Source organism: Petaurus breviceps, unplaced genomic scaffold, assembly GCF_028583685.1.
Source record: "Petaurus breviceps papuanus isolate PSGF00001 unplaced genomic scaffold, PetGlider_PUasm1.0 224, whole genome shotgun sequence".
In the NCBI taxonomy this organism is placed as follows: domain Eukaryota; kingdom Metazoa; phylum Chordata; class Mammalia; order Diprotodontia; family Petauridae; genus Petaurus; species Petaurus breviceps.
This window is the reverse complement of record NW_027185887.1, coordinates 11,222,147-11,294,235: the sequence shown is the minus strand read 5'-3', so window position 1 is coordinate 11,294,235 and position 72,089 is coordinate 11,222,147. Positions and strand designations below refer to the sequence as shown.

The 72,089-nt window shown below is 38.3% G+C and overlaps 3 protein-coding genes and 2 pseudogenes across 5 annotated transcripts in view; 1 reads left to right on the top strand and 4 right to left on the bottom strand.

Annotated features, from left to right (window-relative positions):
- GMNN (geminin DNA replication inhibitor) overlaps nt 1-4,509 on the top strand; it is a 16,245-nt gene extending 11,736 nt beyond the window's left edge. For both annotated transcript variants that reach the window (XM_069095044.1, XM_069095043.1), the window contains 3 exons: nt 1,334-1,416; nt 2,985-3,095; nt 3,814-4,509. In XM_069095044.1, coding sequence (XP_068951145.1) covers nt 1,334-1,416; nt 2,985-3,095; nt 3,814-3,972 — 353 coding nt within the window. In that variant the 3' untranslated portion in view covers nt 3,973-4,509. The remainder of the gene's footprint in view (nt 1-1,333; nt 1,417-2,984; nt 3,096-3,813) is intronic.
- Nucleotides 4,510-14,013: 9,504 nt separating this feature from the next.
- Nucleotides 14,014-15,247, bottom strand: LOC138166475 (keratin, type I cytoskeletal 18 pseudogene; annotated as a pseudogene).
- Nucleotides 15,248-27,109: 11,862 nt separating this feature from the next.
- On the bottom strand, nt 27,110-53,912 carry ARMH2 (armadillo like helical domain containing 2). Its single transcript, XM_069094941.1, has 2 exons — nt 53,669-53,912; nt 27,110-27,657 (listed from the first exon to the last, which is right to left on the bottom strand). Exons 1-2 carry the CDS (start codon nt 53,910-53,912, stop codon nt 27,236-27,238), a joined length of 666 nt encoding a protein of 221 aa, XP_068951042.1. The 3' UTR covers nt 27,110-27,235.
- On the bottom strand, nt 37,741-38,558 carry LOC138166474 (large ribosomal subunit protein eL29-like; annotated as a pseudogene).
- A 14,686-nt stretch (nt 53,913-68,598) lies between the features above and the next one.
- The window catches only part of RIPOR2 (RHO family interacting cell polarization regulator 2), a 129,919-nt gene continuing 126,428 nt past the window's right edge, over nt 68,599-72,089 (bottom strand). For both annotated transcript variants that reach the window (XM_069095040.1, XM_069095041.1), the window contains exons 22-23: nt 71,829-71,919; nt 68,599-70,480 (exon numbers count right to left, since the gene is read on the bottom strand). In XM_069095040.1, coding sequence (XP_068951141.1) covers nt 70,380-70,480; nt 71,829-71,919 — 192 coding nt within the window. In that variant the 3' untranslated portion in view covers nt 68,599-70,379. The remainder of the gene's footprint in view (nt 70,481-71,828; nt 71,920-72,089) is intronic.

Here is a 72,089-nt window from a genome sequence, read left to right as displayed (position 1 = left end):
TCACCCCATCAAAGTTTTTCCCAGATACCTATCACAAAGTCCTGTCATGGCTTCCAGTTTAGGTAAAAAGGATCATTCTTCTTGAATTCCTTTGTTGCTGTTAAAATGTTTGTTAAACTAAACTTCTCCCTACTTTTCAGCGAGTTACCAATGTGCCTCTTGCTTATTCTTTGATTATGAAGCCTGTAGTGTGAATTGAGTGTTTATTTTTAGGTATTTTGCTTTTATATTTAAGCTGATAACATTTCTCATTTGTATGTTAATGCCAACCATATGTACTTTACTGTATACTTACTGTATGCTGTATATACATATATGTGTATCTATAGACACACATATAGCACCAAATTATACTGATAGTCTGTAGTTCAATATTTTTTTCTCAAAAATTTATTTGGAGGTTGACACCCAGTAGTAATGAATTAAGAATAAAAAGGTAAATTTGACTGAAATGTAGGAGTAGTGTGAATGAACAACAGAATGAGAAGTGTTTACTGAATCGGAGTAATAATCCCGCAGTGCTGAATTTTACCTGAGTGACAAGGGAGAGTTGATGAATTACAAAACAGATGTTTTAATTGTAGAAGTATGGATGAAATAAAGTAAGGGAGTTTCAGTTTTTTGGTTAATTAGTTTTTTTGTTTTTCTTTTTTTAATAGATTTGTGATTTCTTTCATATGGGGAGCTCCTGCCTATCATGATTGCCACATACTCTGGAATTTATAGTCTTAAAGAGTTGGATGTGACACTTGAAAGGTTAAATGCCTTGCCCAGGGGTCACATAGCCTAATGTGTTTGAGATAGGGCAGCTGGTGGATAGAGTGCTTGCTGAATCTGGAATCAAAAAGGCCTGAGTTCAAATCTTACCACCAATACCTACTGGCTGTGTGACCTTGGACAAATCACTTAACTTTTGTCTGCCTCAGTTTCTTCACCTGTAAAATATAATGAGATATGAGATATTTGTAAAGTGCTTAGCACAATGCCTAGCACATAGTAGGTGCTAGCTTACAGCAAGGATTGAACCCATTTTTCCTGACCCTTAGGCTAGCCCTCTATATACTATATATACTATGCTACTCTTTCTCCCTGGAACTTATTAATAGGAATAAAATTGGCAGACTAATTAGATTCTAATAGAAAAAGTTTTAAAAAAGATTAAATGATCAGAAATATACTTTTTCCTTGTGTGAGATAGAGATTGACAGCCATTTCATATAGAGAAACTCCTAGACCTAGTTTGTCTAGGTTTACTTGGTGTGCTTCAAGAATTGAAATAACGTATATTAATTTCCATAGTAATAAGATTAAAATTTATTTTTAATCACTGTAGAAAACCCTTCTTCTCAGTACTGGAAAGAAGTGGCAGAAAAACGGAGGAAGGCTCTTTATGAAGTACTGCAAGAGAATGAGAAAGTAAGTATTCAATTCTAGTCAGCTTAGTGTTACTCAGTACCACCCTCCCCTTCCCCCAGCTCTTCTCCCTCTAAGCCCCCAGAATGTTTCTCAGTTGCCTAGGTAACCTATGTGCTTAGAGAATAAAACACATTGATTAGGTTCAGCAAAGCATAATGAAGAAAGTAAATGTTAAAAAGAATTATTACATACCGTATAGCTGCTACAGTGAGGGATACATGAAATTATGTAGAATGGGGAAGAAGTGACAATTTTTTTATTTGATCCACACTGAATTTTCTGTATGAGGATAATTGTGATATAAAACAGTTCTTAGGGGTGGCTAGGTGGTGCAGTGAATAGAACACTAGCCCTGGAGTCAGGAGGACCTGAGTTCAAATGTGGACTCAGACACTTAAAACTTACTAGCTGTGTTTCCTTGGGCAAGTCACTTGACCCTAATTACCCTGCCTTCCCCCTCCAAAAAGAAAAAAAAAGAGTTCTTCGATAATATTTAATATTTAACCTACCTGGATGTTAAACTGGTATCTTAAATTTACCATGTCCCAAACTGGACTTAGCATCTTTTACCTTCTCTGACTTTTCTATTTGTTCTAACAGTACCACCATCCTTCCAGTTACACAGACTTTAAGGTTATCGTTGACTTCCAGCCTTGACCCTTCCCCCTCCCATCCAATTAGTTATGTTCTGTTCATTCTGCCTTTTTAATATCTTTTGTATTTCTTCCTTTCATCCCCGCTGTAACTATCTGGTTTGGACCCTCATTTCTTCTCACCTAAAATATTGCAATATTCTTTTGAATTCTTCTCTGTTGTATCTGTCTCTGATCCATGCTGTGTACCATTATCCACATAATCCTTTTTGTTGTTGTTTGGTTCTTTTTGCCTTTCACCACAACCTCAATAAAGTCATCTTTTCTACTACCATTGAACTGTCCTTTCTAACAAAGAAAAGCAACACAGACTGCTTCTGTTAGCATTGCAGTGTCTTGTTATCAACAGTTCTCCACCCTCTGACAAGAGAAATGTATTTCATGTTTTCTGAGTCCAAGATTGTTCATTGAATTTAATCTGAGTTTTTTCTGCCTTTCAGTGTTGTTTTCATTTGCAGCTTTATAGTTGTTGTGTATATTATCTTCTTGATTATGCTTCATATAACCTCTGTTTCAGCCATGTTCTATAATTCTTCATCCTCATGATTATTCTTCCCTCTTTGATCTCCATACCTTTACTGACATCACCCACTATTCTATATTGGACTACCACCAGTCTTTCTCTGTGAGTCAAAGCTTCTCCTTTCAAGGCTCAACTCAAGTACTTTCTCTGAAGTTTCCTGGAATCCCCTTCCCTCCACCTTCCTTCAAGATTACAGTATTCAAATTTCTTAGAATTTTTTCCAAGCCTTAAAGTTATTTGTGTACACGTGTAGGCTGCCTCCTTTTACCCCGTTAGATTTCAAGTTCCTTGGGAATGGATACTTAGTCACATAATAGATGTTAATACATATTGTTGTCTTGAATTAAATTCCTTATATGAAATAGCTTATAAAATTGTATTTGTATTTTTAGCTACATAAAGAAATTGAACAGAAGGACAATGAAATTGCCCACCTAAAAGAAGAAAATAAAGAACTGGCAGAACTTGCAGGACATGTGCAATATATGGCAGATATGATAGAAGTAAGCATTTTTAGTATTCATAAGACTCTCAAAGAATTGCTTTCAGAAATTTGATAGTGATTTTTATTGTATTAGAGGCTTAATTTTCCCATACCTAGTTTTAGTCACATTCTTTAAACAGCAAACCATCTCTTCTTGAGTTCTAAAAATAGATTTAACCTCTAAACTTGGGCATACTTTTTTTGTTGCAGGAATTTTTATTTATTAATTGAAATAAAAACCAAAATGGAGTGGTTTTTTTTTTTTTACTATTATAAAATTACCCGGTGGTTTTTTGACCCCCTCCCAAAAATGTTGATGGTTTTGGGCCTATTCTTTGAGGCTGCTACTATTACACCTGTTTTACTGGCACTTTAAAAACAACTGCTCTAGTAAAAATCCTGTAGAATTAATTTCAAATCCAAGATTCATACAAACTCGTAAAAAAAAAAAACACTTTGCCATCACTTTTTCATATCCAAACTGAAATTACTGCTTTAAATTTAAGAGTTTACAGTACACTCTATTTTCTGTTTTGGTAGGACATGAATATTGAGCTGTTTCCAAGTGTTCTTTACTTAATTTGTCCAAAGGGCTTTTTTATACTAGTTTCTTTTTTTTTTTTTTAAACATTCATCCTGAGTATGTGATTATATAGAGGACCCAATATATCAATATACTGATAATATCCAAAAACCTTTTAAAGTTTTTGTGCTGAAATAATTTTCGTTCTTTTTAGAGGTTAACTGGCCAGTCTCTAGAAAACTTTGAACCACTAAACAATCCAGCATTTGAGGAATCTGATTCTGGAGGTGAAGAAGTAGGCAGAGATTTTGAAGAAAATTCCCAGATTGACACATGTGATGAAAGAAATGCTTCTTTACCTACAAATGGATGACCACACACACACACATTATGTTGACTGTTGGGAAATAACACTGCCAAAGTTTACGTCCACTTTAGTTACATCTTTGGGTTACTTTTCTAAATTAGTGAAAACCTTAAACATTTGCTCTTTTTTTTTAACTTAATGCTTAGTGGCAGAGAATTAATTGTATTCTGCAAACTATTATAGTTTGTTTTTGGACACTTGTATTAAAATACAAATACTGTGTATTTTTAATCTTGTGATACTTTATGTAAATAGCATCTTTTCAGTTGAGTCTGGCATGACTTACATATACTTGGTAAATAAACTTCAATTTCCCATCAACAAAAGAATTACTTATATAATATTTGTAACTGCGGAACATGAATGTTTGGGAAGGGTGAATATTGTTACCTCATTTTCTATTTATGTTGTATATTTGTCGGTCAATATTCAGTACTGTATTATGATTCTTTGGGAAAATATAAAACATAAGAAGCTTTTGTCTTTTAAGGAAATTATAATCTGGTTTGAGATGTAGAAAATAAACACATGGAAAGACTTTAATATAGTATCTGAGTAACATATCAAGCTTTTTTTTTTTTTTGCTTTTTGGAGGGGGGAGGTAGAACAATTGCCCAAGGTCACATGGCTAATAAGTGTTAAGTGCCTGAGGCTGGATTTGAACTAGGGTCCTCCAGACTCCACGGTTGGTGCTCTATTCACTGCTCCACCTAGCCGCCCCTCAATTGTTTTTCTTTATAAGAATTTTTATAGTTGTCCTCTAAGTAACTAGCTCCTCTAGTATACTGTTAAATTTGATGTAAGCCAGATCACTTCAGGAACATCCATTGTATAAAGCTAGATATAGGAATAGTACAAATCATTAACACTGAAGGGCTAAGATTTCTAAGGTGCTTTTTAAAATTTCTTGCTAAGCTTCTTTTTCTTTTTCTTTTTTTTACAAAAAAATTTATTTTTGGTTTTTAGCATTCACTTCCATAAGTTTTAAATTTTATTCCCCCGTCCCTCCCCAAGATGGCATGCAATATGATATGGCTCTACACATACATTCCTATTAAATACATTCTCTTTTTTTTGGAGGGCAATTGGGGTTAAGTGACTCGCCCAAGGTCACACGGCTAGTTTTTGTGTTAAGTGTCTGAGGCCAGACTTGGGTCCTTCTGACTCCAGGGCCGGTACTCTATTCACTGTGCCACCTAGCCGCCCCATATTAAATACATTTTCACATTAGTCACGTTGCATGGAAGAATTATAAAGAATGGGAGAGAGCATGAGAAAAAAAAAAAGAAAATAGTCTGCTTTACTCTTCATTCTTTCTCTGAATGTGGATGGCATTTACCATCATGAGTCCTTTGGAATTGTTTAAGGTCCTTGCACTGCTGAGAAGAGCTAAGTCTCTCAAAATGAATCATCGTGCCCTGTGGCTGTTGCTATGAACAATATTCTACTGGTTCTGCTCCCCTCAGCATCAGTTCAAGTCTTTTCAGGTTTTTCTGAAGTCCACTTGTTGATCATTTCTTATAGCACGATAGTATCCTATTACATTCATATACCACAACTTGTTCAACCATTTCTCAACTGATGGGCATCCCCGTGATTTCCAGTTCTTGGCCACCACAAAAAGAACGACTACAAATATTTTTGTGTGCATGGATCCTTTGCCCATTTTTATAATTTCTTTGGGATACAGCCCTTAGAAGTGGTATTGCTGGGTCAAAAGGGTATGCACACTTTTTTTCCTCTCTTTTTAATTTTTTGTTGACATCATTCATTTCCACAAGATTTTGAGTTATGAATTTTCTCCCCATTTTTCCCCTTCCCACCACCCCTAAACAGTGATCCCACTGAATATCCCCTCCCCCAAACTGCTCTCCCATATCTTCCCCCATACCCCATCTGACTTTCCAGTAGGGCACAGTGGATCTCTATGCCCCATTGTCTGTATATCTTATTTCCCACTTACATGTAAAATACTACTACTACTAAATGTAAAATATATATAATGTATATATATATTTTAAACATTTGATTTTAAAACTTTGAATTCCAGATTCTTTCCCCTCGTCCCTTGTCACCTACCCCTACTGGAAATATAAGCAATTCAATATAGGTTGTACATGTGTAGCTATGCAAAACATTTCCATAGTGACTATATTTGACTATCCAATTTGACAATCTTTGACTATCACTATCAGTTGCCCTAGATGACCTTCGAAGTCCCTCCAAATCCTTAGATTCTGTGATTTCTGTAATGAGTGACTTCAGAAAGGAAGGACAAGGATAAAAGAAATGTTTAAAGATAGATGTTTTTGTTTTTTAGTTGTGTCTGACCTCATTTGGGGTTTTCTTTTGCAAAGAAAACTAGAGTGGTTTGCCATTTCTTTCTCCAGCTCATTTTACAGATGAGAAGACTGAGGCAAACAGAGTTAAGTGACTTGCCTGGGGTCATACAGCTAGCAGGTTGTTTGAATTTGAACTCAGGTCTTCCTGACTCCAGGGATGGCACTATAGCCACTGTGCTGTATGTATAGCTGCCTCAGCATATGAAAGACAGGGAAGTTTACAACATTGGAGAACCCTATAGCTCAATAATATAGTGAGTTAGATAGAGCGTAGGGAAATAGGTTTGAAAGGGCTTGAATATGGGGTGGAGTGAATTGTTTAACAATCTCAAAAGAGCTGCTATAAGTTCTTGTATAAATCTGAAGTGAAAAAAGTGTTTGAAAAGTCAGTTTTCTAACGGTTTTTTTGTTTAGTCAGAGTCAATAAACATTTATTGAGCAACTATCAGTGCTTAGGCACTATGCTAAGAACTGGGATACAAAGAAAGGCCTAAGACATTCCCTACCCTCAAGAAACTCACAATCTAAGTTACTAGTGTGTTAAAGTACTACATGCTGGGGAGAGAAATGATCTAAGGAGGTGAGAATTTCAGAATTGATGTCATCTTTCAAAATGATGAGTTTCTAGAGTTCATAAAGTTTGGAAAGCAGGCAGGTGGGAAGTGATGAGACAGATTCCCCAAGATCCTTCCAAAAATGGTGGAGATAAAGGAGGAGGTCCTCAATTAGTTCACCCTCCACCCACTAATTTTAAGGAGAGGGCCTGGGGGACAAGGGGTGCTGAGGAGACAGGAATTTCAGATTATATTTTGTCTTGTAGAATGATCACTTTCTGGAGATCATGAAGTCCAGGAAAGTAGCAAGGTGGGAAAGGATAATTTAGGTAATGTTAAATGTTAAAGTCTTGTCAGATCCTCAGGTCAGTGCTGGGGATCAAATGAAAAGGAATAGGAAGTTACTGTATGAGAGAGTTGCAATTGCACAATGAAATATGGATTTTTTAGGTATATACAGGAATAAGTCACCTTGCAACCCCTTATTGCACACAGTCACAGCAGGCCCAAACCTTTGGTAACTGAGAGCACATCTGGCCCACTGATAACCTGATAAATACAACAGGGGTGAAAACCAAATGCACATAATAAATGACTCAAGCTCACCCCTTCTAACCTAGATGGAGAAGTGCACAGCTGAAGTGACAGCTTTAACTTTCATTCAGGCCAGTTTCCATAGGGTAGAGGAGTGACCCTGGTTCATGGCTTTATCACTGCTTCAAGAAGAAATCCTCCCTCCTATCTCAGTTTGCATGTGAAATCTCCAAAAAGGGAGAAGGGTAGGAGCTAGGAGAGCTGATTTCTGGGAAATAAAGTTAGAAAAAAAGCAAAACTTGACATGGATATTGGGACCTTCTACAAATCACAAAGCCAGAAGAGGATCTGAGCTGTTCCACCTGATTCACAGGCCAGTAATTTAATTACTGTTTTCTACAAGTAGGTTGGATGGAAATGGGGAGAATTAGAAGGAGTCAAATCAGCTGAAAGGTTATAGTGATTATAGTACTGTAATGAAGCTGCTCTGGGGAGGTACCATGTTTCCCCGATAATAAGACACTGTCTTATTAAATTTTTTGGACAGAAAAACACCAGAGGGCTTATTTTCAGGGGAGGGCTTATTTTAATGAACATTGACAGCAATTTTAATAAACAGGTAAATGTGAACAAAAAAATGTACCTTTATTCAATAAGCAAATCACTGGGGAAGAACAGGATGACGCGCTCACTGCTGCAGCTCTGATTGGATGCAGCTCGGAGTGCAGCGTGCGTTTCAGGGTGGGGGGACGGTGCATACAGAGGGTACCGTAATGTAGCGTGTAGCGCAGGGGATCACCTTCACTACAGTAGCAATCTCAATAGGGCTTATTTTAGAGGAATCTTACACAGTAAGGGGAGGGCTTATTTTCGGGATAGGTCTTATTATCGGGGAAACACAGTAGCTTTGTATAAACAAAGCTCAAGCAATACAAAAGATGTAGCAAGAGTTGATCATGCACAATGGATGTGGGGAGCTAGTGGAAAAGTAATGAAGTTTTGGTCTTGGAATGAAAACAATAGAGAATTGGGAAGTGGTGACAGGATTCTGAACTTAATTTTTTTTTCTTTAGCTAAGTTTCAGAAGTCAGAACATTTATGTACATCAAATTTATATAACTCTGTAACAAATAATTTTTACATCAGGCATAATAATGTAAACATCCCCATTTTCCAGATGAGGTAAGATCACATTGCTAGTGTTAATGAGTGAGCCAGAAAAACATTGTTTCCTAATTCCTAGTCTAGTGTATCCTGGAAACCAGATGAAGAAACTATCTGAATAAACATAATAGTTGAAATGAGATGAATAAATGACTTCACTAGGGAAAAGAGCCAAGGACTGAGTCTTAGGGGAAACTGATACATGAAGTGACCATGGCTTAATATAGTATTTAAGTAAATTGAGGAAAAATAGAACTTTGGAAGTAATTTACAGCACTTTAGCCAATGAATGGACCTTAGAGATCACCTAATTCAACTTCTAATGCTACAGATTAGGAAATGAAGGTCCAGAGATGTCAAGGGATACAGAAGACAGGAGGAAGGGGAAGCCAAGGTAACTGTGATTTTGATCCTGGGTTACTGGTAAAACAAGTATCAGGAACTTGGGAGGGGTTAAGTAGGGCAGGTATGGAGAAGTGGATCAGTTTGATTTGGGACATAATGTCCTGGATGTAGTTGGAGAGAGAAAGCTAGAGGTAATTTTTAAGAGTTGAAAAGAAAATTATGAGAGTTATCAACATGGAAACATTTGGAAGATGAGAAAAAGGTTTACTTCACCAAAGACTCAGTTCTCTTCCCTCTGTATATCTGAGTACTTAATGAATGACATGGAGAAGAAAAGGAGTCTATAAAAGGAATGACATATAACAGGATTTCATGTAGTACTTTTTCCCCCTTCCCTACTTTCCCCTCCCAACAGTATACAGATATTATAGGAAAAGAGCCATGAAATTCCCATGCTTCAAAATGTCATATTCACTATTTAAATTGTTCTTGGTGTGATCTGTGTTTTAATAAATCAGTCCACAACTTCTGAATGGGTTGTCCAGAATTGTACTTGAAACACAGTTATTTGGAACTAGAATTAATGTTATAAATGAAGTTAGGTTCCCAGGCCAGCTCACAAAAGTCATGATGGCATAATAGAGTTGAATTATGGTATTGGTCTAGAACATTAAGAGCAGCAATGGAGAGCAGGGGGTAGAGCTTCCTCTTCTTCTGGAGTCAAGTATTTGTGTGTGTGTGTGTGTGTGTGTGTGTGTGTGTGTGTGTGTGTGTGTTAGGTAGAGCAGAGAAGAAAGGGACAAATACACTGCCTGATAGTTGTTAGGGTTCTAGAAAAAAGGATGAAATAGCTGGAATCTATAGCCTGGTGAAGTGGAAAGACCATTAGAGTAGAGTCAAAGAACTTGTGTTTGAAGTACAGCACTGCTGCTAAGTCACTTAACTTTTTTGGAGGCGCCCTTTTCACTTTTTTCATTAGTAAAATGAGAGGATTGGACTAGATAATGCATTAAGTCAATGATAATTATGAGCTTGCTATATTGCAAATCAGGGATTGCCTGTAACATTCTTCCTTCCCACCTCCTCAAGGATCCTCAGCATCTAATCATTTATGATTCTGAAGTAAAGATAATTCTTTATTCAGTAATTCTTGATTCTGAATGATCTTTTCCATGTAAGATTATAAAATAGGCCATTCTAGAGAGTAATTTGGAGCTATGCCCAAAGAGCTATAAAAATGTGCATACCTTTTGACCCAGCAATACCACTTCTAGGACTGTATCCCAAAGAGATCAGAAAAAATGGAGAAAGGACATATATGTACAAAAATATTTATAGCAGCTCTTTCTGTGGTGGCCAAGGACTGGAAATTGAGGGGATGCCCATCAATTGGGGAATGGCTGAACAAGTTGTGGTATGTGAATGTAATGAAATACTATTGTGGTATAAGAAATGATGAACAGGGGGACTTCAGAAAAACCTGAAAAGATTTACATGAACTGATGCAGAGTGAGGGGAGCAGAACCAGGAGAACATTGTACACAGTTACAGTCACATCGTAGGATGACTAACTTTGATAGACTTGACTCTTCTCAGCAATGCCAGGTTCTAAGACAACAAAAGGCTCATGATGGAAAAAGCTATCCACATCCAGAGAGAGAAATATGGAGTCTGAATACAGATCGAAGCATACTATTTGCTTTCTCTTTGTTGTTTTGTTTTGTATCTTCTTTCTTATGGTTCATTCCATTGATTATAATTCTTCTTTACACCATGACTAATGTGAAAATGTTTAAAATGAATGTATATGTAGAACCTATATCAGATTTCTCTCCATCTTGGGGAGGAGGGAGGAGAGAGGGGGAGAAAATTTAAAACTCAAAAGCTTGTGGAACTGAATGTTGTAAACTAAAATTAAATACATATAAGAGAAAAAAAGAAGAAAGATTATAAAATAGGGGTTCTTATGAATTGAATCAGGCAGACAGATAAATAGATAAGATATCTATTAGATGCTTACTATGGGTTAGGCATTGTGCTGAATATCATATATGGTAGCAAATTCAATCTCACAAACAGGTATTAAGCACCTATATAGTATATTAAGCACTGTGCTAAGTGGTTGAAATTACAAACTTTAGATAAAACACCCTCATAGGGAAGGATATTAAGAACAAATTTGGAATCCCACCCCCTTCTATACCTTTTTAAGGAAACCAATTAACCAGAGTCATTGTGTGTTTCAGGAGGTTGGTCATCTCCCTCAGAAAGACTAAATGCAAGCCTTGCAACATTGCAAAGTGCATTGAATGTCAAAACTAAAAAGAATCTTAGAGTAGGTAGCTCAGCTACCTCTGATTTGAACTCAGGATGTCCCTCTGTTGAGGCAATAAGGTGGCACAGTGGCTCAGAGGTAGGAAGACCTGAGTTCAAAGCCAGCCTCAGATATCACTAGTTGTGTGACCCTGTATAAAGTCATACATAAACAGCTTTCCAGAGGACTGCTGCTATGAACAGCTTTCAAGGATATGATTACATAGTATAGTGAACACTCTATTCAAGAACAAATCAGAACAAAACATTCACAGAGATTGAATCAAGGTACAGCATTCACAATGTTACAACTTATCTCAGAAAATCAAAATACAGCATTCACAATGATTTATCACTAAAATGGCCACATAGTTTTCACCAAAGTGGTCACAATAGTTTTCAACAAAGTACAATCATTTAGTAACTCAATCATTCAATCATCTCTAAGGAGGCTTGCCTCTCTAAATTTCACAAAATACAATAGTCAAAGTTCTCCACTCATGGGGCACACTAAGTTACAAATCAGTCACTATTCAGTCATCAGTCACTATTTAATCATCAGTCACTACTCAGTCATTAGTCACTACTCAATACCCTCTTAAAAAGTAGTGGAAAACACACAGGCCATCCACCCCTTCATCACAAGTAAATCACAATCTTCTCAATCAGTACACAGTATCCAAGTAAAGTCTTCTGGCTCTCAGTTTCCATGGTTCCTTTTCCATGGTCCCAGCTCCAACTGTCACCTGAATTCAAAGGCAGGCAGCTCCCGGTTCCTTGTCCAGTTCTTCATCCAGTTCCTGTTCCATATTGAAGCTCACAGTGTCCAGTCCACCTCAAGTCCTTCACAGTTCCTGTTTCTGGGAAGGCGAAGCTTAACAGAGCCACAGTAATATGCATACACATTGCCGGCACCATCATCAATTCACTATCTGCCTGTGAAATCAACTCAGAGCCACCAATAAGGTCTGAGAACTCAACACAAATCATCAACATAGAAATCAACACAGACCCACAAACAAGGTCCATGAGGTCTGCACAAACCATCAGTAAAGTCCCAGGACCTCCAAAATCCTCCACCAGGACTTCTGTACACATAAAACCGGAAAATCCTCTTTCAGGGCTTCCCGTAGTCCCAGGGCTTCTGTACAAAGTATCATAAACAAACATCAACACAGACAGAGCAGACCAACAGAGTGCCAGGATACCACAAGTTTTCTCCTTCTCAACTCTTCCATCACAAGAGTCTTCTTCTCAGTTCCTGCTGTCTCTAACCCTGAGGCTTTCCTTATATAGTCATTAGCTCCTCCCCAGGAGTTCACAAGTTGTGGAGTTCACACATCTGTTTCTTAACAGACTGAAATAAGGCATTAATTCAATAGCTGAAACAAGATGTGAACTACTTCTGTGCTTGCCATTACACCCTGGGCAAGTCACTTAACCTTTGTTTGCCTCAGTTTCCTAGTCTGCAAAATGGAGATAATACCATTGACATCAGAGGGTTGTTATGAAGACCAAAGGAGAGAATATTTGTAAAAAGCATTTAACCCAGTGTCTGACACATAGTAGATACAATAGAAATGCTTAGAGATTAGCAGCCTGAAACCCAGAGAGGTCCAGTGATTTGCCCAAGGTCACACAGACCTTTCCTTTGATAACATATTCACTTTGTGTTTTACTTGAATTTTTCATTTCGATATTGTTTACTGTCCTGTTGAAACTCAAGAGAAGCAGGGTGAAGGAAGTACTGGAAAACAGAGTGTGGAGAACTTGTTTTGTATCTCTCCCTGGTGCCAATGGGGTTCTAGACTTACCATCTGTGTTACCAAGGAGAAGACTATGACGCTCAATTTCCTCATTTACAAAATGGGAATAATATTTGTTGTACCTTACTCACAGACTTTTATGGAATGTATAGCATAAGCTTTAAAATGTTGCATAAATGTAAATTATAACTTGGTCAAATCTTGACCCCAAAGAAGAAATATGAAAAAGGACTTTTCCTCCTTTTTTTGCATAAGCAGGGGCTATAGGTATGGAATGCTACATAAAATGTCATATTTTTTCTGATGTGCTGGTTTTGATGGACTATGTTTTGTTGTTATAAAGATGACTTTCTAGAAAAGGGTGGGAGAGAGCTGCATTTGGGTATTGGTTGATTTAAAACAACATAGAAATAAAAATTTAAATATTTACATGATCAGTTTTATTTATGTTTGTAATGTTATAAAAAATAACTTCTTTCTCATGTGAAGCAGCTAAATGAGTACCTAAACTGGTGATTGCATTTTAAATTTGGACAAATGACATTTTTAAAAAATTAAATTAAATTTTTGTTGATGTTCTTTGTTTTAACATCATATTAATTTCCAAATATATGTTCCCTACCTGCACACCTATTGGACTATCCCTTGTCCAAAAAAAATTTAAAGAAAGAGCAACAAAGAAGTTCAGCAAAATTGACCAACACATTAATCATACCTGAGAGCATATGGAATAGTCTGTGCCAATAGTTTCCCACATTTGCAATGATGGGAAAGAAATACATTTACTTTCCTTTTCTCAGGGGCCAAACTTAGTCATTATATTGAATACATTATTCGATTTCTTTTTACTGTTTCATTAATTTACAATGTTAATACTGTATATTCTTTTCCTAGTTTTGCTTGCTTGTTCTTTCTTTGTTCTCCACAGAGGTTCATTTGAATCTTCTGATGCTTCTCTAAATTTTTTTTTAGGTGACCAAAGAGCCTTTATTAACTTCCTGACTCAGCCCAGGTCTTCAGTTTATGGCCCTAATGCTGTAGGACTTTGATGTCACTGGGCTCTGCCACCACTTTGCCATTTACAGTCTTCTGAGTGCTGGTTTTATGTAAGGAACTGCTGCTGTCCAAGGTATTCACAAGATTGAAGTCCTTCCCATTCTCTAGCAGGTTTCAATAAGTGTTGATTTCTGCTTCTAGTTTGACCTTCATGTTGAGCAGGGCCTGGCGCTCGCTGCCCCTCTGTTGGGTCTGCCCCAGCTCGGCCTCCAGGGGCAGCAGGGCTGTGTTGATCTGCTCCATCTCCCTTCCCTCAGGCTGTCCTCCAAGCTGGTTTTCAGGCTTCGAGGGAATCCAGGTCAATCTCTAGGGACTGGACCCCACATTTCAGCTCAGTGACAGTGTTTTTGGCTGCTTCTACCTCCTCAGATCTTGTGCAGGTCACCACAGTGCTCTCCTCAATCTGCTGGGACCAATATTTATCAAGCTCCTCTCTGTTCTTCTGAGCCAGAGCATCATACTGGGTTCCCATATCAGCCATGACCTTGCTCAGGTTCTGAGATTTGGGAGAGTCCACCTCCACTGTCAGCCCAGAGACTGCGATTTGGGCTTGTAGAGAATTCACCTTCTCCTCGTGGTTCTTCTTCATGAAGAGCAGTTCTTCCTTTAGGGTTTCAATCTCTGTCTCCCATTGCAGCCTGGTCACATTGGTGTCATCAATGACCTTCTGGAGGCCGTGAATGTCACTCTCTACAGACTGTCTCATGGACAGCTCTGCTTCATACTTGACTGAAGTCATCAGCCGCCAGACGGGCATTATTAATCTGTAGGACGATTCTGGCTTTATCCACTGAGCTTGTATAGATCTGCGCCGGCAGATCCTCAACCGTCTTGAAATAGTGTCATCACTCTTTGGTCTGAGGTCCCTTCTTGTCCATATGCTCCCTGATGTTCCCTTCCAGTTTCCGATTCTCAGTCTCCAGGCTCCTCAGGTGCTCCAGATAGGAGGTGAGGTGGTTGTTGAGGTCCTGCATGGTCTCCTTCTCCCCCTGGATTGCCCCCTTCCCTACAAGCACTCCCATTAGGCTCCCAGCCCCCCAGCCCCGGTGGAAACTGTTGGTGCAGGCCACGGAGATTCGGGAGCCGGAGCAGCCAGCACCTGCATAGACGCTCACAGTGCCAGCCCGACCTGGTGGCTGGGTGCCTGGACTGAACCCAGGGAGCGGTAGTTGGTGGAGAATGTGGTCAAGCCGGTAGTGAAACTCATGATGTTGGTGGAGGACAGCTGGGCACAATTGGAATAGTCAGCCTCTAAATTTTTAGTATTCAGTATTTCTTTTCTTTTTTTTGCTTTTTGGAGGGCAATTGGGGTTAGGTGACTTGCCCAAGGTCACACGGCTAGTTGTTTCTCTGTGTGTGTGTGTGTGTGTGTGTGTGTGTGTGTGTGTTAAGTGTCTGAGGCCAGATCCAAACTCAGTCCTCCTGACTCCAGGGCCAGCACTCTACTCACTGCACCACCTAGCCACCCCTGTATTCAGTATTTCTTATGGTGCAATAATATCCTATCACATTTATGTACTACAATTTGTTTAGCCATCTACTTTGTTTCTAACTTTGCTACCACAAAAAAGTGCTATTTGGGGCATATGGGACCTTTCATTCTGATGACTATAAATTAGTCTCCTGGTAGGGTAAAATTGTGGGGAAGAATGCAAAAATACTTTCTCTTAATTTTGGCACAACTTCATAAATCATATGTATGGGTTGCTGACATCAAAAGCATCATGTTTCTTCCTTAAAAGTCAGTAGTGAATGGGGAGCTTTGGAATTTTTGAAGTTTTTCTTTTTAAGGCAATCATTATTTATATTATGCTATAACTTGATTTTAAGCTGGTAGTATGGGAACTGCAGAATTGCATCTGACTCTGAGCAGATTTTCTTCCTTCTCAGTCATTCTTGCTTTTCTCTTAGTGTGTCTCCATTAAAATATGTGAATTAGAAAGAGTGGCACCCAACCTTCTACTCTGAATACCAAGTGCTCCAGTGAATTTATTTCTCTGACTCCAATTCTCATGATTTGTCCCAGGACTCTGAAGACAAAACTAAAACTTGTTTTTTTGTCACAGATTCTTAGTGAGGGCTCTGCATTGAAGTACTGCATGGTTATGAGGATCAAGAGAAATAATACATGTAAAATGTTATGCAAACCTGAAGGCACCATAGAAATATGAGCTGTTTTTATGATAAATAAAAGTTTCTTTGATAATTCCATACTAAATTCCATTCTAAAAGAAGTAGAAAGAGACCTCTTAAATATTGGAGGATTGTAGCAGCAAGCACCCCAAGCGTCCTCAGGGTTTGCAGCTACCACAGGTTCTTGGACCTGCTTTGTTAAAGGAAAGCAACTCAAAATGGGTTAACAAGCTTACTTTAATCAGTCAGACATATATCGTTTACCTTGTTCAGGAGAAAAGGTCAGCACCCTGAACCTCAAAGTATACAGGCATAATTATCAAGACAGAAACATCAAGTAGACAGATTTCCAAACTGTCCAACCATTACATCCATACCCAGTCAACATCTGGGTTTCCACATTCTGGGTTTTTCAAAGCCGGGGGACTCTCAACAACGGCTTCCCAGAATTCAGATCAAATCACAGAACACTTCACAAAGTGAGTCCCAAAACAAAGTTACACATCAGGGCTTATATAGCCTTCTCCTGGCTCAGAGAATGTAACAACCTTATTGACTCACTGGCCAATCAAGAAGTATCTACTGAAAAACAAGCCTCCCACCCCAGGCTTCAGGTGCACATTAGCCTAGGGGCAGGGAAGATCTTTAAAATTTACATTTCCATTACAAGGATCCCTCTATGGAACACTTGAGAAGAGACAAGGACAAAGGAATTGCACAGGATGAGGGGGAAGAGCTGGGGTATGATCTGTAACAGTGGGCAGAAAACAGCCACCTTGATGAGATCGTGGGTCAAGTATTGAAGAAGTTCTACTCCTTTTTTTTTTTTTAAAGCAATCGGGGTTAAGTAACTTGCTCAAGATTACACAGCCAGTTATTTCTGGGTGTGGTGCTGAGTATCTGAGCCTGGATTTGATCCAGGTCATCCCGACACTGGAGCTGGTGCTCTTACTCGCTGAGCCACTTGGCCACCCCTAGAAGTTCTACTCCTAATTCCCACTCTGGTTCAGACCCACCATCATGACCTAGCCAACAACACTCAGCAACAAATCTGCATGGAAACAAACACAAGGAATACTCCAACAACAGCAAAGGAAGAAAGACACTGACCTTTTAAAATAACTTATGTCATTACCCAAGTTAGCTTAGTGGTAGTCTTAAAAGTTCTATATCAGTCAATAAATATTTATTAAATGTCTATTATGTGTGGTGCTTAATTCTGAGGACACAGAGGAAGAGAATATTTTTATAGCACCTACTATGTGCCAATTACTATGTTAAACACTTTTATAAATATTATCTCATTTGATCCTTAGAACAACTCTGTGAGGTATAGTTATTACTATAATAATATTGTATAAACTAAAATAATATCATGTATATATAAATATAATAAAAATATTATTATATTTTACAGTGGAGGAAACAGTTAAACAGGGTTAAATGACTTGCCCAGGGTCACATAGTTAGTAAGTGTCTAAGGTTAAATTTGAATTTGGTCTTCCCAATCCAGGCAAAGGACTCCATCCGTTGCCCTCAAGTAGTTTAATAGGGGAGACAATAGGCAAACTATTTGTAAATGAGATTTATGCAAGATGAATTGGAGATAACCAATGGAAGGAAGGCTCATTAAGGGGGACTGTTCTCATTATGCTGGACTTGGTTTTATCAAATTACTTGCTAATAGATTTATTTGGATTAATATAGAATCAAATTGCTTTTGAAGTATTATATGTAAAACTTCATTCAGGTGGTAATCTGAGGATTTGTTGTCAGAAGCACCCCACTTAGAGGCTGGCATTAAGCATTGATTTTTTAAATGAAATTTTTATTGCTATCTTTTTAAAAAATATATCATTTACATTTCCCAATATATTCCTTTCTCTCTCTGTGTGTCTGCCTTTTTCTCTCTATTTCACTTCTCTGTCTCTCCATCTCTGTCTCTGTTTTTCTCTCCCACAATGCCATCTCTTATTTAAAAAAATGGGGGTTCAAAGGATGTAGTTAAAGCAGCCAACCTATAGAGCAAGTCTGACTTTCTAGGCAGTGTCTCATACCCAGAATCCATCACCTATGAAAAGGAGGGAAGTGTAATGGCAAGCAAAGAAGTACTTAGTGCCTTGTTTCAGCTATTTAATTATTTAGCATCTTGTTTCAGTTCAAGTTTCTTTTGAGCCTTGCCCATGATTATATCAAGTCTTTGTTAAGAAATATAAGTGGTGAAACCCATAGTGGGAGGAACTTGCTGATGCAGCAAGAAGGGGTGGAACAGGGAGGAGCAAATGACCATATATAAGGAGAAGCCCAAGCTGGGAAAGGGAAGAACTGAGGAGAGAACACTTGTGGTGGCAAAGTTGAGAAGGAGAAAACTTATGCTTTCTGTTTGTCTGTTCTGTCTATGTTGATCTGTGTTTGTGATACTTTGTACAGAAGCCCTGGGACCTTACTGGAAGCCCTGAAAGAGGATTTTCTGGTTGTATGTGTACAGAAGTCCTGGAGAAGGGTTTTGGAGGCCCTGGGACTATGCTGGCAATTTGTGTTGAGTTCTCAGACTTTGTGGGTCTGTGTTGATTTCACAGGCAGAAAGTAAACTGATGATGGTGACAGCAATGTGCATGAATGTTGTTTTGGCTCTGTTAAACTTTTTCTTCCCAGAAACAGAAACTGTTGAACGAGGAGTTGAGAGCTGCCTACCTTTGAATCCGGGTGACAGTCAGTTAAGTTCAGGCAAAAGCTGGGACTATGGAAGGGGAACCATGGAATCTGAGAGCCAGCCTTGAGTCAAGATGAAAAGACCTCTCCTTGGGTACTTAGTGCTGACTGAGAAGATCAAGATTAACTATGGCCTAGGGGTGGGAGAACTTTGTACTCTGTACCTTTTACCTCTTAAGGATGATTGAGTTAAGGATTATTGGAAATTAATCTCCAATTAAGAAGAAAGACTTTTTGACTGATAGATTAAGACAATGTGACCTAGGGGTGGAGAACTTTGACCCTTTTACTTTGTGTCCCTTAAAGAGGCTTGCTCCTTAAGGATGACTGAGTTAAGGACTCACTGAATATCTTTTTCTTAAAGCTATGTGGGCACTTTGGTGAAAACTGTGGCCACTTTAGTGATAAGTTGTTATATCATAATGTTGTGAATACTGTACTTTGGTTTCTGTGAATGTTTTGCTTTAATTTACTACTGAATAAATAGTTCACTATATTATGTGATCAGAACCTTAAAGCTGTTCAAAGCAGCAGTCTTCTGGAAAGTTGCTCATACTTGGCTTTACAGGAAGCTGCTTTCTAATCTCTCTGGGGATAAATTTGGTCATCACAATTTCACAGAATTCAATTTATATTGTTTTGTTGTTTTTTCCATTTACATTGTTGTAGTCATATATATTGTTTTCCTGGTCCAGCTTCTCTTTATTCATCATGAACACCAATTCTTTAACACTCTCTCAGATTGCAAATGAGCCCCTTGCAGCCCTTTGCAGGGGAGCAGCTATGGCAATGTTTTTGGGGCTCAGGTGGTCTCTAGTAATTGTGTGGTTCTAAGAGAACTGGAAGGGCTCTTTTTTGATGGTTACTCTTGTTACTTTAGGGTCCTCCCAGTCACTAAGCTTACAGAATTTTTCTTGGTACTTCTTGATCTAGGTGGTACAGTGGATAGAGTGCTGTACCTGGAGTCAGTAAGACTGGAATTCAAATCCAGTCTCAGACACTAACTTTGTGATCCTGGGCAAGTCACTTAATAGCTGTCTACCTAAGTTTCCTGTAAAATGAGGATAATAAGAGCACCTATCTTCCAGGGTTGCTATGGACATAAAATGAAATAATCTTTTAAAGCACTTTGCAAACCTTAAAGCACTATATAAATGCTAGTTATTATTATTTATCTTGGGGAGAAAGATTGTTGGGAGCTCCTCTGTTTTAGACTCTTGGAACTTTTAGAAAGTCACCTGAAGTATTTGAAATCATTCTATTTCTATTGATTCCATTATACACTTGCAGGACTTTACAACTCAGGTATTCATTAAATAAATATTCAACTGAATTAAAGTCTGGAATCCTGATGACTACAACCAGAAACTTAAAAGATAAAGACTTTGGTTCTATTTTTTTTTTTTAAAGCAATCAAGGTTAAGTAACTTGCTCAAGGTTACATGGCCACTTATTTCTGGGTGTGGTGCTGAGTATCTGAGCCAGGATTTGATCCAGGTCATCCCGACACTGGAGCTGGTGCTCTTACTCACTGAGCCACCTGGCCTCCCTGAGACTTTGGTTCTATTGATTCAACAAAAGATTAAAAAATAATTACCGGTGACTGTTTAAATATTCAGCAGCAGTTTCTGCAAGAATTATGACATGAAGCTTTTTTACATTTTTATTTTTATTTTATTTTTTTGCTTTTTTGGGGAGGGCAATTGGGGTTAAGTGACTTGCCCAAGGTCACATGGCTAGTTTTTGTGTTAAGTGGCTGAGGCTGGATTTGAACTCAGGTGCTCCTGACTCCAGGGCCAGTGCTCTATTCACTGTGCCATCTAACCCCCCCCCCCGCCCCCAACCCATGAAGCTTTTTTAAATATAGTTTCCAAAGAACTCCTTGTATCAGCAACATATAAAAGCATACTTTTTCCTAAATATAGAGAAGCTGGAAGTAAATATAATTGTATTTTCATTGATAAGATTAGGATTAAAGATTAGATAAGATTAGGACTGTTGTTTGATTATAACAACTGAGAAGTTTGATTCTAGAGAAGAGGTGAGAAAATGCATTATTTCCTTCTTTGCAGAAGTGGGGGACTATCAGTATTGAATACTGCATATACTGTCAGACTCAGTTGATGTTATGCTAACCCACTTTTTCTTTTAAAAATGTTTTGTATTATAGATGGCTTACTAGGTAAGAATGAAGGAGATATTTTAAAAAATTAAATGATAGGGATGGCTAGGTGGCACAGTAAATAGAGCACTGGCCCTGGAGTCAGGAGAACCTGAGTTCAAATCTGGTCTCAGACACTTAATACTTACTAGCTGTGTGACCTTAGGCAAGTCACTTAACCCCAACTGCCCTGCTTTCCCCCCTCCAAAAAAAATTAAATGGTATAAAAATAAGATATCAAAACTTATCTTCCTCCCTAAGAATGGTTGAAAGGCAGCCTTAAAATGAAATCTCTCTCTCTCTCACTCACTCACACACACACACACACACACACACACACACATCCCATGTTCATCCAAATCGATTCAATTCAATACACATTGTTTGAATGCCCAGTATATCCCAGGGATCAGATTGCCTACTACCATATAAGACAATGATTTACATTGTCAAGAAGATATTTTATTATCCTCTTAAATTCTGAGTAGTTGCAATCCCCCTTGTTTTCTACACATATCTTTCCTCCTTTCCAATCCAGTGTCCTTTTCAAATCCTAACATTTTAGTGGATGTCTAGAATGCTAGGTTTTAAAAGTTTAATATTGGAATTTTATGTACACATATATGTGCATATACATATCCAAAAAAGTTGTTATTCCTCCTCATGTGCAACGATCCCATCCATAAGATCCCTAGTGCTATGCACAGTACACTTGGCTATTATAGGTACGAATAAATGCTCCCCCCACACTCATTTATTTGTTGTGACACAACTAGGTGGTACACAGGTAGAGTCAGGAAGCTCTGAGTTCAAATATCGCTTTCTAACACTAGCTGTGACCCTGGGAAAAGTCCTTTAACCTCTGTCTATCTTGGTCTTTACATATATAAAATTGTAATGTCACCTACCTCTCAGGATTTCAGTGAGGATAAAATGACACAGTAGAATGACAGAAATGTGGGGAGGATTCAAGGATCAAAAAATAGATGAGTGAGCAGAATGGTAGTAGACTTTTGTAATGGGAATGCAAATTTGGAAGATCTTCCCTGCCCCTAGGCTAAAGTGCACCTGAAGCCTGGGGTGGGAGGCTTGTTTTTCAGTAGATACTTTTTGATTGGCCAGTGAGTCAATAAGGTTGTTACATTCTCTGAGCCAGGAGAAGGCTATATAAGCCCTGATGTGTAGCTTTGTTTTGGGGGCTCACTTTGAGAAGTGTTCTGTGATTTGATCTACCGTGTTTCCCTGATAATAAGACCTATCCCGAAAATAAGCCCTCCCCTTACTGTGTAAGATTCCTCTAAAATAAGCCCTCTCCCGAAAATAAGCCCTATTGAGATTGCTACTGTAGTGAAGGTGATCCCCTGTGCTACACGCTACATTACGGTACCCTCTGTATGCACCGTCCCCCCACCCTGAAACGCACGCTGCACTCCGAGCTGCATCCAATCAGAGCTGCAGCAGTGAGCGCGTCATCCTGTTCTTCCCCAGTGATTTGCTTATTGAATAAAGGTACATTTTTTTGTTCACATTTACCTGTTTATTAAAATTGCTGTCAATGTTCATTAAAATAAGCCCTCCCCTGAAAATAAGCCCTCTGGTGTTTTTCTGTCCAAAAAAATTAATAAGACAGTGTCTTATTATCAGGGAAACACGGTATATTCTGGGAAGCCGTTGTCCAGGGCCCCCCCGGCTTTGAAAAACCCAGATGTGGGAACCCAGATGTTGACTGGGTATGGATGTAATAGTTGGACAGTTTGGAAATCTGTCTACTTGATCTGTTTCTGTCTTGATAATTCTGCCTGTATGCTTTGAAGTTCGGGGTGCTGACCTTTTCCCCTGAACAAGGTAAATGATATATGTCTGACTGATTAAAGTAAGCTTGTTAACCCATTTTGAGTTGCTTTCCTTTATCAAAGCAGATCCGAGAACCTGTATGGGCAGCAAACCCTGAGGACGTGCTTGGGGTGCTTGCTGCTACAAAATGGCGTCATGAACAGGATCTGCAGAGTAAAAGGAAAGTATGGGGACTGGGATAATCATTTGTTTCCCAGTTGTGGTAGCTGTGACTCTGTGGAGCCATGGACCAGGAGAGAAGAATGGCCTGCATGCAGACTTCGCTGAGCTGAGAGCGGGAGTGGTGAGCTGCCTGTATCGGGACCTGGGCAGAAGCCAGGAGCGGCTGCTGCCTTCGGGAGGAGAAGGAGCCCAGGAGTTCGGAATTCAGCCACAGGAAAAGATAAGAACTGAGCAGCAAAGCAGGGGCACTGAGTGTGTTTCTTGGCTGCATCCCACAGTTTGGGACCCAGGGGGAGGATGGACTTGTGACTATGGTGGGTGGGATAAAGTGCCTTGGATCCCCAGGGACCCCACCTTGTTGGTTTTGTTGCCCAGCCCCCTGTCTGTGCTTGGAGGCAGGGGCTGGAGCTGTGTGTGGGGAAGGATACCCCTCCCCCCTCCCCCAGAACTTTATTTGAACTCTTGTTTTGAACTGAAGTGATAATGCTATGTACTTTGTGTTTGTTTAAGGCCCAGTGGCCACTTTGATAACTTTAGTTCTGTACCTTGAAAATGTGACCTAAGAGATGTTTAGTGCTAATTCAAAAGTAAATTGTCTATGCTATGGGCATGAAAGATCTTAGGGCCGAATGTAATGGGAATGCAAATTTGGAAGATCTTCCCTGCCCCTAGGCTAAAGTGCACCTGAAGCCTGGGGTGGGAGGCTTGTTTTTCAGGAGATACTTCTTGATTGGCCAGTGAGTCAATAAGATTGTTACATTCTCTGAGCCAGGAGAAGGCTATATAAGCCCTGATTGTAGCTTTGTTTTGGGGGCTCAATTTCAGAAGTGTTCTGTGATTTGATCTATATTCTGGGAAGCCGTTGTCCAGGGCCCCCCCGGCTTTGAAAAACCCAGATGTGGGAACCCAGATGTTGACTGGGTATGGATGTAATAGTTGGACAGTTTGGAAATCTGTCTACTTGATCTGTTTCTGTCTTGATAATTCTGCCTGTATGCTTTGAAGTTCAGGGTGCTGACCTTTTCCCCTGAACAAGGTAAATGATATATGTCTGACTGATTAAAGTAAGCTTGTTAACCCATTTTGAGTTGCTTTCCTTTATCAAAGCAGATCCGAGAACCTGTATGGGCAGCAAACCCTGAGGACGTGCTTGGGGTGCTTGCTGCTACAACTTTCCTTGCCCAAGGTCTGCCTTTGAGTCCAATTCCTTATTCCATGAACTAAGAGTCAACCATAGTAAGCTGCTGCTAGTGGTCCCTGTTCCTGCCAATGACTGGACACTAAATAGAAGCACATCAGCCTCAGGTGCTAACAAGACCCAGTTAGTACCCAGATAGCCCAGATTGGAGCTGTTGAGCTTAGAGTACTGGTGCCAGCATTAGGAAAGTTTGTTAACTCCAGCACTGGGAAGGTTTTCCAGCTCCAGCATTGGGAAGATTTTGTTGATTTTCACATCAAATACACACCTGCTATTGTGTGTAATGGCAAGGGAATTTGAAGATCTTCCCTGCCCCTTAATGGGTCTCACTTGGAGCCCAACAAGAGAAGCTTGCTTAGGGGAGGCTTGTTACTTTGTAATTAGGCAGTGGGTCACGAAGATTGTGATGTTTTCTGACCCTGGAGAAGGATATATATGTGTGTGTGTGTATTCCCTAAGGTGATATTTTGTTTTGGGGCTCACTTATGGGAAGAGTTGTGTGATTTGGCCAGATGAGACTCTGGGCAGCCTTTGAGCCCCTTGGCTTTGAAAACCCAGATGTTGATGCTTCTCTTTCTCTGGTAACTAACACTGCATGTAGGTAATAGCCAGACAGCTAGAAGCCCTGTCTGTTAGTCTGTTGAATTGTGTAATTTCCTCTGTCTGTATTTTTTGTCTGCTTGTAATTTCTGTTTGTATTTTCTGAAGTTCAGAGTGCTAACTTTTTCCCCTGAACTAATGTTTGTGTGTTTGATTAAAGTAAGTTTGTTAACCCCTAGTGAGTTGCTTTCCTTTAGAAAAGCAGATCAAAGAACCTGTACTAGCAGCCATCCTGGGTATGCTAAGATACTTGCTGTTACATGTGATATCAACTGAGATTGAGTCCAGACACCAGGACCCATGGTCTAAAACTCTTGAGTTCAGAGAATACCAACAAATTTTCCATCTACTCTGTGTATATTTTGCACCTCCTGACTTTTGTTAAGTACATGTTATCTCTCCCTGTAAAATATAAGTTCTTTCAAAGAAGGAACCATTCTTATTTTTTCTTTATCTTTTGCATTTACCAGAGTGACTGGCATAGAGTAAGCACCTGATAAATGCTCGCTTATCAATTTAGGTTGCCTAAGCCTGAGAGAAGATTGAGTTGTATGGTCATATGGCAGATCTATTTTATTCCATTTTTTGTTGTCGTTGTTGTAGTAATAACCATGTATATGGTTAAGGATGCCTATTTGTACTTGTACAAATTTAAGAAAGTCACATGCCTTGGCTCAGAGATAGAAGATTCAGGGAGAAGACACAGTTTTCCAGTAGGGTGGGGCTTTTAGATATTTCATTATGTAAATACAAAACACAATCAGTAGACAAATATAGCTCTCTGTGAGAGAAAATGTTGCCCGCTGAGATGGTTGGTGATGCCATGGATAGAGTACTGGGCCTGGAGTTAGGAAGACCTGAGTTTAAATTCAGCCTTAGACACTTATTAGCTATGTGAGGCTAAGCAAATCACTTACTCTCTGTCTGCCTTGTTTTTCCCATCTGTAAAATGGTGATAATAATAAGGTTGTTGTGGGGATCAAATGAGAAAATACAGTAGAACCTCGGTTAATGAGTAACCTGGTTTATGTATGCTTTGCTGGACGAAGAAAAATTTTTCACAAAATTTGTCTTGCAGGACAAGCAAAAAATCGCAGGATGAACATTTTACATGATAATTCAATGTCACATTTCCATGACATTCTGAAAAAATGACAAAAACACGTGTCATTATTAGATTCCTAGTCAGAAGTGAATGTAAAGAAAAAAAAATCAGTGAGTCAAAACACGAAAGTGATTCTAAAAAAAACAAAAAATAAGTGAAGGTTATTAGTGTCAGTCTTACTTTCAGTGAAAGTAGATTGAGAACACTCTCAACATTGAAATCCCTGATGTTTTCATGGAAGGAGATTCTCCTTCCAAGCAATAACCCTTCCTCCTTCTCCTCCCTCTCATCCCCCTCATGCCAGCCATGACTCTTCTCAAAGGTAAAGTGCAGGTTAATTTGTTTTTTTTTTTTGTTTGTTTGTATTGCGTACTGATCATTGCTATTGTACTTCAGGTGAATTAGGGACAAAAAGCTTGCTTAAAATTGTAAGTAATTATTTTTATATGCATATTTTTGGGGATGCGGTACCAATCATCTGACTTTACATTATTTTCTATAGGAAAATTCTCTTTGCAATATGAACAAATTGCATGATGAATAGAATCTTGGAACAAATTAAATTCGTAAACTGAGGTTCTACTGTATTTGTAAATTGCTTAGCACAGTGGCTGACAAATAGTAGGTGATTAATAAATGCTCCCCCCCCCCCCAATCCTTCCTTCTGAGAACTTTTCTCTTTAGAGCTCCCTCTGGATTGAGGGTAGAATATATGACAAATAGAGTGAATTTGGGACTTTGCAGAGCCTTGTGCTTTTGGTGAGTAGAATCAATTTAGTAGCAATGCCACCTAGTGGTTACATGCATACACCAGCTATATACATATGTACATTGTATATACATATAGGTATATACCAGTTACGTATGTATATACACATATGTCAATAGTTCAACTGATTTCCCTAAGAATAAAGAGGGATGTGTATGTTAGTTATTGAATATATGTTATCTCTCAGTGCCTTAAATATAGTAAATACTAAAAGTAGTTGTTGAATTGAATACAATATACTTTTTGAAAAAGGGGGTAAAAGTAATTGTATAATATGACATTTTTAGCAACAGTATCTTCCAGTTTTTTTGGCCATTGTAGCAACTACAAAACCTTTTACAATTCTAGGCAACTCTTATCAGTAAGGAAACCTTCAAAGAATAACATATCCATTTTTATTACTGCCCTGTGCCATCAATATAATACAAGGAAAACAAGTGCACTAATTTCTAAGCAGGGAAACAGTATTTTTCTGACTCCCTTTTCCTTTAAATATTCTAATTAAGACCTGTGGTACCCCATCAGGAAGAACAAGACTTGAGCAAAATTCTCAGGCCATCCCTGCCAATTCTCACTTGCCAGAATTTGTAGTGAGAGCTTCAAAGTTGAATGTTGCAAAAGATCCCGAATGACTGGTGAGTTGTTACAAATAATGATAGCAAGAAGATAGCAAGACCAGAATTTAACGAGCAGGGTGGATGCCTTTGATTGGGAATTGGGAGGCTCCTTTTCCAGAAAATCCACAAGAATGTCAATTACGTTTATGGTTCTAACTTTCTTTTGCCCCAAAATGTTTAAGTAGCACCAACTGGAAATGCTCTGCAGCAGCAGGACCTTAATATGAGGAGGAGTATCGTCCTTCTGCAATATTGAAACTACTTCATTCATGTATTCGGCTACCCATGTTGCTGCCATTGGTCCTCCTGAAAAACAAAAAACCAACAATTGTGTTTCTAATTTTTTTTTTTGTTTAATTAACTAGCTAGTTACCAAACAAGCTCTTCCACCCATTTAAGGGCTGGATCCTCTTCCATCCCCAATGGCTCTGTGTTTCAAAATGAAACTCTAGAAAGTTTTTAGAGATTGGTTAATGCAGTGAACACCCACATTCCCAAGCCTTCACAACAGAACAGGCTCCCTCATGCAGGGATCCTCCTCTCTCACTCATGGTAGTTACTCAGCCTGGTTCTTGGAAGTTCTCAGCAGAAATTCCCAGAGGAAAGGTCTCACCAGAAGAAAGGTCTCAGCAGAAGTTCGTTTCTAGATGCTTACAGGAAATTCTGTCTGTCCAGCTTGTGCTCTTTCTTATACATACATACACATATACATATACATACACATCTATATCTATATCTATATATCTATATAAACTCCTCCCTGTTCTGCCTCTTCCTGTTACATCAGCAACTTCCTCCCAAGGTGTTAACTACTTCTGTATTAATTAAATAGCTTAAACAAGGTGTTAACTTGAAACAAGGTGCTAAGTACCTGCTTACTTACAAATACAAAGGGGCATGGAAGATCTTCAGATTCCATTAGCATTACATTCCACCCCAAGATCTTTCATGTCCTTTACATGGCAAAAATACATTAACAATACATTTCATTACATGGATTAATGGGAGTTTTAGCAGTAACTGGTGTCAACAGAATTTTACAACAATATAACAAGCACACAGAAAACAATATTTTAGGGTGAGGCTTGAGCACAAGCTCCCCATTATTCCCCCTCCAACAAATGGGTTCCCAGAATCTTGAGGGTAAGGGGCAAAGGTCTCTTCTTCCATGGCTTCTTGCTGCTGAAAATGGACATAGAGCTGTCCCTGTCCCAAGAGGTCCCATTTGAGAGTCAGTTCCTTAGCCAGCATTTGGAATGTACTTGATGCCAGGTCCAGGGGTGACACGTCACAGTTGTGGACAGGGGGTGACATCCAGCTTAAACTATCAGGCATTTATAGGTGGAGAGTATAAGCCTATGGAAACAAATCTAGCAAACAAGGTGAACAGACAAAAAGCCAAGGAGAAACAAGGAAACAAGTACCTGTTTACTTGCCAGTACAAAGGGGCATGGAAAATCTTCAGATTCCATTAACATTACACCCTTTATAGCCATAACCATTGTAGCTGAATTAAGCCCTATCCCAGACTCTGGGACCAATCCTGATACTAAAAAGGACCATAAAAGAGTCTTAAGTCAATAATTTATTGGAACAGCATGAGGTTAAGTTTAAGGGGCTTCTCCTCAAGACCATAGTATTATTTACCCAGGAAATAAAATGTTTATTTTGTTCTCCTTTGACTGTTACTTCTGTATATCTCAGTTTATCTTTTTCTCTTCCAGTCCTCTTGTGATTAAGTTCCTGCCCTGTCCCAGTGTTTAGCCACAAGATTCTTGTCTGATTTCCTTATCCTCTGCTCCAATCCTTCTAGTGACTTTGTGGGATAAATTAGCAAACATTATCAAGTTCCTCTGCTAGGACCCTCTACATAGGAACCTCAGGGACTATAGGAATCTTTGACACAGCCATGCTGGAGGAAAAAAGTGAGGGGCTCAGAAGGTATGTCAAGGACAGAACCACCACTGACCTCATGACAGAATCGTTATTGCCAAGGGGAACCTGCAACCTTGAAGCCACATGAGGCCTTCTAGGTCCTTGGGTGCAGCCTTTTGACTGAGTCCAAGTTTTGCAGAACAAATCCTTTTATTAAGAGGATTTGTTCTGTGAAGTTTGGGTTCAGTCAAAGGGCCACACTTGAGGACCTAGAGGGCCATAGGTAATCTCAAGGCCGCAGGTTCCCCACCCTGGTAACTGTTAGGTGCATTTTGTGTCTAATGCCTTTGGCAGCTTATAACATTACCTAACAAACCTATTTCCTCAGAGACACATAACTCAGGGGAGCACAAAAACAGGCACACAGAGAGAAACCGAGATCATTATACTTTTTTCCTTACAATGAGATGTCATCCGACTCTCTTGTTTTCCTTTTAACACAAATAGCCTTATAAATACAATTTAAGCATCATACTGTAGCAATACTAGCCCAAAAGCCTTGACTCTCTCTGCTTTTTCTCCCAGTTTGTACATTTCCCTAAGTTTCTCCAAATCAGAACTTTTTGTCATTTTTTAATGGTATAATACTGTTCAGTTACATTTATGTATCATAATTTGTTTACACATTCACCAGTTGGTGGGTACCCTCCTACTTTTTAGTTCTTTGCTGTTGATCTATTTGGAGAATAAGCTTAGCAGAAGTATCACTGGGTCAAAGGTTATGCACAGTTTAGGTATAGTTCCAAAGTGCCTTCTGGAATGTCTGGCTACTGAGCAGGTCCATCAACAATGTATTAATGTGCTTATTTCTCTGAAGCCACTCCAACAATTGTCATTTTCCTTTTCTTTTGGTCATCTTTTCTAGTATGATAAGTGTGAGATGGGATTTCAGAGTTATTTTAATTTTGGTTTATCTTATTATAAGAGATTTTCAGTATTTTTTCATATTGCTATTGAAAGCTTAGATTTGTTCCTGTGAAAATTGCCTTATTCACATTCACTTACCAATTATCTATTGGAGAATTGCTCTTACTCTATATATTTGTATCAATTTCTTATCTATATTGGCTCAGAAAAATGAAGAATTATATAGAGGATGGAGAGCTGGTTTCAGAGCTAGGAAGACCTTGGTTTAAGCTATGTGACCCTGGAAAAGTCATTTAACTTTTTAGCTCTTCATGCTCTCTAAGACTAGAAGTTGCAGAGAAGGTACTGACCTGTATTCTTAAAAGGAATTTCCTCACCTGGCAATTCCCATTCTGGGGGATCCCTTTACAATAAAATCACAAATCCAATTCCTATTCCCACCAGACCTGTATCAGAAAAATCTGCTGTAAAGATTTCCCCTAGTTATCTGAGAAAAAATTTCCCTTCTGTTTTATGTATGTAAAAATATTTTAATTTTATATAATTAAAATTTTCTATTTCATCTCCTATAATCTTTGTATCTTTTTTTGGTCAAGAAGTCTTAAAAATAGAACAAACAAACAAAAACAAAAAAGTCTTCCCCAGTCCATAGCTATTAATAACTTTTATAGCACTTACTATGTGCTAAGAATTGTGCTAAGTACTTTACAATTGTTATCTCATTTGATCCTCACAACAACCCTGGGAGGTAGGTGCTATTATTACCCTCATTTGAGGATACTGGTGAGGAAATTAAGGCAAACTGAGGTTGTGACTTGCCCAGGGTCACAGAGCTAGTGTCTGGGGCTGATTTTGAGTTCAGCTCTTCCTGCCGCCAGGTCCAGTGCCTTATCCACTATGTTACCTACCTTTAATGTTTCTCTAATTTCTATATGATATGACCTTTTATTGCTAAATTTTCTATCCATTTGAGATTTATTATGTCATATAGTGTGAGATGTTGGTCTAAACCTAATTTCTGTCACACATCTTTCTAGAAGCTCTGGTTTTGTTCTTAAACCAATATTTGGAGGTCTTGGTTTATCAAATACTATTACATTTAGTAATAGTCTGGGTCTATCTTTTCAACTGATCAACTTTTCTATATTTTTTTAACAAATTATTTTGATGATTACTTTTGTATAGTCTATTTTGAAAACTGGTATTGCTCTCTCAGGTTTATTCCTACTTCTGCCTTGAGATTTCTCTTTGGATCTTTAGTCTTTCATTCCTCCAGATGAATCCTTTGTTATTTTTTTTTCTAGTTTTATAAAGTAATTTGTTGGTATATTTGATTTGCATAGAATAATTCTTATTACATTGGTATGGCCCAACCATAAGCAGTTAATATTTATCCAGTTATTTTTATTTATCTTTATTTCTGTATGTCTTGTAGATATATTCTTATAATTTCTATGTTTATCTTCATAATTAAACTACCAGCTATTTCATATATTGTGTAGTTATTTTGAAATAATTTTTTCCTTCTCTATGCTGGGTCTTGTTGGTAATATATAGAAAGGCAGATATTGGGGCAGCCAGGTGGCACAGTGAGTAAAAGCTCTGGTCCCAGAGTTGGGAGACCCAGGATTGGTTCTGGCCTCAGATACTTAGCACCCACACAAAATAACAACTGGCTGTGTAACCCTGAGCAAGTTACTTAATCCCAATTGCTTTTTTAAAAAAAAAGGCAGATATTACGCATTTATTTTACATCATATCACATTGTTGAAGTTATAAATTGCTTTGATTAATTTAGTTGACTCTCTAATAAACCATGTCATTTGCAAAAGCATTGATTTTTTTTTTTTAAGCAATCAGGGTTAAGTAACTTGCTCAAGGTTACATGGCCAGTTATTTCTGGGTGTGGTGCTGAGTGTGTTATTTCTGGGTGTGGTGCTGAGTGTCTGAGCCCGGGATTCGATCTCCAGGTCGTCCCAACACTGGAGCCAGTACTCTTACTCGCTGAGCCACCTGGCTGCCCCAAAAGCATTGATTTTTGTATCCTCTTTGCTTATGTTTATTCCCTTGATTCCTTTTTCTTGTCTTATTGCTATAGATGACGTTTCCAGAACTATAGCAAATAATGGTGGTGATGGAAGACATGCTTATTTTACCCCAATCTTATTGGAAAGACTTTGAGCATTTGTCCATTTTAAATCTAGCTATTGGCATTAGTAAATATTATTTACCATATTAAGGAATAGCTCATTTATTTCTATGATTTTTAGTGATTTTAACATAAAGGAGTGTTGTATTTTGTCAAATGCTTTTTTCTGTATTAATAACATCCTGTGGCTTTTATAATTTTTATTATTAATATAATCTGTTATGCTTATAGATTTCTTAATGTTGAATTAAAACTATATTTTTCACATAAATTCAACCTGGTCATCGCACGTAATCATTTAGCATGTTGTTACATTTTTTCTGACTGTCTCTCTGCCTGGAATGCTTTCTCTCTTTAACTCTGTCAACCAACTTTCCTGGCTTACTTTAAGTCCCAAATAAAATCCCATCTTTTACTGATGCCTTTTCCAACCCCTCTTAATTCTATTGCCTTCCTTCTATTAATTATTTCCCATTATTCTGTATATAGCTTGCTTCATGTATGTGTGTGTATACATATATATGTATATATATATATATATATGTTTATATATTGTCTCTATCGAAGATTATAAGCCCCTTGAAGGCAGGTATTGTCTTTTGCTTCTTTTTGCATCTCTAGCACTTAGTACAGTGCCTTAGTACATAGTAGACACTTAATAAATGTTTGCTAATTGATTCTTGTAACCTCCTTGTTAATGTTTTATTCAATATTTTTGTTTCAATGTTCATTAGGGTTATTAGTCTATAGTTTTCTTTTTCTGCTTTATCTCTCTCTCTCTCTGGTTTAGGTAACATGAAGATACTGATCTTATAGAAAGAATTTAGTAGGATCCAGTCTTTCCTTACTTTTGTAAATATTTTATGCAATTTTGAGATTAATTTTTCTTTGAATGTTTGATAGAATTTATTTGTAAAACCATTTAGTGCTGAGTTTTTTTTCTTTGCAAGTCCCATAAATTGCTGGTTTAATTTCTTTTTATGAGAGAGAATATGAAAGGAATAAGCATCTATTTAGTACCTACTATGTGTCAGGCACTATGCTAAGTGCTTTGTGTAACTATGCTTTTTTTTTTTTTTAAAACCAACTATATCATCTCTCTCATTCTATTCTTACAACAACTTGACAAGGTAGGTGCTTTTATTATCTCCATTTTTATAATTAAAGAAACTGAGGCAAACAGAGGTTAAGTGACTTGCCTAGGGTCACACAACTAATAAGTGTTTGAGGTTAGAGTTGAATTCAGGTCTTCCTGACTCTGGTCCCAGTGCTCTGTCTACTGTACCATAAGTTTATGAAATTGGGTTATTTACATTTTCTCTCTTGTTCTATGAATCTGGGTTTAGTATATTTTTTGAAAATACTCATCCATTTCATTTAAATTTATCAGTTTAATTGGTGTATAACTGGGCAAAATAATTTCTAATAATCTCCTTTATTTCCTTTTAATTTGTTGTGAATTTTCCTAGTTCATTTTTTTATATTAACAACTTGGTTTTCCTCTTTAAACAAATTCAAATTAGTTAACAGTTTATACATTTTATTGGTTTTATGAAACTGGCTTTATTTTATTCACCAACTCAATGGTGGGTTTTTGTTTTTACCTTTGTTTTTCTCTCTTCTTTCACTTGCTTGGTGTTTTTGACTTGTTACTTTTCTACTTTTTTTTTAAAAGTTCAATGCCCACTTGATTAACTTGTTCTTTCTTTCTTTGATTTATCAAAGTGTTTGGAGATATACATTTCCCCCCTAAGGACTGGTTTGGCTGAATTGTTCTCATCTTCTTTAGCAAAATTATTTATTATTTTTAAGTTTTATTCTTTGATTAATCACTTCATTAAGATTAAATTATTTAGCCTCTATTTAAGTTTGAATATTTTTTTCAAAGGTCTTTTATTTTTTACATTTGTATTATATCATGGTCAGTAAAGGATGGGTTTAATATCCCTACTTTTCTGTTACTGATAATAATAGCAAACATTCGTGTATTTACTATGTGCTACATTATGCTAAGAGCTTTAAAATTATTATTTAATCCTCACAACAACTCTGGGAGGTAGATGCTTTTATTATCCTCATTTTACTGATGAGGAAACTGAGGCAAACAGGGCTTACGTGTCTTGCCCAAAGGTCATATAAGTAGTGTCTGAAGCTGGATTTGAACTCAGTTCTTCCTGATTTCAAACCTGACCCTGTCTCCACTGTGCCACTTAGCACAACTAAGTTTTTAAATAAGTTTTTTCTACTTTATCACATAAATTTTCCTAAGTTTTATGAACAGCTGATGAATGTACATTTTTCTGTTTCCATTTAGTAATCAATAAAGAGCTATCATATCTAATTTTTCTAAAATTCTATCCTGGGCCTTAGCTTCTTTCTTATCTTTTTGTCAGATTTTTTTTTCAAATGCTTTATTAACTTCTGATTTACATCATTCATTTCCGCCAGATTTTGTGTTACAAATTTTCTCCCCGTTTTTCCCCTACCCACCACCCCAAAATTAGCAGTCCCACAGGATATCCCCTCCTCCAATCTGCTCTCTCCCATATTTTCTCCCATACCCCTTTTGACTTTTCCAGTGGATCTCTATGCCCCAGTGCCTGTATATCTTATTTCCCAATTACATGTAAAATAGTATTAATAATAGTATGTATGTATATTTGAGTATTTTTGATTTTAAAACTTTGAATTCCAGATTCATTCCCTTCCTCCCTTGTCTCCCACCCTTGCTGGGAAGACAAGCAGTTCAGTATAAGTTGTACATGTGTGGCTAATGCAAAACAATAACATAGTAGATATATTGTAAAAGACTGACTATATTTCCCTCCCTCCTATCCCGCCTCCCACTTGATCTATTCTCTACTTTGATCCTGTCCCTTTTCAAAAGTGGGTGCTCCCAACTTCCCTCACCCCCCCCCCCCCGAGTCTGCCCTCCCTTCCATCATCCCCCCTCTCATCTCCTTCCCCACCTACTCTCCTGGAGGGTGAGATACCCTATTTAGTGTGTATTTCATTCCCTCCTCATGCCAAATTCAATGGGAATAAGGTTGACCCATTCCTTTTGCCTTCCTGTTCTTCCCCTCCATTGTAACCATTTCCCCTTGCCTTTTCTACATGAGCTAGTTTACCCCATTCTGTCTCTCCCCATCTCCTCTCATTATATTCTTCTCTCACCTCTTAATTTCACCTTTTAAGTATCATCCCTTCCTGTTAAATTGGTCCTGTGCCCTCTATCTATGTATACCTGTAAACATATATACACACATTCACATATGTATCCATATGCCCATAGACCCTCATATATAGACATATATATATATATATATATATATATATATTTCTATTCCCTTCAACTACTGAGAAAAGTTTCATAAGTTACAATTATTGTTTTTCCATGTAAGAATGTTAATAGTTCAACTTTGATTAAGTTCCTTATGATTTCTTTTCCCTGTTTACCTTCTCATGCTTCTCTTGCTTCTTGTATCTGAATGTCAAATTTTCTATTCAACTCTGGTTTTTTCAGCAAGAATGCTTGAAAGTCCTCTATTCCACTGAATGACCATATTTTCCCCTGAAACATGATATTCAGTTTTGCTGGGTAGGTGACTCTTGGTTTTAATCCCAGTTCCTTTGACCTCCAGAATACTATATTCCCAGCCCTTCGATCTCTCAGTGTAGAAGCTGCCAGATCCTGAGGTATCCTGATTGTGTTTCCACAATATTCAAATGGTTTCTTCCTGGCTGCTTGTAATATTCTCTCCTTAATCTGGGAATTCCGGAACGTGGCTATAATATTCCTAGGAGTTTTCTTTTTGGGATCTTTTTCAGGAGGTGATTGGTGGATTCTTTCAACCTCTACTTTGCCCTCTCGTTCTAAAACATCAGGGCAGTTTTCTTTGAGAACTTCCTGGAGGATGATTTCTAGGTTCTTACTTTGATCATGGTTTTCAGGTAGCCCAATAATTTTTAAATTATTTCTCCGGATCTATTTTCTAGGTCAGTGGTTTTTCCCATGAGATATTTCACATTACCTTCTATTCTTTCATTAGTTTGGTTCTGTTTAATAGCATCTTGATTTCTCATAAAGTTATTAGCTTCCATTTGCTCCAATCTAATTCTGAAGCAATGATTCTCCTCAGTGAGCTTTTGAGATTCTTTTTCCATCTGGCAAACTTGGCTTTTTAAGGCATTCTTCTTTTCGTTGCAGTTTTTGAGCCTCTTTTGCCATTTGAGTTAGTCTATTTTTTAAGGTGTTATTTTCCTCAGTCAGGCTGTTGACTCTCATTTCATAATTTTCTTGCATTGTTCTCATTTCTCTTTCCAATTTTTCTTCCACTTCTCTTATCTGCTTCTTAAGGTCTTCTATGGCCTGTAACCAGCTCGTATTTTCCTTAGAAGCTTTTGGTGCAGGAGTTCTGACTTCACTGTCTTCCTCCTGTTCCATACTTTGCTCCTTTTTGTCCCCCAAATAGGAGTCTAATGTTGGAATCTTCTGTCTGCTTTGTTTCCTTTGCCTGGTCATGTCGCCCCTCAATCACTTTTGCCACAGTAGGACTGTGCTATCAGACAGGGAAGCTTTCATCCTGAACGCTGGGATTTTCTCAGCTGCTGGAGCTATTAGATGGGTGCCCTCTCTAAGTTCTCCACATGCTCTGGCAAGCTGGACACACACTCCAGGACCTCCACCCTAGACTGTAATACAGATCCAAGAAGGTTAAAGCAAGAGTGATTACTCCTCAGACTGGTCGCTTGATCCCCCTTCACACTGCAGGCCAGGAGCTGAAGCTGCCATGTGGGGCTGGCTGGCTGTGCTAGGCCTCTCAGTGGCTTCTCGTCCTGGGGGCAAAAGCCACTTACTCCCACTTACTGGGTCCCAAAGTCCTGACACACTGACCTCTCACTTTGTCCTCACATCTATGTGTTGATAAATCTGGAAATGGCCACAGCTGCTGCTGATCTGGAGTCCCTCTGGCCAGCAGCTGGTCAGACCCAACCTGGGGCTAAAGCTTCAGTGTGTGGCTGGGCTTGGCTCCCAGAGCACTGCACTGGTTGATTCCTGTGGTCCTGCTGGGCTGTCCTCAGTGGGAGGTTAGCTTTTCTGTGTCATTTTGTGGGTTCTGTAGCTCCAAAGTTTGTTCAGAGTCCCCTTTTTACATGGATTTGGGAAGGTGGAAGCCGGAGCCCAGAGGAAGTATTGCTTCTACCTGTTAGATTTTTTAAGTCTAAAAGAGACACATTTAGGAGGTCCCAACTATTTTGTAGTGTTGCTTTCTATTTCTTCCTATCATTTGGTTAACTTTTCCTTGAAGTACTTAGATACTATGCCACTTGGCACATATATTAAATATTGTTATTATTTCATTATCTAGTATGATAAAGTATTTTGTGAAGGGGCCCAAGTCCAGCCTACCTTCATTCTCTACCTGAGAATTTTTTTTTTTATGACTCACCATTTTCTTTACTTGTACAAAATAGTGAATAATCATACCCTGGCTGGAAAAAAAGGGAGTTTTAGCTTTAAACAAGTCCTTCTGTTCTGAAGCATCTATTTTGAAGGCTTGGGACCAGCAGCTTTAGCCCCAGCATCTTTGGGTTTGGACTCAGCAGGCTTAGCAGCCTTAGAATCAGACTTGGTTGCCTTGGGATTGGACTTGGCAGCCTTGGAATCAGACTTGGTGACCTTGGGGTCAGACTTGGTGGCGTTAACATCAGATTTGGTGGCCTTGGGGCCAGATTTGGTAGCCTTGGGATCTGACTTATTGACCTTGGCAGCAGACTTGGCAGCCTTGGGGTCAGTGGGCTTGGCAGCCTTGGGGTCAGTGGACTTGGTAGACTTGGGGTCAGTGGTTCTGGCAACCTTAGAGTCAGGCTTTGTGATCCTGGAGCCTGGACGTTTGATGCTGATCCTAGGACCTGGACGCTTGGTAGCCATCTTGTGGCCAGCACTCCGGGCACTGGCCTTGGGGATCTTGTGCCTGAGGAGCTTGGCTTTGGAGGCCTTGGTGCTCAGGGCCTTGATGGCCTCTGCTCGGGCCTTGATGGCTTTGGCGTTGTTGGCCTGCATCTTCTTCAGCCCCTTCTTATTGTGTTTTTTGGCAAAGCGCATGTTTGTCAGAAACTTGGGGTCAACCCCTTTCAGAGACACGTATCTCTGTGACCTAGGTTTCTTGATGCCATTTCTGTGCCATTTTCATGATTGGTTGTGAGTGGTATGGTTCTTAGACTTAGCCATCTTTATACCGCAGCCTGCGCTAACAGGCACTGAACCGACCGGAAGAGGCCAAAGGGAGAGAGAAAACTACCTGAGAATTTCTTGACCTCCTGGATTTCTAAATGATGTCTCTACTGCTCTGACATCTTGAAATTTCCCTTAGAGTGGGAGCACTCCTCACCCTGGAACATACATTTTGTGAAGGTACCCTGGCCAGCCTGCCTTCATTTCCCTCCTGACCCTTTTCCTGACTCTCTGAACTTCAGCATAATGTCTCCATGTACGGTGCCTTTCTCCCTTTCTCCCTCTACCCCATACCTCTCCTTTTCATCTCCCCTTTATATGTTGTTTTCCTCTGTTAGAATATAAACTCCTTGAGGGAAAGGATTAATTTTCTTTTTGCTTCTATTTGTAGCCCTGACACTTAACAGTGCCTGGGTTGTAGTAAGCATTTTCTTTTTGGAGGGGGGAAGGCAAGGCAATTGGGGTTAAGTGACTTGCCTGAGGTCACATGGCTAGTAAGTAGTAAGCATTTTCTAAATTCTTGTTTCCTTCCTTCCATCCTAATGAGAAGGGGAAGGAGAAGGAAATACCATTTATATAGTGCCTCCTGTGTGTCAGGTACTGTGCTAAGCTCTTTTTACAAATATAACCTCATTTGATCTTCATCCATTCCTGAAAGATAGGTGCTATTATTTTTTCTCATTTACAGTTGAGGAATCTGAGTCAAACAGAGGTTAAATGACTTGTCCAGGGTCACACAGCTAGTAAATGTCTGAGGCTAGATTTGAGTTCCAGTTTTCCTGACTCCAGGCCTGGTGTATTATTATATCATTAGCTGCATCTTTATCTCTTTTAACCATGTCTATTTTTCTTGCTGTCTTGTCTGGGATCATGATTGGTACCTCTACTTTTTTTAATTCTCCTGAAGCATAATAAATTCTGCTCCTGTCTCTCATTTTAACCCTTTGTAAATCATTGTCTCCAATGTTTCTTATATAAAAGATACAAATACTACTAATCTATAATTGAAATGGTCTCTTTCTTTTTCCTTTGCCCTTCTCTTCACCAAGACAAAACCCCAACTCTGACCTCTGCTCTTTCTACTTCCTCTGTCTTTAATTACCTTTCATAATCAGACTTCTGAAAGAGAAAAATTCTTTGTTTTTTTTTTTTTTTTGCTTGTGACTACTCTTTCCCTGAGGCAGCTAGATGGCTCAATAAATAGAATTCTGGACTTAGAGTCAGGAAGACCTGAGTTCAAATCTGCCCTCAGACTCTCATTAGCTTTATTACCCTAGGCAAGTCACTTAACCTCTGTTTGCCTTGAAGATGCTTATATGGCTCAGTAGATAGAATGCTGGACCTGGAGTCAGGAAGCCTGAGTTCAAATCTGGCCACAGATATTCACTAGCTTTATGACCCTGGCCAAGTCACTTAACTTCTCCTCCTCACCCCAAAGAACATAATTTTATAGGACATTTATGAAATGAATTATATCATAAACTGAAAGTAAGAGACTTTTTAGAGCAATGGGAGGCTTTGAGTCAGGATCTCCTTTACAAGAAATAATGTTTCTATGGGACAAATAAACTTGGAGCTTGTGAAGATGTGGCCTTTCCAGGAAGGTTTAGGAATGTATTTACCTTGAGGGGCTCTAAAAGATAGATGAGTGTGTGGCAGGTCAACTTGAGACTCCAAAGAGCCCTTTTCACCAAGTAAGTGAGCAGATAAGAAAGATAATCGTACTATTGATCCCAGTATGGTCCATCCTAATATAGTAATATTTCTCTGAAATATGTTATATATAAGAGACTGGTTTTTGCCTGGGGAAAGTGAAAGGATATATTGAGTAATGAAAGTGATATAAAGACAAAAGATATTTGTTTAAGAAAAACAAATGCTTTCCTTGCAAAATCTGCATGATTCTTTTAAGCAGAATTGACTTTATTGTCAGCCAGTCAATAAACATAATTATTAAGAATGACTACAGGGGCAGCTAGGGTGGTGCAGTAAATAGAACACCAGACCTAGAGTCAGGAGGACCTGAGTTCAAATCCCACAGCAGACACTTGACACTTACTAGCTGTGTGACCTTGGGCAAGTCACTTAACCCCAATTGCCCTGCCTTCCCCACTCCAAAAACAAACAAGAATGACTATAAGGTACAGCTAGGTGGCATAATGGATAAAGTGCTTGGCCTAGAGTCAACAGGACCTGAGTTAAAATCCAGCCTCAGGTAATTACTATCTGTGTAACCCTGGGCAAGTCATTTAACCACATTTACCTTAGTTCTTCACTTGTAAAATGATCTGGAGAAGGAAATGGCAAACCACTTCAGTATCTCTGTTGAGAAAACCCCAAATGTGGCCGTGGAGGGTGGGGCACATTTGAAACAACAACAGCAACTATAAGCTAGATACTGTGCTAAACACTGGGGATACAAAAAAAGGTAAAGAATAATCCCTGTGCTCAAGGAGTTAATAATCCAAAGGACGAGAAGATATGTAAAAAACTATATGCAAGTGGATTACATATAGGATAAATTGGAAATAAGCAACAGAAGGAGGGTACTAGAATTAAGAACAATTAAGGTGGGATTTTATTTTTAATTATAATTTTAGTTTTATTATTTTTTCAATCAGAAAAATAATCTCTTTTCTTCCTCTTACTCCAACCTTCCCAAAAGATTGGGAATGAAATAAAAATTAAATCCCTACTATAAATATATATAATCAAGCAAAACATGTCCAAAATAAACCAAACCAAACCAAACCATATAGCTTATTTTGTACTCCTAATCCTTTACCACTCTATCAAGAGGTGAGTAGCATATATGTATCATCATTAATCCTATGGAATCATACACTGATCAGAGTTCCTAATTCTTTCAAAGTTGTTGTTCTTTACCATATTATTGTCTTTGTATAAATTATTTTTCCTGGTTCTGATCTCCTCACTTGGCATCATAAGTTCATATATAGGTCTCCCTAAACAATTTCTTTTATTATTTCTTACAGCACAATAGTATTCTATGTGCATACTTATATATTGCATCTCACTAATTTGCTCATCTGATAACCGTGTTAAAAAAGCCATTGAGAGGGGCGGCTAGGTAGCACAGCGAGTAAGAGCACTGGCTCCAGTGTCGGGATGACCTGGGGATCGAATCTGGGCTCCGACACTTGGCACCCACCCAGAAACACCTGGCTGTGTAACCTTGAGCAAGTTACTTAACCCCAATTGCTTAGGGACGGCCAGGTGGCTCAGCGAGTAAGAGCACCGGCTCCAGTGTCGGGATGACCTGGGGACCAAATCTGGGTACAGATACTTAGCATCACACCCAGAAATAACTGGCTGTGTAACCTTGAGCAAGTTACTTAACCCCTATTGCTTAAAAAAAAAAAGCCACTGAGGTTAGGCTGATATAACTTGTTTTTAATGAGAATGCCTTGACTTATAATGATCATTGCTTTCCTTCCTAGGTAGTCAAAAAAGCACATTTTTAGTAATGTTTTCTAGAGTCCTGTGAATCTAATAATGGGCAAGTCACTTGAACTGAGTCTGGCTTCCTTATCTGTAAAATGTGGTACCTGTGTTACCTAATTCCCCGGGTGTAGAATGTGTTCAAGGAAGACTAATACTTCTGGTATGAGGTGTGCTTTCCACCTTTGGTGTTCACCTGATCTGCCTAACTCTCACCCATGACGTCAAGAAGCTATAGCATGCACAGTGGCCACACCCTGGTAAACTGTTTAGTCAGACAAGCTAAACTAGGCTGAGAGTAACTGAGGGGTTTCAAACCTATTGGTGAGTTAGGGGGTGTTTACCCCAAGCATGTGAAGACTTCCTCTAGTGGAATGGGTGGATGAGAACAGTTTTTTTCCAATGGCCATGAAATCTGCTGAAGCAGGTGCTGTGGAGAGCTTAGAGCAGGTCTGGACAACATATGGCCTGCTTGTGGTCCTGCAAAGGATTTTGGGCAGCCCACAAAAATATGGAGAGTATGTAAAAGAAAGTAAAGATGTAATGAGGGCTTTGTTGATGCCCCACTTAACCTGCCTTCCACTAGCCATTATTGTACCCATCATGTAACTTGGAGTGAGAGTCATATCTTTTCTCTGTGGTTTCGGTTGTTACTGGAGTTGAACATGGACAAAGTGAGTGCAGCCATGGGCCAATGCAGCTGATGCCCCCTATGCAATGAGTGGCAACAACTAGAGGGTTTCTCTTCCTCCCTCAATGCTCAGATGCCCTTTAAGTTACATGAGTGTATGATGCTCTTTCCAAGGTCAGACACACAGTTCGGTATTTCTTTGTATGTGAGCAATTGCTGTTGAGATTTTTTTGCTCTAACATTAAAGTTTTGGGGATGACTTTGTAAAATGGGTGATAAAAAGAAACAGAAGATTGAATCCGAATATAGAGTTTTTAATCCAGAGTGGACAAATTGATAATTGTTTACTTACACAAGAGACAAAATATATTGTGCCTTATTTGCAGAGAAGTAATAGCCATTCTGCAGGACTAAAATCTTCATCGTCATTTAAAATCAAAACATGCAGACATAAGCAAATTGGACAATGAAAAACAAATTTAGAAAAAATCCAAATTGCTGAAGAGTCTTAGTGGGGAACAATGGTTTTTCAAGAAAGTAAACTCAGAAAATAAGGCAGGTACTAAGGTTAGTTTTCAGATTTCTAAAGAAATTGCTTCTGTTGGGAAGTCTTTTTACTGAAAGTGACTTCATAAAGAAATGTTTGCTGATTGCAGTTTCTGAATTGTGTCCTGATAAAAAAGAGTGTTTTTGAGAAAGAGTTTAATCATTAATTATGCCTTTTCTTGGAAAGTGAGACACTAAAAACTTATCTGTGGCCCAAAGAAGTTTAGCTTATTTTATTTTTGGCCCCTCCCTACTGCCAAGTCATGGAGGTCTGGCTTAGAACTTCATTAGACTTCTAAAATGCCAAGGTCACCTACTGCAACTTGAGCCATCACCAGTCAGTCACCTTGACTCTGTCCCGCCACTGGATTGTGATGACTCTGGAAGAGAGTGAGGCCAAAGACTTTGGCAACTCTGCCTCACTTAAATACAATTTATGCACAAATCAAACAACATCACCCATACCATTTTACCATTTTTACCTATCTCAAAGTCCTATGGCAACATGCAAGTGATGAAGCCAGTGTAGATACACTAGGAGCTATAGTCAGAACCCTGCCCACAGGTGACCCAGGCCACAAGGTCATCTCACTGGAAGCAGCAATGGGATTCAGCAGTCCCCTGGGTGTCTGAGCAGCCTTTAAGGACTGCATTGCTCACCTCAGGGTGTGAGGAAGGGGCTAGAAAAGGTGCCCTAAAAATTTTCTATTTACTCAACCCTGGCATGATTACTGTGTCAGGTAGGGGTCCCACTCTGTGGTTGAAACATACAAAAATATGTTCAAAAATTTCTTCAAAGATGATTTCACTCACCATGCACATTTGTAGACAATACAAAATCCAGTAGACCTGAAAGATGAACAGCTCTTATTGGGAGAAAACTTGGCAGGTATTGCATCCAAATGGCAGCCCTGAGCAAATGGAGACCAGCTTACTGAAGTCAGAATTGGATACATGTTTTTCTGAAGTGGCTGCACTGAAGGGGAATGGTGAGAAGCTGGTGTAGGTTTTACAATCAGAACTAATCTAGTCAACAAGCTTGTATGCCTACCAAAAGGACTAAAAGACAGACTTGTGACAATGCAATTACCACTTGCAGGAAAATGCCATGCTGCCATCATCAGTGCCTATACTCCTATCATGATGAACCCTGATGAGGTCAAAGAAAAACATTTATGAAGACCTGGAGGCTTTTATCATCAATGTGGCAAAAGAGGACAAGTTCATAATTTTGGGTGACTTTAATGCTAGAGTAGGCTTAGACTACCAGACATAGCAGGGCATCCCTGGGAGGAATGGAGCTGGAAACAGCAACAGCAATGGTCTCTTACTGCTGAAGAATTGTGCATCTCATGATCTCATCACCAATACCGTCTTCCATTTGCCTATGTGAAATAAAACTTCGTGGATGCACCCTTGCAACAAATATTGGCATTTAACAGACTATGTGATTCTAAGGAGAAGAGACAGAATGTGAGAGTGATGAAGGCAATGTGTGGTGCAGAGTGATCTGGTGTGTGGCTGGATCAGAGTGTGACTGGACTTATCCTCTCCAAGCTAAATATTATCATTCAACAAAAGTAGTGGCCCCAAGGCAAAATGACTACCAGAAGAATGAATGTCAACAGATTAGAGTTTCTCTGAGTGGGAACAGTTGGTTGCTAACTTGGAGGGAAAGTTGAACCAACACACAGTTGGCAACAATGGAGCAGAAAAGGAGTGGGCAGCTTTCAGAGATTTGGTATGCAGCACTGCATAGGTCAGAATACTTGCAAACATCAAGACTGGTTTGATGAAAATGACATGGAAATTCAGAAATTGCTAAATAAAAAATTAGAACTCCACAGGGTTTACCAGCAGGATAGTTCATCCATCTCTAAGAAAGCAGCATTTAAGTCCATCAAAAGTAAAGGGCAAGTGAAGCTTAGAGAGATGCAGGATTCTTGGCTCAGTAAGAAAACAGATGAAATTCAGTTTTATGCTGATAGTAAAAATCCAAAGCACTTTTATGTTGCCTGAAGGATATTTATAGGTCAAAGACCTATAATGTATCTCAACTGCTCAGTGCTGATGGAGCCACATTGATTAGTGATAAGGACATAACCCTAGAGAGATGAGCTGAACACATTTAAGTGTTTTCAACAGATTGTCATCAATCAATGCTGAAGTCATTGACCATTTACCTCAGGTTGAAGTTAATCCCTCCCTAGCTGAAGTCCCAATTGAAGAAGAGGTTTTGAATATCATTAGGTTCCTTTCATGTGGGAAATCACCTGGTGCTGATTCTATTCCAGCTGAGATTTACAATGTGGAGGGTCCGTTGCTCATACAAAAGCTGACTAAAATTTTCCAGGTTATAAGAGAAGGTTATCCCCCAGAAATTTAAGGACACCTCCATTGTCCTTCTCTAAAGGTAAAGGAAATAGATTGTCCTGTGATAATCACGGTGGGGGGAAAGTCTCTCTTAGTCACTGCTGGCAAGATTCTTGCCAGAGTACACCTTAATAATCTGATTCTTTACCTGGAAGATGGTCATCTACCTGAGAGTCAGTGTGGCTTCAGAAAGGGTCGAGGATAACACAAGATCTAGCAGCTTCTACATTAAGGGATCAAAGGGCTTGGAATATGATATTCTGGAGGTCAAAGGAGCTAGTATTAAAACAAAGAATCACCTACCCAGAAAAAACTGAGTATAATGTTTCAGGGGAAAATATGGTCATTCAATGAAATAGAAGACTTTCAAGCATTCTTGATGAAAAAACCAGAGTTGAATAAAAAATTTGACTTCCAAATACAAGAAGCAAGAGAAGTATGAGAAGGTAAACAGGGAAAAGAAATCATAAGGAACTTGTTAAAATTGAACTATTTATATTACTACATGGTAAAGCAATAATTGTAACTCATGACACTTTTCTCAGTATGAGGATAGTTGATGGGAATATATATGTATACATACATATATATGTTTATATAGGAGGGTATATATGTGTATAAATAAACATATATATACACATATGTTTATATATACATATACACATGTATAGATGTGTACATGTTTACATAGTCAGAGGGCACAGGATCAGTTGAATAGGAAGGGATGATATCTAAAAAAATAAAATTAAGAGGTGAGAGAGGAATATAATGAGAGGAGAGAGGAAGAGAGAGAGAATACAGCAAATTACCTTATATAAAAGAGGCAAGAGAAAACTGTTACAATGGAGGAGAAGAGCAGGAAGGCAAAAGGGAATGGGTCAACCTTACTCTCGTTGAATTTGGCTTAAGGAGGGAATAACATATGTACTCAATTGGGTATATTACCCTACAGGAAAGTAGAGCAGAAGGGGATAAGAGGGGGGATGATAGAAGGGAGGGCAGATTAAGGGGGGAGGGTAGTTAGAAGTATGTACTTTTGAAAAGGAATAGGGTCAAAGCAGAAAATAGAATAAGTGGGGGGAGGGATAGGATGGAGGGAAATATAGTCATTCTTTCACAATATATCTATTATGGAAATGTTTTGCATAACTACACATGTATAACCTATATTGAATCACTTTTCCTCCCAGTAGGGGTGAGTGACAAGGGAAGAAGGGAAAGAATCTAGAAATCAAAGTTTTAAAATCAAATGTTAAAAAAAAATTATTATTTTTTTACATGCAACTGGTAAATAAGATTTACAGGCACTGGGGTGTAGAAATCCATCTTGCCCTACTAGAAAGTCAGAGGGAGGATAGGGGAGGATATAAGAGAGGGCAGTTTGGGGCAAGGGGGATTCAGTAGAATCGCTATTTTGGGATGGGGACTAAGGGAAAAACAGGGAGAAAATTTGTAACTCAAAATCTTGTGGAAATGAATGTTGAAAACTAAAAATAAACAAATTAAACAGTAAAAAAAAAAAGGGTCGAGAAACAGTTGATATGTTGTGTGCTACCCAACAACTGCAGGAGAAATGTGAGGAGCAGAACAGAGGTCTGTATACAATATCTATTCATCTGACCAAGGCCTTTGATACTGCCAGTTTCGAGGGCTTATGAAAAATTATGTCAAAATTTGGTTGCCTGGAGGCGGCTAGGTGACACAGTGAATAGAGAACCAGCCCTGGAGTCAGGAGCACCTGAGTTCAAATCTGGCCTCAGACACTTAACACAAAAACTAGCCATGTGACCTTGGGCAAATCACTTAACCCCAACTGCCCTCCAAAAAGCAAAAAAAAAAAACAAAAACTGATTGCCTGGAGAAGTTCATCAGTATAGCACATCATTTTCATGACAGCATGCTTGCCCAGATTCTGGATAATGGACCATGCACTCGTGCTTTCCCAGTCACCAATGGAGTGAAACAAGGCTGTGCGCTTGCTCCTGTGCTTTTTAGCATGATGTTTTGAGCCATGTTGTCAAATGCCTTTAAAGAGGACAAACATGGCATCAAGGTCAGCTATTGCACTGATGGTAAATTATTTAGATTATTCAACTTGAAAAAAGTTATGTGTTAAGACTAAAGTAGAGGGAGTATTGATTCTTGATTTTTTGTTTGCAGATTATTGTGCACTCAATACAGCCTCTGAAGCTGAGATGCAACAATATATGGATTGATTCTCTGCTTCTTGCCCTAATTTTGACTAAATAATTAATATCAAGAAAATACAGGCAGTCTATCAGCCAGCACCACACCATCCAGATGTGGAACCATCAGTCATAGTAAATGAAGAAATTTTGAATATTATGGATAAGTTCACCTACCTTAACAGTATACTTTCCAGGGATGTACCCATCGATAATGAGGTACACACATGCATTGTCAGAGCCAGTTCAGTGTTTGGAAGGCTCCCAAGGAAAGTGTGAGATAGAAGAGGTATTAGACTGACTACCAAACTGAAGATCTATGGAACCATTGTGCTGACCTCATTGTTGTAAGCCTATGACATGACTAGCGCCATGACAGGAAACTGAATCATGAGCATTAGAATTGTCTTGGAAAGATTCTGAAGATCACCTGGCAGACAAGATACCAGATGCTGAGTTCCTTTCTTAAACTAAACTGACAAGCATACAAATTCTACTGCGGAAAACACATTTCCAATGGACTGGCCACGATGTTTGAATACCAAATGTATGCTTTTCTAAAAGACTTTTTTATGGAGAACTCACACAGGGCAAGTGTTCACATGGTGGTCAAAAGAAGCGATTTGAGGACACTCTCAAGGTCTTTCTTAAGAACTTTGGAATTGTGTGACATGAGAAACACTGGCACAGAACCATTCAGCATGGTGTGCCCTCATCAAAGAAGTTGCTGTGCTCTGTGAGCAAAGCAGAATTGAAATAGCTCAAAAGAAAAACAAGATGTGCAAATTTAGAGTATCCACCCCAAATGTTCATATGGACTATTTGTGCCCAATCTGTAATAGAACCTTCTGAGCTCATATTGGTCTGATCAGTTGCAGCTGACACACTCTAACTTGACTCTAACATAGTGATGTCTTTTTGGTCCTCTTTGAGAATGAAGACCAAAAACTAACCAACCATTTATCTCCCAGGTTTTCTGTGGCCATCAAACAAGATGTGTATAGAGTGCCTCTCAAAAACAAAACAAACAAACAATGAATGAACAAATAAATAAATTTTCTAGGATTATTCTGGATAATGAAGTAAAAATTACTGTTCTGTAGGATACTTCTAACTCCAGTTAGAAGAATCTACCTTATTCCCCTTCTAAAAATTTGGCCATTTACCCTTCTCCAGCCCCACAGTTTATTATTTATTATTCTCCATGATTTTTCAGAGATCAGTAGCAGCAAGTAAATAATCATATCCATACATTTTCAGCATCCTTCCAAGACTAATGACATGGACTCATTAAGGTGCTTTCTTTCCATCTGTACACTCAGTTTTAACCATATTCTTCTTCCCATTCTGAAGATCATTTTTTTCTTGTAGAAAAAATGAAAACAAATACAATTTAAGTAGTTCCACCTAATCTCCGTGGTTGTTTACCAAGATTCTAGTCCCTCCAATCACTTATTCTAACCACTTTTAAATTTTTCTCTTGCTGACAAACAAGCTTTAAAAGCCCTTTTAGATTTTCTCAATGTTCATTACAAGTTTAATCTTATTCTGTCTCTTAGCATTTTTTTAAAACAATATTTTCACAGGATTGACCTTTGTTTTGGTATTAATTCTCAGATCAATATATCTTTGTTCATGATTTCATCTTCTGTCCATGTCTTTTAATTATTTTAAGTTTATCAGTGATTTTCTTGTGCAGCCACATCAATCAACGAACATATTTCTTCCTTATCAGAGTTCATCTGTCTAGTAACAATGTCGTTTTTGAGAATCTTCCATCCTGCTGTTGTAGAATCTCAGGCCATTGGGTCCTATGTGTCCTTCTTCTGAAATCTCTGAAATTTGTTTTCTTACATTCTAGAGGATGTTAATCAGATCATTCTTGGCATCCCTGTCTCATAGCATCTCATCTCATCCTGTCCTGACCTGTCCCATCCTGTCTCCTCTTGTCTCATCCCACCTCACATGTGAGAGTTTTGATGTGATTGCAGGAATACTAACAGAGGCTACCTACCTGTGTTCTTCTTCCTCCAGGGTTTCTAGTGCCTTATTAAGGCATGTTAAAAATTCAATATAACAAACATAGAAGGATACTATAGCTACTGGAACAAGGAGATAATTAGAATTGAAAGGGCAAATGAATAGGGGTACATATATTTATTCCTGACCTCAGAAAGACTTGGTAGGAGGTATGGATCACAATGAACTGGGACAAGGAAAATGTGAAAAAAATTCACTTGAAAAAAATCACATCAAGATTTTGACCATGGTCTGGTTAGTCCTTTGTGTGCAAATAGTCAATAAACATTTATCAAGCACCTATTATGTGCTAGGTGGTGTGCTGTATGATGGGGGTTTCCATAAAAAAAAAAAAAAGACAGTCCTTACCAATCTAATGTGTCATTTAGGTGTAGCTGCAAGTGTGATTAATAACATTTATTAGCTGTGTGACCTTGAGCAAATCACTTAACCTCTATTTGCTTTAGTTTCCTTAACTGTAAAAAGGGGAAAATAATAGCACCTAACCTCCCAGAGGCATAAGAATAAAATGGGATTATATTTGTAAAGCACTTAGCACAATGCCTGGCACATAGTAGGCACTATTCAAATGGTAGCTATTATTATTGATAATAATAACAATGATGATGATAATGATGATAGAAGAGGTTACCAGAGTGCTGAATTTAGAGTAAGAGGATCAAGTTTCTTCTCCCTTTCTGTCACTTGAACCTGGGTGACCTTAGGCAAACTCATTGGACCTTAGTTTTATCGCCTACAAAATAAGAGTGTTGGACCCAAACACCTCTAAAGCCATATCCAATTCTGAATATATGATAGTAAATGTGTTGATTAACTCCCAGTCATGTTGACCTGATTCATATAAAAAAAATGACACCTCTAACAATAAGAGCAGCAGTGATCAACTGCTTCAACATTGACAGCTCTAGAGATGGAGGGTGGAACTGGAGTGGATGGCAGTTATGGAGAACACTGGAATAAGCAGTAGCAGAATTTTAGTGGATGGTGGCTATAGAGGCTGACTGCTACAGTTGAGTGGCAGAATGTCCAAACTTCATCAGAACGTGAGCAGAAAGAAAGGACCTGGTCTACATTGGAAGAATTGCAGGAAGTGGAGCTAAAAAGCAGCAAAACATGGTTGGTTAGTTGTCCCCCTTTCTGGAAGAGGACCAAATGACAGCTCTATGTTAGAGTCAAGTTTTAATGTGTCTGACCATGACTGATGATACCAATAGGAGCCCAGAATGCTCTGCCACAGGGCGGGCACAAATAGTCCATGGGAACATTTGGAGAGGGTTTTCTAACTTTGTGCATCTCGAGTTTCTTTTGAGCTAATTTAATTCCGCTTTGCTCACAGAACACAACACCTTCTCTAATGACAGCATGCCATGGGGGGAAGTCCTGTGCCAGTGTCTCCCATGCCACACAATCCCAAAGTTCTTAAGAGAGACCTTGAGAGTGTCCTTGTATTGCTTCTTCTGACCATCATGTGAATGCTTGCCCTGTATGAGTTCTCCATAAAATTGTCTTTTAGGCAAGCATACATTTGGCTTTTGAACAATGTGGCCAACCCATTGGAATTGTGTTTTCTGCAGAAGAATTTGAATGCTTGTCAGTTTAGTTCAAGAAAGGACCTCAGTGTCAGGTGTCTTATCCTGCCAGGTGATCTTCAGAATCTTCCTAAGACAATTCAAATGCTTTAGGTTTCACAGGTATTAAACAATGAGGTCAGCAACATGAAATTTCTGTAGATCTTCAGTTTGGTAGTCAGTCTAATACCTCTCCTCTCTCACACTTTCCTTGGGAGCCTCCCAAACACTGAGCTAGCTCTGGAAATGCACGTGTCAACCTCATTATCAATGTGTACCTCCCTAGAAAGTATACTGCCAAGGTAAGTGAATTATCCACAGTATTCACAACTTCTCCATTTGCTGTAAAGCAGCAAAACATAGTCAGCTCATGGAAGATGGGGTATAGCAGAAGTCTTGGGTGAAGCTTGAAGCCTCTCTCACCTTAGAGTAAGAGTTTTTTTTGGCAATTCTTTAGCAATGGGTGCCTAAGCCTTTCCCTATCAACAAGTCAATCATTAAAATTTGTTTTCATTTGTATATGGAAAGCTGAGAATGATTTTAGTCGAAATTAAATGCTATTTGTTTTATGTCACCTTGTCTATTATTAGAATAGGCACTGGATGGGGATGCTTAGTTGTATATTACCACTATAGTGAACCCAAGTAATATGGAATTCCAGAGTTGAATGTGAAAGCATTACACTACATATCCTCCCAAAGTTTTCATCATTTCTACTTTGTCAATTGATTCTTTGTGAATGATCGAATGAGGTCTAGAATAAATCATCCCCCATTCTTTATTATTTTTCCTACCTTCTGAAAGACAAAATTATTAGCAAGAGAAGTAAAAAAATTAGCAGCTTTTTTGGTGGAAAGAGACCTCCTACCGATGTCTTACATTTCAGTTATATCCCTCCTGCAAGTTAACTCTATGGTATGTATAAAGAAATCATCCATTTCCTTTTCTTCTGGTCAGAAGGCCTCTGTCACAGTATTGTCACTATCCCCCCCCCCCTTTGACCATCACAGAAATATTCTCCCTCATTCTTCTCCTCAGAGTTGCTAGGTTTCCAGTCACATATCATCTTTGCTGTCCTGTTACCTGCTGCCTTTGAACTGGGTAAGTCAAGAATTGACTTTTATAAAATACTTCCTTACAGTGAAATCATATATTCCTAGGATAATGTATTGAATTTCATGGGTTGGAATTTAAGATGTCTACATGCTCTTACTGAATGATTATTTTCTTTTTCTTTCATTCTTTCTTTTCTTTTTTTGGAGGGGGAAGGTAGGGAAATTGGGGTTAAGTGACTTGCCCAAGGTCACACAGCTAGTTTTTTTTTGTGTGTGTGTTTTTGTTTTTTTAAAGCAATTGCGGTTAAGTAACTTGCTCAAAGTTACACGGCCAGGTATTTCTGGGTGGGTGCTTAAGTGTCTGAGCCCGGATTCAATTCCCAGGTCATCCCTACACTGGGGCCAGTGCTCTTACTTGCTGTGCTACCTGGCCTCCCCACACAGCTAGTTTTTAGTTTTAAATGTCTGAGGCCAGATCTGAACTCAGGTCCTCCTGCCTCCAGGGCTGGTGCTCTATTCGCTGTGCCACCTAGCCGCCCCTGAAGGATTATTTTCAATATATTGTACCATAGAGGTTTTTTTTTAAAGAAAAAAGTTACATTGTTTCATGTAATTTTAAACATATGGCTATGATACATGAATCCCCAATACCAAATAACATTGTCCCAACTAATGTCCTTTAGTAATAGAGTCATTAATTATTATATATTACAGTTATCTCTTCCACATCTCAGCAGTTAGGGGAGTGGTACTCCCATGATCTGGAAAATCTGTGTAAAATTTTTTTGGCCCTCTCATAGTACCAAAAAAGAAGAAATTGTGTATATTTTTGGCATTAAAAGATAAAATAGGTTGATATTATATAATACCATACATATATTTTATGCATTTCTGAATTTCTAAACTTTGAGTCCTGTCTGTGGCTTCTGCAAAACTCCCCCCAAATTCCCATTTAGTTTATTATGCCAACCCATGATGATATCAAAACCTTGATGGGGAAAGTCACAATGTAGAAGAGATAACTGTATAACCAAAATCATTACTACAATATAACCAAACCCCACTTTAAAATCATGATACTTTTTAACATCATGTGGCCAATTAACAATTTATATCACATACCATAAGTCTTATAAAACTAACTTTGAGAGCCCCATTTTAGACTGTATTTGATGAAAGATTTTCAGAGTCATTTGACTATGTCTGCTAGGATATGTTGGTAAAGAAAAATGAGAACAAATGTTTCAGAATAAGAATTTTTAGTCCATACCTGTGAAAGCCAATAGACCCAATCTAAAGGCAGCTTGAGCTCTCCTCTCAAGGGGCAGAGTTCTATTCTTCAACTGATAGCCAAGTACTATGATTTTTTCTTTGTGAAAAATGCTATCAATTACACTAGCTTTTCTTTCATCCTTCTCCTTAAAGCAAAGATTTTTAAAGAAAGAAAATATTTTCATAAACATGGCATTTACAGCTGCCATACATCGCTGGAAAATATTTTGTTGTGTAGCCATTGGGCAGTAACTGATTAGTTTCACATATACCCCATGTAGCAGTAAAGCCAGTTAATAGTCAAGAATTCTGTGTTGATCACTTAGCAACACTGTAGAATGGAATAAACCAACAAGGTGAAAAGGAAGGGAATAAACATTTATATAGCACTTACTATGTTCTAGGCACTGTGCTAAGATTTTATGGATATTATCGCACTTGATCCTGATGACAACCCCGTGAGTTAGGTGCTATTGTTACCCCCAATTTTACAATTCAGGAAACTGAGGCAAACAGAGGTTAAGAGACTTGCCCACGGTCACATACCTAGCAAATGTCTGAGTGTGGATTTGGACTCAGGTCTTCTTGTCCTGAGCCCCAGAGCTCTATTCACTGTTTCCTAGCTGCCTCTGAAAGAACATAAAAAAGAGGGAAAATAATGGTATGAAAACAACTCAACCAACATTTAAGGTCCTCTTCGATATAGCTCAGAACCATCACTTACTCCAATTTCTTTTTGGAGGGCAATTAGGGTTAAGTGACTTGCCCAAGGTCACATGGCTAGTAAGTGTTAAGTGTCTGAGGCTGAATTTGAACTCAGGTCCTCCTGACTCCAGGGCCAGTGCTCTATTCATTGTGCCACCTAGCTTCCCTACTCACTCCAATTTCTTACTAAACACTTCCTTATTAAAAAAAATTCCAGTCAAATTAGTCTAATTGTTTCTGAGACAGTTCCTGAGTCTGTGTGGTATCTAGAAAAGAGTTAGACTTGAGGTTAAGTTCAGTGCTGGAGATTTAGGTTCAGATCTTACCTCTGAAATTTATTAATAGTATGATCAAGGGGCAAGTCTTTTTGATCCTCATCTACCTCATATATCAAAAGGTGATTTTAGGACCCAGGGTTATTGTGGAACAAAAGGGACTATATTATGTAGGTAATGCAGTGGATAGTCAGGTAGACCTATCTGAGTTTCAATCTGACTCCAGACACTTATTAGCTGTGTAATCCTTGGCAATCCACTTAATCTCTGCCTGCCTCAGTTTCTTCATCTGTAAAATGGAGATAATAATAGCACCTACCCTGAAGGGTGGTTGTGAAGATTAAATAAGATAGCATATGTAAAGTACTTTAAAAACTGTAAAACCAGTGTCAATGCTAGCTGTTGTCATTGTTACTAAAAAACAATATGAAATCAGATATTATTTTTAAAGCACTATATTAATGCTAAAAGGTCTAGCAGTGGTATCATTGGACAACTGGACATTTCCAACAGGATGGATGTGTAAGAGGAATCTTAAAATCAACATATTAAAACTGAACTCATTACTTTTGTCCCCAAACCTTCTCCTCTTCCAAATCTTTCCCATTTTTTTCTCTCCCTCTCTTCTTCCCTCCTTTTCTCCCTTCCTCTCTGTTTTTAAGGCAACTGAGATTAAATGACTTGCCCAGGGTCACACAGCTAGTAAGTGTCTCAGTCTGGATTTGAACTCAGGTCCTCTTTCCCTCCCACTCCTCCTCTACCCACTGAGAAAGTAAGAAAATGATATCAATTATACATGTGAAATCATGCAAAACATATTTCCACATTACCTAAATTGCAAAAAAAAAAGAAAAAGAAAAAAGTTAAAAAATTACACTTTGATTTGCACTCAGAGTTCATTCATTAGTTCTCTTTCTGGAGGTAGATAGCATTTTTTCATTATGAGTCCTCTGGGATTATCTTAGATCATTGTATTAAATAGAGTAGCCAAGTCTTTCACAATCAATCATCTTTACAACATTGCTTTTACTGTGCACAATGATCTTCCAATTCTTCTCACTTCACTTTATGTCATTTCATATAGGTCTTGCCTTGTCTTTTCTGAAACCACCCAGCATTTCTTAAAGCACAAGAGTATTCCATCACAATCATATGCCACAACTTTTTCAGCCATTCCCTAATTGATGGGCATCCCCTCAATTTACAATTCTTTTGCCTCTGCAAAAAGAGCTGCTATAAATATTTTTGTACATATATGTACTTTTCCTTTTCCTTTGATCTCTTTGGAGTAGGACCTGGTAGTGGTATTGTTGAATTGAAGGGAACGCACAATTTTATAGCCCTTTGGATCTAGTTCAGAATTGTTCTCCATGTTTAGACTGGTTCATGACTCTACCGATAGTGTGTTAGTATACCTATTCTCCCTCATTCCCTCTAGCATTTGTTATTTCTGATAGGTATGATCAAGGTTGTTTTAATTTGCTTTTCTAAATAGTGATTTAGAGCATTTTTTCCATATAACTATAGATATAGTTATATAGATATAGTTCAAATCCTTTGACTCCTTATCAACTTGGGGAATGACTCTTATTTTTATAAATTTGACTTAGTTTCCTATATATTTGAAAGTGAGACCAGGAAAAAATCTTGCTGTAAAAATATTGGTTCATTATCTATGGTACATAGAAACTACAACATGTAGCTTCTCTGATTAGCTCTTTTAATTAGGTCTCTTTTTGCTTTTGCTTTGTCTGAGATCATGATTGCTACCCCTGCCTTGTTTACTTTAGCTAAAGCATAATGGATTCTGCTTCAGGCTTCTTTTTAAAAATGTGTGTGTGTACTTGTGTTCCCACTGTGTCTCATCAAACTACATATTGCTGGATTCTGTCTTTGCATGCACTCTGCTACCTGCTTCCATTTTATGAGTGACGTTATCTCATTCACACTCAGAGTTATGCTTTTCAGGTATTTCCTTTCCCTCCTATTTTCTTCTGTTTATCCTTCTCTCTTTTTATCCCATCCCTCCTCAAAAGTTTTTCTTCTTTTTGTCTTAATATACCCTCCCTTTTATCATACCTCCTCATATCTTTTATCCTCTTCCCCTCCTATTTCCCTAGTGGGTAAGATAGATTTCTATACCCAACTGAATGTCTGTGTATGTTTTTCCCTCTTTGTACCAATTCTGATGAGAATCTCCCCATCCCCCACCATTTCCCCCTGCTTTCTTTGACTGCCTCTTTTATGTGTGAAAATTTCCCCCATTTTACCTCTCTCCTTCTTCTTTTCCCAGTGCATTTCTCTTTTAAAAAATTCTTTACTTACTTTTAGTTGACAACATTCAGTTCCACAAGTTTTTGAATTCCAAATTTTCTCTTCCTTCCTCTCCTCTTCCCTCCTGCCCCCCCCCATGGTGGTTTGTAATCCAATATAGGTCCTACATATACCTTCATATTAAACATTAGTCAGATTGTAAAGAAGAATTATAACCAATGGAATAAACAACGAGAAAGAAGGAACAAAACAAAACAAAATGAAAAAGAGAGAGCAAGTAGTTTGCTTCAATCTGCATTCAGGTTCCATAATTCTTTCTCTGGATGTGGATAGCCTTTTCCATCATGAGTCCTTTGGAGTTGTCTTATAACCTTGTATTACTGAGAAGAGCCCACTCTATCAAAGTTAGTCATCACAGATATGATGTGTCTGTAATTGTGTACAATTGTGTACAATTGGTTCTGCCCCCCTCATTCAGCATCAGTTTATATAAGACTCTCCAGGTTATTATGAAGTCCATCTGCTTCTCATTTCTTATAGCACAACAGTATTCCATTACATTCATATACCACAACTTGTTTAGTCATTCCCCAATTGATGGGCATCCCCTTGATTTCCAATTCTTTGCCACCACAAAAAGAGCTGCTATAAATATTTTTGTACATATGGGTCCTCCTCCCATGTGTATGATCTTGTTGGGATATAGTCCTAAAAGTGGTATTACTGGGTCAAAGGGTATGCACATTTGTATAGCCCTTTGGGCATAGGTCCAAATTGCTCTCTAGAATGGTTGAATTGGTTCACAGCTCCACCAACAATGGATTAGTGTTCCAATTTTCCCACATTTTCTCTAGCATTTATCATTTTCCTGTTTTGTGATCTTTTTTTTTTTTTGGAGGGGGAAAGGCAGGGCAATTGGAGTTAAGTGACTTGCCTAAGGTCACATGGCTAGTTTTTGTGTTAAGTGTCTGAGGCTGGATTTGAAATCAGGTCCTCCTGACTCCAGGACCAGTGCTCTATTCACTGTGCCACCTAGCTGCCCCACCTGTTTTGTCATCTTAGCCAATCTGACCAGTGAGATGTGATACCTAAGATTTGTTTCAATTTGCATTTCTCTAATCAATAGTGATTTAGAGCATTTTTTTCATATGATTATAGATATCTTTAATTTCTTCCTCTGAAAAATACCTATTCATATCCTTTGACCATTTATCCATTGGGGAATGACTTGTATTCTTATAAATTTGATTCAGTTCTCTGTATATTTTATTTATTAATTTTTAAATATTTATTTACTTTTAGTTTTCAACATTCATTTCCACAAGATTTTGAGTTACAAATTTTCTCCCCATTTTTCCCCTACCCCCCACCCCAAGATAGCAAGCATACTGAATATCCCTTCCCCTAATCTGTTCTCTCTTATATCTTCCCTCCTCTCTCTCCCCCAACTTTCTAGTAGGTCAAGATGGATTTCTATACTCCAGTGCCTGTATATCTTATTTCCCAGTTGCATGTAAAAAAACTTTTTTTAACATTTGTTTTTAAGACTTTAATTTCCAGATTCTTTCCCTTCTTCCTTCCTCACCCACCCCCCACTGGGAAGACAAGCAATTCAATATAGGTTGTACATGCATAGCTATGTGAAACATTTCCATAGTAGTTATACTGTGAAAGGTTAACTATATTTCCCTCCATCCTACCCTACCCCCCACTTCTTCTATTTTCTACTTTGACCCTGTCCTTTTTCAAAAGTGTTTGCTTCTAACTACCCTCTCCTCCAATCAGCCCTCCCTTCTATCATCCCCCCTCTTATCTCCTTCCCCTCTACTTTCCTGTAGGGTAAGATACCCAATTGAGATGTTATTACCTCCTTAAGCCAAATTCAGTGATAGGAAAGTTGACCTATTCCCTTTCACCTTCCTGCTCTTCCCCTCCTTTGTAACAGTTTTTCTCTTGCTTTTTTTATATGAGAAAATTTACCCTATTCTATCTTTCCCTTTTTCCTTCTCCCAATATATTCCTCTCTCACCTCTTAATTTTATTTTTTAGATATCATCCCTTCATATTCAACTCATCCTGTGCCCTCTGTCTATGTATACATGTACACACATATACACACACTCACATATACATTGATATACACATATACCCTCCTATACATGCATATATATATATATATACATACAAATATATTCCCTTCAACTATCCTGATACTGAGATAAAGTCTCATGTATATTTTTTATATATTATTATTTTTTGTTTTTCCATTTAGGAATGTAAATAGTTTAATAAGTTCCTTATGATTTCTTTTTCCTGTTTACCTTCTCATGCTTCTCTTGCTTCTTGTATTTGAAAGTAAAAATTTCTGTTCAGCTCTGTTTTTTTCATCAAGAATGCTTGAAAGTCTACTATTTCATTAAATGAACATATTTTCCCCTGAAGCATTATACTCAGTTTTGCTGGGTAGGTGATTCTTGGTTTTAATCCTAGCTCCTTTGACCTCCAGAGCATCATATTCTAAGCCCTTTGATCCCTTAATGTGGAAGCTGCTAGATCTTGTGTTATCCTGATTGTGTTTCCACAATATTCAAATTGTTTCTTCCTGACTGCTTATAATATTTTCTTCTTGACTTGGGAACTCTGGAATTTGTCTCTAATATTCCTAGGCATTTTCTTTTGGGGATCTTTTTCAAGAGGCAATCAGTGAATTTTTTCAATTTCTATTTTGCCCTCTGGTTCTAGAATATCAGGGCAATTTTCCATGAGAATTTCTTGAAGGATGATTTCTAGGCTCTTTTTTTGATCATGGCTTTCAAGTAGTCGAATAATTTTTAATTATCTCTCCTGGATCTATTTTCTATGTGAGTGGTTTTTCCAATGAGATATTTCACATTGTTTTCTATTTTTTCATTTATTTGGATCTTTTTTTGTAGTATCTTGATTTCTCATAAAGTCATTGGCTTCCATTTGCTCCAATCCAATTTTGAAGGAATTGTTTTCTTCACTGAGTTTTTGAAATTCCTTTTCCATCTGGCCAATTTGGTTTTTTAAGGCATTCTTCTCCTCATTGGCTTTTTGGGCCTCTTTTGCCATTTGAGCTAGTACATTTTTTACGGTGCTGTTTTCTTCGGTATTTTTTTGGGTCTCCTTTAGCAGGCTGTTGACTCACTTTTCATGATTTTCTTGCATCATTCTCATTTTTCTTCCCAATTTTTCCTCTACTTCTCTTACTTGATTTTCAAAATCCTTCTTGAGCTCCTCCATGGCCTGTAACGGATTCATATTTTTCTCAGAAGCTTTTGATGCAGGAGTTCTGACTTTGTTTTCTTCTTCTGGTTCCATGTTTTGATCCTTTTTGTCCCCAAAATAGGATTCTATGATGTGATTGTGCTCATCTTACCAGCCAATTACTTGATTTTTGAAGTTTTTGCTATGGTAGAACTCTTCTTCCAGAGTGGAGAGAATTGTGTCCCAAATTGCTGGGGTTTTCACAGTTGCCAGAGCTATGAGGAGGGCATCTTCTCTGCAGCTTTGGCACACTGGAGTTCCTCACCCCAGGACCACCGTCCAAGACTGTGACCCAAATCCAAGCATGTCAAAGCAGGAGCGATTACCCTCTGAATGATTGCTTGGTCCCCCTAGGATCTGCAGACCAGGAGCTTTGATGGCAGCCACATGGCAGAGGCTGCAGCCACAGCACCTCCACCACCTCTCACCCTGGAAGCAGGGTCCAGACTGTGCTCCTCCATCACCCAGTTCCAACAGAGTTCCCCAGTGACCTTTTACTTTCTCTATGGCATTTATGGGTTGAGAAGTCTGGAAACCACCACAGCTGCTGGTGATTCACTCTCCTGAAGTTTGCTCAGGCTGGTCTGTGCCACTGGTTGGGACCCCCCCAGGTCTCTGCTCCTGTGTCTCTGTCAGTCTGCCAGTTTGCCTTTAGCAGGAGATTTGTTTCCCTCTGTCACTTTGGGGATTCTGTAATAGTAAAATGTTTTTTGAGTCATTTTTTTTTTACCAGTATTGGAGGTGGTTGGAGCAGGAGTTAAAGCAAGTTCCTGCTTTTACTCTGCTATTTTGGCTCCACCCCTCCTCTGTATATTTTAGAAATGAGGCCTTTATCAGAGACATGGGTTATAAAAATTCTTTCCCAATTTTCTGCTTCCCTCCTAATCTTGGTTACATTGGCTTTATTTGTACAAAAAATTTTCAATTTAATGTAATAAAAATGGTCCATTTTGCATTTTGTAATGCTCTCTATCCCTTGTTTGATCATAAATTCTTCCCTTTTCCATAAATCTGATAGGTAAATTATTCCTTGCTCTCCCAGATTGCTTACAGCCTATCTATATAAAATGTGAACCAATTTGGATTTTATTTTGGTATATGGTGTAATATATTGATCTATGCCCAGTTTCTGCCATACTATTTTCCAGTTTTCCCAGAAGTTTTTGTCAAATAGTTCATTCTTATCCCAGAAGCTGGAGTCTTTGGGTTTATCAAACAGTAGATTACTATAGTCATTGACTACTGTGTCTTCTGTACCTAATCTATTCCACTGATTCACCACTCTATTTCTAAGTCAGTACCAAGTGATTTTGATGACTGCTGCTCTATAATACAATTAAAAATCTGGCATGGCTAGGCCACTTTCCCTAGCATTTCTTTACATTAATTCCCTTGGTATTCTGGACCTTTTGCTCCTCCTGATGAATTTTGTTACTATTTTTTATAGCTCTATAAAATGATTTTTTGGTAGTTTGATTCGTATGGCACTAAATAGATAAATTAATTTAGGTAAAATTGTCATTTTTATTACATTAGCTTGGCCTAACAATGAGCAATTGATATTTTTCCAATTATTTAGATATGACTTTATTTGTGTGAAAAGTGTTTTGTAATTGTGTTCATATAGTTCCTGGGTTTGTTTTGGCAGGTAGACTCCCAAATATTTTATAAAAAAAACTTTAAATGGAGTTTCACTTTCTTTGTCTTGCTGTTGGGGTCTGTTAGAAATATATAGGAATGCCGAGGATTTATGTGGGTTTATTTTATATCCTGCAATTTTGCCAAAATTATTTATTATTTCAAGTAGTTTTTTACTTGATTCTCTAGGATTCTCTAAGTATATCATCATATCATCTGCAAAGAGGGATAGCTTAGTTTCTTCTTTGCCAATCCTAATTCCTTTAATTTCTTTTTCTTCTCTTATTGCTATAGCTAACATTTCTAGTACCAAATTGAATGAGGGGGAGATAGTGAACATACTTGTTTCACCCTCAATCTTATTAGAAATGCTTCTAGCTTATCCCCATTATATATACTACTTGCTGATGCTTTTAGGTAGATGCTACTTATCATTTTAATGAAGACTCCATTTATTCCTATGCTTTCTAGTGTTTTTAATACCGGTAGAAATGGATGTTGTATTTTGTCAAAAGCTTTTTCTGCATCTATTGAGATAATCATATGGTTTCTTTTTTTTCAAATGCTTTATTAACTTCTGATTTACATCATTCATTTCCACCAGATTTTGAGTTACAAATTTTCTTTCCATTTTCCCCCACCCACTGCCCCAAAATAGCAGTCCTACAGGATATCCCCTCCTCTTAAAAAAATCTGATCTCTCCCATATTTTCTCTCATACCCCTTTCAACTTTTCCAGTGGATTTCTATGCCCCAGTGCCTGTACATCCCATTTCCCAATTGCATGTAAAAGAGAATTAATAATAGTATATATATATATTTGAGTATTTGATTTTAAAACTTTGAATTCCAAATTCATTCCCTTCCTCCCTTGTCACCCACCCTTACTGGGAAGATAAGCAGTTCAGTATAGATTGTACATGTGTGGCTAATGCAAAACAATAACATAGTAGATATATTGTAAAAGACGGACTATATTTCCCTCCCTCCTATCCCACCTCTCACCTGCTCTATTCTCTATTTTGATCCTGTCCCTTTTCAAAAGTGGGTGCCTCCAACTTTCTCCCCCCCCAACCTCTCCCCCCCTTCTCTCACCCCCCCTCCCTCCCCTTCCCCCCCCCCACTCTCCTGGAGGGTGAGATACCCTATTTAGTGTGTATGTCATTCCCTCCTCAAGCCAAATTCAATGGGAATAAGGTTGACCCATTCCCTTTTGCCTTCCTATTCTTCCCCTCCATTGTAACCATTTTCCCTTGCCTTTTCTATATGAGCTAGTTTACCCCATTCTGTCTCTCCCCATCTCCTCTCATTATATTCCTCTCTCACCTCTTAATTTCACATTTTAAGTATCATCCCTTCCTGTTGAATTGGTCCTGTACCCTCTATCTATGTATACCTGTAAACATATATACACACATTCACATATGTATCCATATGCCCATAGACCCTCATACATAGACATATGTATGTGTATATATATATATTCCCTTCAAGTACTGAGAAAAGTTTAATAAGTTACAATTATTGTTTTTCCATGTAGGAATGTTAATAGTTCAACTCTGACAAATTCCTTATGATTTCTTTTCCCTGTTTACCTTCTCATGCTTCTCTTGCTTCTTGTATCTGAATGTCAAATTTTCTATTCAACTCTGGTTTTTTCAGCAAGAATGCTTGAAAGTCCTCTTTCCACTGAATGAACATATTTTCCCCTGAAACATGATACTCAGTTTTGCTGGGTAGGTGACTCTTGGTTTTAATCCCAGCTCCTTTGCCCTTGGAATATCATATTCCCAGCCCTTCGATCCCTCAGTGTAGAAGCTCCCAGATCCTGGGTTATCCTGATTGTGTTTCCACAATATTCATATTGTTTCTTTCTGGCTGCTTGTAATATTATCTTCTTAATCTGGGAATTCCAGAATCTGAATATAATATTCCTAGGAGTTTTCTTTTTGGGGTCTTTTTCAAGAGATGATCAGTGGATTCTTTCAACCTCTATTTTGCCCTCTGGTTCTAAATTATCCCCTGGGGATAAAAGCCATGCACTCCCACTTACTGGGTCCCAAAGTCCTGACTGCACTGACCTCTCACTTTGTCCTTCACATCTATGTGTTGATAAATCTGGAAATGGCCACAACTGCTGCTGATCTGGAGTCCCTCTGGCTGACAGCTGGTTAGGCCCGCCTTGGGCCTAAAGCCTTGGTGTGGGCTGGGCTCGGCTCCCAGTGTGCTGCACTGGCCAATTCCTGCCGGCCTGCTGGGCTGTCCTCAGTGGGAGGTGAGCTTCTCTGTGTCATTTTGTGGGTTCTGTAGCTCCAGAGTTTGTTTAGAGTCCCCTTTTTACATGGATTGGGGAAGGTGGAAGCCAGAGCAGCGGGGAGGTCCTGCTTCTACTCCCAATCATATGGTTTCTACTAGCTTTGTTGGTGATATGAATGATTATACTGATAGTTTTTCTAATAATGTACCAGCCTTGCATTCCTGGAATAAATCCTACCTGATCAAAGTATATTAGTTTCATGATAAATTGATGTAATCTTTTTGCTAATATTTTATTTAAAATTTTTGCATCTGTATTCATTAGGGAAATTGGCCTATAATTTTCTTTTTCTATTTTGGCTCTTCCCAACTTAAGTATCAGTACTATATTTGTATCATAAAAATAATTTGGTAGAACTCCTTCACCAATCTTCCCAAATAATCTATAAGGTATCAGAACCAATTTTTCTTTATATGTTTGATAGAATTCACTTGTAAATCCATCTGGCCCTGGAGATTTTTTTCCTTGCATCCATCTTTCTCACTCCTTCAATTTTTTTTTTTTGAGATCATCCCAACTTAAACTCAAGCTGTCTGTCTATTTCGACTCCTTCTAACTGCCCTAATAATGATAAAGTTCTTAGGAATTAAATGTATCATCTTCCCATATAGGAATGTAAACAGTTTAACCTTATTGAATCCCTTATGATTCCTCTTTCCTGTTTACCTTTTTATGCTTCTCTTGAGCCTTATGTTTCAATGTCAGATTTTCTATTTAGCTCTTGTCCTTTCATCAGGAATGCTTTAAAATTCTCTATTTCATTAAATATCTATCCCCCTCCCCCGAAGGATTGTACTCATATTTACTGTGAATGTTATTCTTGGTTGTAATCCTAGCACCTTTTCCTTCTGGAATATCAATACCAAACCCTACACTCCTTTAATATGGAAGTTGCTAAATCTTATATGATTCTGAATGTGGCAACATGATATTTAAATTGTTTCTTTCTGGCTGCTTACAATATTTTCTCCTTGACCTGGGAGCTCTAGAATTTGGCTATGGTATTCTTTGGAGTTTTCGTTTTGGGATTTCTTTCAGGAAGAGATCAGTAGATTCAATTTCTATTTTGCCTTTTCATTTTTCTTGATAATTTCTTGAAATATGATGTGTAGGCTCTTTTTTTGATCATAGATTTCATGTGGTACAATGATTCTTAAATTATCTTTCCTTGGTCTATTTTCCAGGTCAGTTATTTTAGATATTTTACATTTTCTTCTTCTTTTTTCATTCTTTTGATTTTGTTTTATTGTTTCATGATATCTCATTTGCTTCTACTTGCCCAAATCTAATTTTTAAGAAGTTATTTTCTTCAGTGAGCTTTTGTACCTCTTTTTCCAATTGGCCAATTCTGCTTTTTAAAGTAGTTCTTATCTTTGGTGAATTTTTGTGTCTCTTTTACCATAAGGCCAATTCTGTTTTTTTTAAAGTGTTATTTTCTTCAGTATTTTTTGTAACTCTTTCCCCAAGTTGTTAATTCTCTTTCCACAATTTTCTTGTATTACTCTCATTTCTTTTCCCACACCTCTCCCTGGATCACATTACCTTGAAAGAACAAAAAATTTGCAGTACCATGCCTGCATGGTAGCAACAGTAGCACAAAAAAGCCTAAAGCCTGGGACTGTAGTACCTTTTTATAGTCAAGTTGTGTTTTTAAAAACATTTTATAGCCTATTTTTTGACTTTGACCTTTATGATAAAGTCTGCTCACCTAGGAGTGATGAAGCATTGTCCCAAGCTTTAGGTTTCTTCATGCTGTTGTTTTCAGAGCTAGTTCTGGGGGCTTGCAAATTTTTGGTTCTTTCAAGGTGGTGTGATATGGGGAGAGGTGTGGTCATTGTTCTCCTCATCTGAACTCTGGTCTTTACCCAGAGAAAGACCCTTGCTCCCTGGCAGCCACAAGCACTAGTGCTTCTTTCTATGACCCAGAACTGCTTATAGAGTTACCAATCAGTACCAGTGGTACCCAATGCCAGAACATTCACCTGTAATCTTTCTGACCAATTGCCTGACCAACCCCACCCCTTACTGTCTCAGGGTTGAGAGCTCTGAAAGCTGCTGTTGCTGTTGTTGCAGTCACCTCCAAGGACTACCACTGGTGTCATCAGTGTGGCCAGTATACCTCCCAGTGTCACAGACCTCTCCTGCTGACACCCTTAGCTGTTTTAACCTGGAAAAATGTCTCACTCAGGCCTCTTGTTGGCTCTGCTGCTCCAAAATTTGATTGAAGAGTTATTTTAAAGTTGTTTGGAGGGGAGTGATGGGAGAGTCCACTTGCATTGTTGCTTGTACTCTGCCATCTTGGCTCCATCACTACCCCAAATTCACTTTTGATGAGATCCAATGTGGATCTGTATTATAACAAATTCCATGTTATGTTATAGCAAGATCCACATTAGAACGTGCGATGTAATGGGGTGTGTGTGTGTGTGTGATTTAGCTTTCTTGGTTTACAATAAGTAATTTCTATAATCAATATACTTGTTTTTGGAGGGGGTGAATTTCCTACTCATTATCAGTATCATCATCATCATCATCATCATTTTTAGTAACCACAGACACAGCGTGTATGTACTTTTTGGATTGCTTTGTTTAGAAATTCAATTGAACAAATATTTAATATATTAAATTCAAAATTCAATTCAACAAATATTTTTTAAATTACCATAATGTGTGAGCCACTGTGTTAAATACTAGAGAGATATTCCAGTGGATCTTTGATCATATTGATATGGCTGCTTATTTCCTTCCACAATGCAGAACATAATCCTTCCATGGCTGCGGATCCTGTATGTTCAAGTGGTTTACATTAGTCACACATATCTGACAACATCACTGCCCTACACACAAATTCTACTGGCCACCTATTGTCTCCAAATACCTCTTTCTGTGTATTCTCTCTCTCCAGTTAAGATGGTAGGCTCCTTGAAGGGAAGGATGACTTCATTTTTCTTTTTCCTTTGTACCTCCACCAACTAGCTTAGTGCCTAGAGTCTAAGGACCTACAACCCTTATAGGTCCTTGGGTGTGGCCTTTTGAATGAGTCCAAGTTTTACAGAACAAATTACTTTATTAAAGGAATTTGTTCTGTAAAGTTTGGATTCTAAGGGCTGCACTTGAGGACCTAGAGGGTCACATGTGCCCTTGAGGCAGCACGTTCTCTACCCCTAGCCTAGACTGTAGATAAATGGACCATAGTAAATGCACATTTGTCATAAAACCTTTTGTTTAGCTTTTGAAGCCTGTTATAATATGGTCTCAACCTACCTTTTCAGCCTCATTATGTATTACTTCTATTTCCACAATTTATGGTCTATTCAAATTGGCCTTCTTGTCATTCATCCCACATGGCACTCCATTTCTTGCCTTTGCACTAGAATGTCCTCCCTCTTCAAAGAATCCATTTCCTTCAAGACTCAGTTCATATACTACCTTCTACAATGAAGCCTTTCCTCATCTCCCAAATGCTAGTAGTGCCTTCCAACCCTCAAATAAGTTGTTTTTATTTTGTATGTACATAGTTACAGGTGCAAATTCTCTCCCTCTATAGAGGGAAGAGACTTTGTTGGCAACATAAGCTTCTTTCCAGTTCGGATTGTTTCCTTAGTGTTTCTTTTATTCATATCCCTAGCACAGTGCCTGTCACATAGGCCATATCAAATGCTTGTTGATTGTCTAATTCCTTGTTTGCAATGTTATACCTGGCTTCTGCCTACAATGTGCTGCTCTATTCCCCTTTGAAAGATCCTCTAATTCAATTCTTCACATACCTACATTCAGGGGTATTCTGGAACCAACAGATTATTAATTTGCACACTACAAACCAGGATTTATTGTTTTGTTGTTTGTTGAGACTTTAGAAAATACAGATTAAACTTAAAAGTGTTCTAGGCACTTTAAAAAAAAACTGGTTGTTAAACATTTACCAACACATCCTCATTTATGTTCTACTACAGAGCTATAACCTGTACATAGATATTTATAATATGGTGGGTGCAAAATACAGATCTATACAAAGGGATTCAGGAAGACTCAAGAAAGGAAAAATGGTCTAGTGTAATGGAAAGAACCCACTTTGGAGTTAGGAAGATCTTTGTTCAAGTGCCACCTTTGTCACCTATGGGCTGTGTGTGATGACAGGCAAATCTCAGTATCTTAGTGCTTTAGGCACTCCCTGTCTGTAGGTTATAGAACAGGAGCAGATCTTTCTTGGAAGAGGTTATTTCCTTAGGGGGACATGCCCTTACCATTGTAATCACAGGCATAGACTAAAGAAAAGAAACTTTGTGGAGGAAGAGAACCCTGGGAGTTGGGGGTGAGCACAGTTTGAATTAACTGAAGGAATGATAAGACTAAATGTGTTGTTTTAAACTTGAGTCATGTTGTCCTAAAAATGTTTGAGTCAAAGAAAGTAAAACTGACTTGGGGCATCTATTAGTAATTCAAAAATAATCTTTATTTTAATTTATGTGATCATGAGAGTGATGGAGTACAAATGCCACAAAACTAGAAGCCCCTCCTCACCAAAAAAAAAAAAAAAGTAAAAGTCAGTACAAAAAGATCTGGAATCATCAGCTCATGCAGTAGACATAATATATATATTAAAAAACCCCTCGAAACAGCTTTTAACATTATGCTTTTACTTTCCATAAAAAGAACCAGCTCATTCATTAAACAAGTAAACATTTTAGACTATACAAATGTATCTTTTCAATAAAGGATATATATATATTTGTGTAGTATTTATAAATTTACAAGTATATACATCACTATAACATTCACAGTTGAAACAGTGATTTATCAGGAAGTCTGGTAAATAATTTCTATTTTTTAAATGACGTGCTTTGTTTTTTTCTAAAACTATACTAAAAATTTGATGAGTTGAATTGACATCTAAACAGAGTACTGTACCAAGTATCCACACAGTACAGTTTGGATCCTGGTGTTTTAATTACACTCATGAATATTCCTTTTAATACTTTAAGGACTGCTGAAATGCCTTAGTCTATTCTACTTTTTATAATTTTAGGGAGACAAGACAGTAATTACTTAATGTCATCTGCTTTAACCATCTCACATTACCTTAGCACCCTGATTTTGCAGTAAACATAGCAAGTTGCTGTCTCACACCTACAGTGAAACAGCCTCTGGAGTATAGACATAGATGAGGTATCTCTGGATAGTGGGTATCTTGCCTTGACCTTGTTTCATAAACCCTGTGAGGGTCAAAGACACCCCACCATCCTTCCTCCTACTTCTTTCCAAAAGCCAAGGATCTCTGTAACGCCCCCCAAGCACATCCCACATCACAAGCACCCTTCTAGCCTTCTGAGTTTAGTTCTGGCATATACTAGAGACAAAATACCCCAGAATATACTTGGAAGAGTGAAACACCTGCTTCTTCTTGATCCAAAAGCAAATTAATCTTGAAATGTTCTTAAGTTAATTGAATATATATACACATATATATGAGTAGGTATAACTTTAATTTATAGGTTTTAGATAACAATTTGACTTTTCAGTAGAATAGACATTAAACTTGCAAATTATTGAGGGGTAGTGGGGGTGACTGAAAAAGGAAGTAAAAAGTTATATGCACATTCAAAAATTAAGTTGATAAGCTAACATCCTGCTCAGTTTTACAGGCTAATCTATTTGTGGAAGTCCATTTTTGTGCTCTTCTGAAAGATATTGGATAGCCAAGGGGGGTAATTCAACCCTGAGTCCATTACAGAGAGAAAACCACAAGGCAGTTGACATTTATTACAGTTTGTAGTAACAAAACAAAACCAACCCCCTTTTTCTTCAGTTAGTCCCTACTTTCTGAGCCCACTTTTCCTTTGTTGAGATGAGTCACATGAATATTTCAAGCTTACAGGAAAACTTCCAGTAAAAAAAAATACAATGTATGTAAAAAGTGGAGATGGCCATTTAAAAAATATCATCTATGTCAGATGAGACTGAATTTTACTGGGTGTTGCTGGGAGTCATCAACAATACTGTCTACTGAGTCAGAGGCCTGCTCTACCATTAGGCAAAGGAAAAAGGTGATGGGAATTGAGTAGCCCAACTTATTTGTTGTCTAAATAATCAAGTCTCTGTACTCCTTCAACAGGATTTCTCCATTGCTTTGTCTCCCCAGCTAAATGACAGCACCATGCTAGGCAAGAAGGCCAGATGCTATGTCCTTTAAACATCAGGCAGAGCATAAGTAGTTAGAAAGCGGTGGCAACTTCATTTCCATAACGACCTCCAATCTTCACACAGTCTCGAGGAAACTGATCCAGCTGCTCATATGCCAGCCGTCCATCTTCTCCTGGATACAAAACACTGAGTGTGAATGACACATGAGGCCTTCGATTTTCTCTAACAAAAGAATTTCACGCTGAGGTTGCTTAGAGATAGATTTGCTATAGGTTGGCATGCTAGTTTAGATGAGGGAAAAAAACCCAAATTCTATTCTTTTTATTATGATCCTTGGAGGACAATTAGGTGGTACAGTGGACAGAGAGCTGGGCCTGGAACCAGGAAGACCTGAATTCAAATCTGACTGTGTGACCCTGGGCAAGTCACTTTACCCTGTTTGCCTTAGCTTTTTCATCTGTAAAATGAGCTGGAGAAGGAAATAGCAAGCCACTCCAGAGTCTTTGCTAAGAAAGCCTCAAATGAAGTCATGAAGAGTCAGACACAAATGAAAAATGACTGAATGATAACAAAATGTCAGACAAGCCTTTTCCAGTGAAAGTTTGTAACTAAGCATTATTTAGGGAGCAAATCTGAAACTCTGATCAGTTTCTGCAGATATTCAGATCCAAAAAGATGCCAGGATTCCCTCACCACCATCATCACCACCATCCAATACACAAATATTTACTATTACTTGGGTATTTATTAAAATAAGATGAAAATAAACAGTACATTTTATGAGGAGGCCAACTGAGGAATCTGTGGCCAGTAATTACTCAGGTATGCCCCATTTTGTGTAAGAGATCAGGGAAGTAATAACATAAATTCATTTTTTTTAGAAAGAAGTTCAACATTTAAAATGTACTAGGGATCATTTAAGGCAGAGATTCTTAACCTTTTTTTTTTTGGAGGGCAATTGTGGTTAAGTGACTTGCCCAAAGTCACATGACTAGTAAGTGTGTCAAGTGTCTGAGGCCGGATTTAAACTCAGGTCCTCCTGACTCCAGGGCCAGTGCTCTATTCACTGCTCCACCTAGCCACCCTGATTCTTAACCTTTTTTGTGTCACAAATCTCCTTTGACAGTATGATGAAGCCCGTGGACCCCTCTAAGGGGTTTTTAAATGCCCTAATCACTTACTAGCTGCATGACTCTGAGTAAGTCAATTACCTTTCTCAGCCTCAGTTTCCTCATTTCTTTTTTATTGGAGGGGGGAAGGCAAGGTAATCGGGGTTAAGTGACTTGCCCAAGGTCATACAGCTAGTAAGTGTCAAGTGTCTGAGGCCAGATTTGAACTCAGGTCTTCTTGATTTCAAGTTCAGTGCTTTATCCACTGTGCCACCCAGGTGCCCGAACAAAAGAATACTCAATAATTTAGATGATTTCCTTAATTTTCCACATCACTGTGTATGTACAGAAACAAACTGCATAAAAAAATCACAGCAACAAATGACATGAATATAATTCTTAGAAACTCACCAAGAGAGAGCAATGTTTCAGATGCCACATTTCTTATCTCTTCATTGTCAGACTGGCACAGACTTGCCAGCATCTTAATGCTTTCAGTAGCCTACAAAATGGCAAAAAGAGGGTTTTGGGGAAATTTCCTGGCTTAAGAATTCTGGCATCTAGAGTAGAAGAAGATAATGCTATCATACGAGACAATTCAATTCAACAAAGATTTAAGTAACTACTACGTACCAACCCTTATGGTAGGGACTAGGGATTCTATGGAATTCT

What these genes read in the sequence shown, in the direction of transcription:
- ARMH2 (XM_069094941.1), bottom strand. Translation starts at nt 53,912, where the DNA reads ATGGCTACACAACAAAATATTTTCCAGCGATGTATGGCAGCTGTAAAT. An exon ending in GGGTCTATTGGCTTTCACAG is followed by an intron (nt 27,658 to 53,668) that starts GTATGGACTAAA and finishes TTTGTTTTTCAG; the next exon opens with GAGGACCAATGGCAGCAACA.